Source organism: Schistocerca serialis, chromosome 3 (genome assembly GCF_023864345.2).
Source record: "Schistocerca serialis cubense isolate TAMUIC-IGC-003099 chromosome 3, iqSchSeri2.2, whole genome shotgun sequence".
NCBI lineage: Eukaryota > Metazoa > Arthropoda > Insecta > Orthoptera > Acrididae > Schistocerca > Schistocerca serialis.
Window position 1 is genome coordinate 96,987,278 of NC_064640.1, and position 72,089 is coordinate 97,059,366.

A 72,089-nucleotide genomic window follows, 5' to 3' on the forward strand; every position below is an offset into this window, starting at 1 on the left:
CTAGCTGTTCTTCCGCATCGTCGGCAGGTGGCAGCGCGAACGCTTCTAGCTCGTAACGGTACCCACGGAGCGGTGATAAAAGCAGTACGCGAGGAAAATGAGTTTTCCGAATTTCTTCCTGTAAAAAACACTGTATGTAAATGAGGCAAAGTTGCATCAACTCCTGCAGTTAGTTTTTCGAAAGACATTCACCATCTCCCTCAAAACATTATAAACGACTCTTTCGGATTTGCGTGCTTTCTTCACTAACACTGTTCATGCTATTATGGGGAAATAACGGGCACACGAAATTGATTGTTTCAGTATCTTGTAGTTTCATAACACTGCTTGATAATGAATTATATACCTTTTTGGTTATAGGTAATAGTTAATGTGGTACTCATTTTCTAAGTATTAAGTTGCTGAACTAATGTATCGAAATTGTTTTTGAAATTGGAGGGAAAGCCTCAAAATGAGTGATGACGATTTCTTACTGCTGGAAGAAAATGATGAAGAAGAAGACGTTCTACTGCAATAGTTGCGTAGTGAAAAAACTGAAATACATCCCATCTTTGAGACAAGGTTTGACAAAAATTCCTTCACGACACTATCAGTCGTGAGTTATTAAACGAAGAAAGAGTTTTTTGAGTTCTTCATGTTAAATATTTTTCAGTTTAACTGTGTCCTAGATCTGGTTAAACAGGCTTTCAGGAAGAACTCTGTAAATTGATATTTGTATGCAATAACATATGACGAAAAATTTGTCGTAACACTAGAGTAAGAAAAGTCAAAGTAATTTAAAGACTATAGTAGTTTATTAGTCGAGATTATATTTCAGGTAGAACATTATACCGTTTTCAAGACAGTAGAGCAAGTTTGCAACAAAATTTGGTATGTTATGCGCAACTACGTAAGAAACTATCTCATATTTGTCAACATTTATTAAGCCGAACGTGTGGTAGCCACAGAGACATACTCCACTATCTCATAACTCCATTAACTGCAGAGCAAGTTATGTCGCAGTTTCAGTAACGGACAGTTTCGTAGACTGCTATAGGATTTCATTTAATTAATGAAAACCTTCAAAGGAAAGGGAACCAAGCGACACCTCTGCGAAAATATACTAGGTGATCAAAAAGTCAGTATAAATTTGAAAACTGAATAAATTACGGAAAAATGTAGATAGAGAAGTTCAAATTGACACACATGCTTGGAATGACATGGGGTTTTATTAGAACCAAAAAAGTTCAAAAAATGTCCGACAGATGGCGCTTCATCTGATGAGAACAGCAATAATTAGCATAACAAAGTAAGACAAAGCAAAGATGATGTTCTTTAGAAGAAATGCTCAATATGTCCACCATCATTCCTCAACAATAGCTGTAGTCGAGGAATAATGTTGTGAACAGCACTGTTAAGCATGTCCGGAGTTATGGTGAGGCATTGGCGTCGGATGTTGTCTTTCAGCATCCCTAAGGATGTCGGTCAAATCACGATACACTTGCGACTTCAGGCAACCTCAAAGCCAATAATCACACGGACTGAGGTCTGGGGACCTGGGAGGCCAAGCATGACGAAAGTGGCGGCTGAGCACACGATCATCACCAAATGACGCGCGCAAGAGATCTTTCACGCGTCTAGCAATATGGGGTGTTTTTTTATGGCTCTAATAAAACCCCATGTCATTCCAAGCATGTGTGTCAATTTTTACCTCTCTATCTACATTATTCCGTGGTTTATTAAGTTTTCAAATTTATACTGACTTTTTGATCACCTGGTATATCAGAGACCTAAGTGTTTTTTATGTTATCTATACATAAAACTACATTTGCATCTACACTCTGCAAACCACTGTGAAGTGCATGTCGGTGAGTATGTGCTGTTGTATCAGCTTTAAGGGTTTTTCCTCGTTCCATTCCCATATGGAGCATGGGAAGAATGACTGTTTAAATGGCTCTGTGCATGCTGTAGTTAGCACATCTAGAGGGTTGGATTCCCTCCTTCGAAGGCACAAGATTCCAGAGCCTGGGCTACCCTCAAGGTGTAATCTACCTCTTCAAAGTGCTAGTTGCTGTTGCTGTTACTGTTGTGTTTGGTGTCTATCTGTCCATCCGCCTGCCTGCCTGCTCGCCGTCCATCGTCGTCGCCGCTGCGTGCTGTCCGTCCATCTATTCGTCACCGCTGCTGCCTGCTGTCCGTCTGTCGCCGTCCGACCGCCATCGCACATCGTTGCCTCTGCCTGCTGTCCGTCCGTCCGTCGCCGTTCGTCCACCACAAGCACTCCCACCTCCACTGTCATCTCATCTACACCTCCCCCTCCCCGTCTTCCACAGTCACTTCCTGGAGTGCCGCCCCTGGCCTTCCTCCTTACTCCTCACCTCCCCTTCCCGCACTTACCCATTCCCCTATCTCCTCCCCTGCTGTATACCCACACCTCTACACCCTTCCTCCAGCCTCCACACCCTCAACAGCTCCCACTACTACCCCCACCCACACATACGCTTCTATTGCCGCCTCTGCTGCCACCCCTCAGGTGGTCGGCTTCCCCTCTCTCATCCACTCCGTCATTTCGTTATCTGCATCTTCCGCGCGCGTCGCGTCGCGCCGAACCACCGTCGCCATCACTGAACCGGCTGCTTCTCCCGGCACCTCCTCTACGCCACAGGGATCTGCCACCCGCCACCTCCCTCTCCTCCCTGTCCCTCCCCTCCTCCTAGCCTCCGGTCTCCAAAAATCCCCAAAAGCGCGTCATTACCGACTCTGCTCCCGCCACTTCCCACAAAAAGTCAACACCACCTCCCCCTCCTCCTGTCGTCTCCACGGACACCACCCCTCCTCCAGCCACCCGTACCCCAGCCCCCACCCTCCACACCTTTGTCCTGTCAAACCCCGATCCTAAGTTCCTCGATGCCCGTACCCTCACAGTGGAGATACAAAAGTATTTACCTGGTGCTCCCATCTCCCAGCTCATTCCTCGCAGGGACTCAAGTCTTTATCGAGTTCCTGTCCCCTCCTTTGACACGGACCTCCTCCGTAAACTCCCACGAGTTATGTTTGGACCCCATGCATCTTTGACACCCTTCATTTCCTCTCCCACTCTTTGTGAGCCCCAGCCTCCCCATTGCCCCCCCCCCCCCCCCCACATTCACTGCTGTGTTCACCAAGCTTGCCTGGTGATCACGGAGGATGAGGTGTTGGCAGAACTAAATTCCCACCCAGACCTAGAAATCCATTTCCACAATGCCTCTGGTCCCACCTACCTCATGCCGGTCTTCCCTGAGTTCGCCCCTCCATTGACGATCTCCTCACCTAGGGTGCCCTGATTTACCACTGTCGCTACCCTGTCGAATCCTCTAAATCCCCTCCCCAATCCTACCGCTGCAAGCGGTGCCTGATGTACAATGGCCACCTGACCCCCAACTGCAAAAACCCCCCACCTGTCCCCATTGCAAGGCCTCCCACTTTCTTAAGATCTGCCTCAACCTCACTGCTCCTCCTTCCTGTAACACCTGCAATGGCCCCATCCCACCTACTCCCACAAGTGTAAAGCCAAACCCCCTCCAGCCACCCCTGAGCTTACAGTCCCTGCCCATCCCGTTGACCCCCCTGTCCACCCCAACAATTCCCTCCGTCCACCCTCCACAGCTGAGGACATCATCTGTATCCTTACCATTGTACTCCAAAACATTGACCCTTTTCAGTGCCCCCACACCTTCCAACAAATCTCCCTTGCCGCTCGCTCCGTTTTCCACCTGAACACCTTTACCACTTACTCCCACAACCAAGCCCACTTCACCTTCACCTGCCTCGACACCCTAGTTTAAGCCTCTTCCCTTCCCTCTCTTCCCCCCCTCTCTCCCCGCCATGGCACGGCGTGAGTATCGCATCCTCTAACAGAACATTCGCTTCTTCTGCTCCAACAAATACCTACTCATGCACACCCTCTCCCACCACCAGGTCAACACCTTTCTCTTGAACCAAACCTTTCTCCAGCCCCACCATTCTATCCACACCTCTCTCTATATCCTCCACCACACTGAAGCCCCTGGTCCTTGTGCGCAGGGTGGAGTCGCGATTGGCCACCTTAAGTATATCCCCGTCCAGCCACAACCTCTCCTCAATGACCCCACTGAACACCTTATCCTCAGTGTCTTCTTCCCCTCCCTCACCATTACCTGTGCCACCATCTATGTCTGCTCCACAGCTCCTCTTCCTTATGAGTTCATCTTGCACATTGACCGCACCTTCTTCACCAATGTGATTGCCGCCGACCTCAACGTCCATAGCCGCACTCCTGCCGCCCTTTGGTGGTGGCATAAGTTCCTCTCCACGATCCAAGGTGACCTTGTTCCTCTTCCCCAGAACACCCGATCCGAAAGTGACACCACCCCAGATATTATCATTGCCTCCGCCAACCTCCTTGGGCGTATCACTGTCGCCATCCATTACCCCACAGGGGCCACCGAATAACCCAAGCAATAATAATATTCTCACTAAATCACAGTTTGGATTTCAGAACAGTTGCAGTACTGAGAACGCCATTTATATGCTCATTCACCAAATGTGCAAACATTAAATAACAAAATAATGCCTGTTGTTATATTCTGTGACCTATCTACAGTATTTGACTGAGTGAATCACAGTATTCTCCTAGATAAACTGAAGTTTTATGAGACTGATAATACAGACAACCAGAGGGTAATGTCATATCTAACCAAAAGAATACGGAGAGTTGTACTTCGTAACTCAACCAATGTAGTCTCAGGACATTACTTTCACTGGGAAGAAGTCACATATGGATTTGCTCAAGGCTCAGTCTTAGGTGTGCTATTGTTCTTCTTACGTGTAATTGATCCCCTATCTAATATACAACATGCAGTGACATTAGTGTTACAATCAAACTAAACATACATACACCAGCAGAAGAAATGGTAAACAAGATTCTTGAAGTTACGATTAACATTGTTCTGCATATGATCTCATTTTCAGTTTGAAAAAGACAACATGTTCAGCTCGCACATCTAGGGATACTACATCAGTGAAGAGTGTAACATGTGGAGAGTAAATAATCAATGTTGTGGAAACTTCAAAATTCTTAAGTATGTGTATTGATGAGAATTTTAACTGGAAAAAGCACAGTTTGGAACTCCTGAAGCAACTTAGTTCAGCCATATTTGTACTTAGAACAACTGCAAATCTTGGGAAGAAGCAAATCAGAAGTTGAGATATTTTGCATATTTTTCTTCAATAATGGCATGCGGAATAATGTTCAAGGGTAACTCATCTTTAAGAAAAGAAGTCTTCATAGCTCAAAAATGTACTGTAAGAATAATATGTGATGTTCACCCGTGACTATCTTGTAGACATCTGTTTAAGGGGTCAGGCAATATGACTACTGCTTCACAGTATATTTATTCTCACTTGAAGGTTGTTGCAAATAATATGCTGCAGTTGAAAAGGAACAATGATCTATATAATTACAACACCAGATTCAATAGCGACATTCATTACTCCACATTAAGGTTGACTTTAGCAGAAAAAGGGGTGCACAGTGCTGATATTAAAGTTTTTGATAACTTGTCTAAAGATATAAAATGTCTGACAGCCAGCAAAGCAAAATTTGAAAACAAACTGAAAAAAATCTGTCCTTGACAACTCCTATTTTATATAAGAATTTAATCATTGAAGTGTGTAGGAGGTGTTGGATAGGATTGATCTACTCATATTTGTAAATTAAATAATAATAATTAAAATAAATTTATAATTTTTCAGTTTGTAGCAATATTTACAAATTAATTTGCAATGTGAATGTTAAATGATCCATTCCATATAATTATGATGTATCACGCTAATGATCCATGCCCCATGGAACTAACTATCAGGCAGCTGTCCTCACCTTATATTGGCGTAGGGAAAATTTACTCAGTGTGCATACTTACAGTAATTTCCTCAGCTGGGTTTAAATTCGGGGAGTTTTGTGGCCAGGACACTATGGTAAACTCATTCTAGTGCTCCTCAAACCATGAACATACAATAGGAGCTGTGCGATATATTGCGTTAGCCTGCTAGTATATGCCTTTGTACCAAGGAAAAAACAAACTGCACATGAGAGTGGACATGGTACCCGTAGTGTTGATGTATGCAATGTAGTGTTGATTCACTGTGCCATGCAGGACGACAAGAGCACCCAGAGAATGCCACAAAAACGTTCCCCCAGACCATAACACTCACCTTTGAGCTGGAACGTACTGATGATTGCTTCAGGAATGCACTTGCCAATGACCATCTGCCCAATGGAGTATAAAATGTGATTCATCTGAAGAGGCCACCTGTCACCACTCAGTGGATGTCCAGTTATGCTACTGGTGTGTAAATTCCAGTGTTTTTCACTGACGATCAGCATTCAGCACAGCTGCATGAAACACGCACCTGCTGTGGAGGCTGATATACAGCAACATTTGCTGAAAGGTTATTGAGGAGACACTGTTGGTAGCCTCATGGTTCATGTGGGCAGCCAATTGCTCATGAGTTCCATGTCTGTTAGCCTATATACATCTTCACAGCTGTCATGCACCCCTGTCATCTATGCCCCATGGTGTAAAACTGTTGCCTTGGTGTCGGTTTTAGATAGCACCATTTTGCCATGCATGTTATACTTTAACCATGGAATCATGCAAGCAGTTTAAAAACTTATTCATTTCAGAAATGCTTCCAACCTTGGTCCAAAAGAAAATGATCATGCCCATTTGAACATCATATAAATCACTCAGTTTCTGCATCACAACAATGACTGTATTGTTTATCGCATTCCCTCAACACACTTTATATACCCTCCACTGTTAGTGCTGCCACTTCCACCTGTGGCTGGTTATTGCATGTTTACACTAAACATAGGTGGTGGTAATACTTATTTATTTGCATGTCAAGTTTCGTAGGACCAAATTGAGGAGCAAATCTCCAAGGTCATGGAAAATGTCAGTACATGAAATTACAACATAGAAGTAATAACAGATAAAAGTAAAATGTTTATGAACCCGAAAAAAGTCAAGCCATACGTTTAAGTAATGTGATAGGTAACTTCAATACACTAGTTTCTTGTACAAAGTATCTTTCATGTGTTTGCATAAATTTCATTGTTCTCGTCATATGTATGTAGAATGACACCTCAGCTCCATCTTTGTGACTTGTGAGACCTTGACAAGATAATGTCAAAGATTGTAGAATCTTTGCTGTAGGCTTTCACAGTCATGAAATTTACTGAAGTAAACACCATGGTTTCTTCACCTGAAGAGAAACTCTCTGCTGAAGATAAGTGGACTTAGATAACAGAGCCTTCAGACTCCTCAGAATCTTCCAGATCAATTAACTTTCTGTTTAAAAAAATCATTTTATTTCTATACCATTGACCTATTTATCTTTTAGACTTCTTCACATTCATTCCTTCTCCTAGTCTAGCTCCTTCTTCAAGACTGTTTTTGATGTGGGCGCATGTCAGAATCATTGATTTTGGTGTATTCTTGGGAAAGGGGCTTGAGGATAAGGCTGAATGGCTTCTGGAGATATCGCTCACTTCTTTTGCCTTTGAAGGCTATAAAATGTTCAGATCTGTAGTTATGATAGTCTTCAGGTCCAAAAATATCTGCATTCAGTGGTTCAGTCCCACATGCCTTAAACTGTTGCATATATTTCCATTGGTGATGGCAAGATGGAATTCTCTGCCAAGAGATACATGTGTGCTTGCCTTAATATCACAATGTTATGCATTATGGAATTCCTTGAATGAAGCAAAGATGCCAAATCAAGAGGATATAGCTTATGGTTTACGTGAGGTGTCAGAATAAGCAAAATAATGCCATTGTCTTATGAATGTGAAATTGCGGCTATTCTTGTGTGGCTTTCATGATTTTCCTGAATAATGTGTCCAGAGTGTGTTTTGGTTGACCTTTCATGTTTGACAACTGGTAGAACTGGTAAAAACAATTCACTGTGCATTTTATCTGAGACTGTGGCACCACCCCTAAGAGCCAGGTGGACACTGTACTCATATGATCTTTAAAGCACACCCAAGGAAAGCAGTGTGAGATCATCAAGGGTGACCATACCTATGGGCAAGGGGGAGCCATGACCACCCTACGTCTGAGGAAAGGAAAAAAATGTAGTGTACTCAGGTGTTTTTCTTTCAAGAAAACCGTTTAGAAGTCAGTATTGCACTGATTTTAATGTGGCCAGATCTGAAAACATTCTGTGCCTGCTTACAAGTCACCTTTTGTCTTCCAAAATATTAAAAATATACCATACACCCAGCTCTAGCCCCCCATGCCCCCTCCCTACAAAGTATTGTATGGGCATCTTTGGGGGCCACCACTAATTGTTGTAATCATTTACAGAAGTGAACCTCTTTCAGCAGATGTGACTTGTCCAAAGGCTATGTGGTAAGTCTGAACCAGTACCCTCAGTGGCTTCTACAGAGTGGTTGGTGTTGCCTCATCCAAACTGTGTATGTCTTGCAATTCAAACTTCTATTTTTCTTTAACGGAAACCAGATTCTTAAATGACAGTTCCACAGTTAACTCCCTAAAGTTAGTGCCCTTTGATATATTCGTCTGTCCTGGCACAGATCCTGAAAGTCCATTTTTTGTTTTGTTTTTTTTGTATTGATTTTGTGAGTCATTCCAGTTCTCTATGTTCTCTCTTTCCAAGTACCTTGGTTCAGATTTTCCATTCCCCTAGCAAATCCATATGCCCGAATTCTTGCAGTTTTTGTGGTTAAGCCATAATGAATTTTTCATGCTGAAATAATATATTCAGAAACTGTTTTTCTTTCTCTTTTATGAAAATTTTTGAAGTGTTCATTTGATGGCCTAGAACTGATGTCAGTTTCTAGAATAAAAGTTTTTTCTTTGTATTATTTAAGGACTGACATAGGAATGCCCACACTTCTTTCTAATTTTCATAAAGAAACATTTCATTGATACGTTCACTGACTGTGTCTTTCAGCACTTTGGGGGTAACATCAATGACTGACTGTTTTATTCTTGTAATTATGAGCCATGTAATTCACAGTATGGATAATTATCATGCTTAATAATGTCTCTACTGGTGTATAGCAGTGAATATAAGAGTAGGTACAAGGTAGGTTTTTAGTGGGGTAACTCAACCACTAACTAATTAACCCTCAAATGTGTGGTTCAATTATCCCCATATGCACTTGTGAAATATATTTTTCAAAAGTATAACCTAAACCAATAGCATGTTTGAAAATGAGTTGTGCACTGAATCCTTTGAAAACATATTTTTTAAGGACATCATCAGAAATATAACTGATAGTCAATGACTGAGAACAGAATGAAAAAAAGATGAAAAATTGACTTCAAAATTTGTTAGCTCAACAATGGTTAATACACAGCGGTCATCTATTTTAGCCACTAAAACATAATATGAGGTGATGAAAGGCCGTGGATTGAAGATAACTGATTTTCTAATGACTAAAATTTCTCTACTAGTTCATTTTTAATAGAGTGGTTCCATGGCCAGTTAACCTCACTTTACCCTACTGAATAGACATTGTATTTTAGGTATGAAGTACACTGCATTGTCTTGGGCTTTCATTCTCTGTAATCTGTGGCTACAGAGACCTACGCACTGTTAGTGCTGACCATTTATAATGTTCAGCTGTTGACTTGTTGCTTCTACATTCCTTCATTTGTCATGAATTTCTGTTTCTTTAGCATTTGTACATCTTAATAGTTTGTTTTTCTTCTCAACATCTTCTTCTTTCTTCTGTTCTCCCATATCAACTCTCTACTTGCATTACATTTTGTGGTTTCCACATCTCTTATTCTTCTCAGGTGTATACATTTTCCAATTACTGCTGTAGTTCCCCCCTCCCTTGCCCCTTCCACATTCCCCAGTTTGTGAGCAGACCTATGATCTTACCTCTTGGGCATCACCTGTCCTATACTCATGAAACTGGCATCACATCATTCTCCTCATTCTGTCTGCACTACACTGAAGGTTGCCCTATAGCATTGAATAAAAATGCTATTGTCCATTGTCTTGAAATATATAAAATGGATGGCACTCAATATTACAATATTACCTTCTGTTCCTCCTCTTTCTACTCCTTTTTTACATTATGGCTAAAGAATCCCTTCATAGATATAGATTTGTTATCCTCTTATCTCAGAAACTCTTCTGTAGCCTTTCACTTCTTCTCCCCCATGTTTTTATTTTTTATTTATTTATTTATTTTTTTCTTTTTTTTTTTTGAGATCTGCAGTATTTTCTTATTTTCTTCTCATACAGACACCACTGGTAAGGCTCGGTCCTTCCTTCATTATCCTTCACTGTCATTGAGCTATGCAATGTATGATAATGTTTACTTACTTTTCAGTTTTTCTTCCTTTCCAACCTGAACCCCAATTTTGAGCGATCACTCCTGAGTTGAACAACCTATGGTGTTGTTAATTTTCCTCTTATCATACCTCTTCTTTCCCACATTTGTTTGCTCATTCTGTTCACATTTATCTTACTCACATCTTCTATGAATCTTGCCCTGTTAGTCTGATTTCTCTTGACATTGCTTTCATTTTGAATACAGCTCTACATCTACATCTACATCCATGCTCCACAAGCCCCATGACGGTGTGTGGCGGAGGGTACCTTGAGTACCTCTATCAGTTCTCCCTTCTATTCCAGTCTCGTATAGTTCGTGGAAAGAAAGATTGTCTGTATACCTCTGTGTCGGCTCTAATCTCTCTGATTTTATCCTCATGGTCTCTTCACAAGATATATGTAGGAGGGAGCAATATACTGCTTGACTCCTCAGTGAAGGTTTGTTTTCGAAACTTCAACAAAAGCCCGTAACAAGCTACTGAGTGTCTCTCTTGCAGAGTCTTCCACTGGAGTGTATCTATCATCTCAGCAATGCTTTCGCAATTACCAAATGATCCTGTAACGAAGTGTGCTGCTCTCCATTGGATCTTCTCTGTCTCCTCTATCAACCCTATCTGGTGCGGATCCCACACTGGTGAGCAGTATTCAAGCTTTGGGCGAACGAGTGTACTGTAACCTACTTCCTTTGTTTTCGTACTGCATTTCCCTAGGATTCTTCCAATCTGCTTTACAGACAATTAATTTTATATGGTCATTCCATTTTAAATCAATCCAATACCTACTCCCAGATAATTTATGGAATTAAATGCTTCCATCTGCTGACCTGTTGTATTGTAGCTAAATGATAAAGGATCTTTCTTTCTATGTATTCGTAGCACATTACAGTTGTCTACATTGAGATTCAATTGCAATTCCCTGCACCATGCGTCAATTCGTTGCAGATCCTCCTGCATTTCAGTACAATTTTCCATTGTTACAACCTCTCGATATACTACAGCATCATCCGCAAAAAGCCTCAGTGAACTTCCGATGTTATCCACAAGGTCATTTATGTTTATTGTGAATAGCAACGGTCCTACGACACTCCCCTGCGGCACACCTGAAATCACTCTTATTTCGGAAGACTTCTCTCCATTGAGAATGACATGCTGCGTTCTGTTATCTAGGAACTCTTCAATCCAATCACACAATTGGTCTGATAGTCCACATGCTCTTACTCTGTTCTTTAAACGACTGTGGGGAACTGTATCAAACGCCTTGCGGAGATCAAGAAACACTGCATCTACCTGGGAACTCGTGTCTATGACCCTCTGAGTCTCGTGGACGAATAGCGCGAGCTGGGTTTCACACGATCGTCTTTTTCGAAACCCATACTGATTCCTACAGAGCAGATTTCTAGTCTCCAGAAAAGTCATTATACTCGAACATAATACGTGTTCCAAAATTCTAATACTGATCGATGTTAGAGATATAGGTCTATAGTTCGGCACATCTTTTCGTCGTCCCTTCTTGAAAACGGGGATGACCTGGGCCCTTTTCCAATCTTTAGGAACGCTACGCTCTTATAGAGACCTACGGTTCACCGCTGCAAAAAGAGGGACAAGTTCCTTCGTGTACTCTGTGTAAATTGGTATCCCATCAGGTCCACCAGCCTTTCCTCTTTTGAGCGATTTTAATTGTTTTTCTATCTCTCTCACATCTATTTCCATATCTAGCATTTTGTCATCTGTGCGACAATCTAGAGAAGGAACTACAGTGCAGTCTTTCTCTGTGAAACAGCTTTGGAAAAAGACATTTAAGTATTTCGGCCTTTAGTCTGTCATCCTCTGTTTCAGTACCATTTTGGTCTCAGAGTGTCTGGTCATTTTGTTTTGATCCTACCGCTTTGACATAAGACCAAAATTTCTTGCCTGCCCTAGTGGCCGAGCGGTTCTAGGAGCTACAGTCTGGAACCGAGCGACCACTACTGTCGCAGTTTCGAATCCTGCAGTTGAATACCATCGCGCTCAGGGCCATTTCAACCATTTTAAACCAAAATTTCTTAGGATTTTCTGCCAAGTCAGAACATGAAACTTTACTTTCGAATTCGTTGAACGCCTCTCGCATAGCCCTCCTCACACTACATTTCGCTCTGTATAATTTTTGTTTGTCTGCAAGACTTTGGCTATGTTTATGTTTGCTGTGAAGTTCCCTTCGCTTCCTTAGCAGTTTTCTAAGTCGGTTGTTGTACCACGGTGGCTCTTTCCCATCTCTTACGATCATGCTTGGCACATACTTATCTAATGCATATTGTACGATGGCTTTGAACTTTGTCCACTGATCCTCAACATTATCTGTACCTGAAATCAAACTTTTGTGTTGAGCCGTCAAGTACTCTGAAATCTGATTTTTGCCACTTTTGCTAAACAGAAAAATCTTCCTACCTTTTTTAATATTTCTGTTTACGGCTGAAATTACTGATGCTGTAACCGCTTTATGATAGCTGATTCCCTGTTCTGCGTCAACTGTTTCAAATTGTTCGGGTCTGTTTGTCACCAGAAGGTCTAATATGTTATCGCCACGAGTCGGTTCTCTTGAGCAGTTAGTTCAAGGTAGTTTTCAGATAATGCACTAAAAATTTCACTCGATTCTTTGTCCCTGCCACCCATTATAAACGTTTGAGTCTCCCAGTCTATATCTGGTAAATTAAAATCTCCACCCAAAACTATAACATGGTCGGGAAATCTACTCGAAATATTTTCCGAACAACAGTTGCTGAGCCATCAGACAGATTAGATTAGATTAGTTTTTCGTTCCATAGATCCGTGCTGAGGAGATCCTCGTGGATGTGGAACACGTCAATTTCTTGTTGTTGTTGTTGAAATAACGATACTATTAGTATGAATATATACAATACGTCATTTGTTTCTATTAAAAAATTCGTCAATGGAGTAGAATGAGTTGGCCACTAGTAAGTCTTTCAGGCTCCTTTTAAACTGATCTTTATTTGTAACTAAATTTTTTGTGTTTTCTGGCAAATTATTGAAGATGAGTGTTCCTGAGTAGTGGACCCCTTTTTGAACTGAAGTAAGTGCTTTTAAGCCCTTGTGCAGATCATTTTTGTTTCTGGCATTGTATGTATGAATTGAGCTGTTTGTTGGAAAAAGTGATATATTATTTAAGACAAATTTCATTAAGGAGTAAATATACTGAGAGGCAGTAGTTCGTATACCCAGTTCTTTGAAGAGGTTTCTACTGGACGTCCGTGAATTTACTACACAAATAATACGTATTACACGCTTTTGGACTCTGAAAACTTTTGTTTCACTTGAAGAGTTACCCCAAAATATTATATCATATGAAATTATGGAATGAAAGTAGGCAAGGTATGCAAACTTTTTCATTTTTATGTCGCCTATGTCTGCTAACACTCGAATTGCAAATACGGATTTGTTAAGGCATTTCTGCAGTTCTGCGGTGTGCTCCTCCCAACTAAATTTATTATCAAGTTTTAATCCCAGGAATTTAAGACTGTCAATCTCTTCTGCCTGTTCTTCTTCATATTTTATGCATATGCTGGGTGGAAACTTCTTACAGGTCTGAACTGCATATAGTGAGTCTTTTCGAAGTTTAATGTCAGTGAGTTGGCTTTAAACCATTTATTAATATCCATGAAAATATCATTAGCAGATCTTTCTAGAACTACACTCGACTTACTATTTATTGCAATACTTGTGTCATCTGCAAACAAAACCAACTCCGCTCCTGCAGTGTAACTGATGAGAGACATTAATGTACACAAGAAAAAGCAATGGCCCTAAGATGGATCCTTGTTGGATACCACATGTCATTTCTTCCAATTCTGATGATGACTGATGACTTAATTCACTAGTCACTAGACTAGACATCCAGTCACCATGTTTGAACCTGCTTTAACCATGACCTTCACCCAAATCATTTCACATTTCGAATCTCCGTCAATTTCCTTCGATCTATTGCACTTTTTATCGCTATAAACACGCCTCCCCCTTCACTGCCCAGCCTGTCTCTACGGTATACATTCCAATCTGAGTTTAGAATTCCATTACTGTTTACATCTGGTTTCAGCCAACTTTCCGTACCTATGTGGGCATTGTGACTGTTTATTAATGAGAGCAGTTCTGGGACCTTTTTATAGACGCTCCTGCAGTTCACTATTACCACATTAATATTGTCATTCCCTGTTGCGTTTTGCCTACTGCTACCTTGTCACGTCTCAGGAGGCGTCTTGCCGGGCATAGGGAGGGAATTCTCTAACCTAAAAAACCCACATGTGCACTCCACACCTACTCCGCTACCATTGTAGCCGCTTCCTGTGTGTAGTGCAATCCTGACCTATTCAGGAGGACCCTACATTTCTCCACCCGATGGCTGATGTCGAGAAATTTGCACCCCAGATCTGCGCATAATAGTCTGAGCCTCTGGTTTAAGCCTTCCACTCAGCTCCAAACCAAAGGACTGCGATCGGTTCTGGGAACGACACTACAAATAGTTAGCTCAGATTCCATCCCACGAGCGAGGCTTTTCGCCTTCAACTCCACCAGTCGCCTGTATGAACTGAGGACGACCTCTGAACCCAGACGGCAGGAGTCATTGGTGCCGGCATGAGCAACAATTTGCAGTCGGGTGCTCCCAGTCGTCTCTATCGCCACCGGCAGGGCCTCCTCCACATCTCGGATGAGACCCCCCTGCAAGTAGACCGAGTGAACACTGGCCTTCTACCCCGACCTTTTCACTATTTCTCTAATGGGCTCCATCAACCGCCTAACATTGGAGCTCCCAATCACTAATAAACTCCTCCCCCGTGTGCCTGCTCGGACCTTGCTGAAGGAGCGGCCACATGTCCACTCACAGGCAGAGCGCGCGATGCTACACGGCCAGCCTCCACATTGACCCTCCACCTCGTGCGACGCGAACGCCGTTGAACCCGCCCAACTGCACCGGGTACCCGCGAAGATGTCTCGACAGCAGGGACCGTGGGTGAAGCATGTAACACCTGGGGTGTAGGTGTCCCATGCGACGCATCAGACTCCCCACTGCCGCTACACTCCGAGGCAGCAGCCTGAAGACGGCTGACCACGGCCATCAACACGCTCAGCTGTTCGCGAACAGTGGTCAGCTCCTGCTGCGTCTGTACACAGCGGTCACACATCCTATCCATGCTAAGAAATCAACAATTTAATGTAGGGAGTTTAGTAATCAACTTTTAACTAGACTGCTAATTCACTAAATGCTGCTGATAGCTGAGTAAACTGTGGTTACTAGACACTTCTTGTTGGAAACAATGAAAACTGTCTCTGGACTGTATTCAAAACAAACACGAAATCTATGGAACACTATTACTAGTACTCGAAAATTAAAGCTTCCTAAAAGCAAAAGCCGGCCGGAGTGGCCGTGCGGTTCTAGGCGCTACAGTCTGGAACCGAGCGACCGCTACGGTCGCAGGTTCGAATCCTGCCTCGGGCATGTATTTGTGTGATGTCCTTAGGTTAGTTAGGTTTAATTAGTTCTAAGTTCTAGGCGACTGATGACCTCAGAAGTTAAGTCGCATAGTGCTCAGAGCCATTTTTTTAAAAGCAAAAACACATAGAAAAAGAAGTGACAAGTAAGTAAAACACAGTTAATACGCAAATTTATGTAGCTTGCTGCACAGGAGATGTGAAGCAGCCGGCAGTTACGACGACACTACTTAGGTCTACGCATCCATCATTCACCAAAACTTTTGGAAATTAAAATTTACCTCAGTCTGTTTCTCTGATTTGGCTCTAGTTGTTCCACAGCATATCTTTCTAATAGTATCACGTCAGCTGTACGAGTATAAAGTACCGCATTCCTCACTGTGGCCTTGTTGTGTCTGATATTTGCGTCCAGAGATGTATTCTTTTTGTCATATACTTTTCTAGTCATGAACAAGACTGACATCATATGTTTCACGAAACCTTTTACTCACACACAGCTACAGTATCTTGAAGTTATGTATTCTCTTGAACAATTAAATTGTCCTAGATATTTAAATTTGACCATCGTTGTTATGGTTTCTTCTTCAGTTTTCCAGTCAGCAGTGCATCGCACATTCAACTGTGGATTGTCTGTAAGATAGTGTGATACCTCTGTCCATAGCCACTTTTCCCAACTCGTAGCGCCAGCGGCTGAGGAGAAGGAGGGAGCCGGAAACCCTGAAACGAGCACCCGAGAAGAGGACACTGCAACCATTCTGCAACAGTGGGAAGCCGGGTGGATGCTCTCGCCTCACGGAAGAGGGGCCACACTGCGAAGAGCCTGGCTGACAACGAGAAGCGTGCCAAGAACTGATGCACCCGTGCAGCCGATGGAATGTCAAGAACGTACGTGTGAAAGTATGTGAGATTTTCTGGCCTGGCAGCAGCCATTTTACATGCCTTACGAAGCAGGAATGTGCTGACAATTCCAGCACCCCACAGGCACAGGGAGAAGCGTATTCAAAGGGCGGAGAATTCGCGCAGGAAGGCGTGTGAAAGAAGTCAGCCTTTCTTAAGAAGGTGTTTTTGTCGACAGTAAAGACGTTCCTTATTAATCACGGACGCCAGCAGGCTCTGAGACGAAGCCCAAACAAGAATATGTCAAGGCCTCAACCAGAGATAGCGCATACAAGAAAGAGTTGTGTAGCTGCTCTCACAACAGCTTCGGAATTCAGAAAAAATATAGTAAGAATGTGAAATCCTGAGAAACATGCGAATTCCTGAGGCACACACCAGCCCACGCCAGATGGGAAATTTCCACCCTGCATGGAGAGGTGTGGCCATGAAACGGCGATCTGTCATTGGGCTGCATTGAAAATTTTGTCGCTAACGACAACGTCGAAACGAAGAAAATCTTGAAGAGTAGTTGAGCTGAGTGATGGATGAGAAGAGAAGGGGGAATCAAGCGCGGAAGGACCTGGGCACTCTCCCATTGGTCACCAACATGCTCCTACCGACACCATGATAGCCACGCCACGCAACTGACAACAGACAGACAACGCGTAGATCGTACATGGGCCACGCCGCAAGACCGCGATTGCTAATGAGAGCAGCCGACTCGTGCTGCACAGCTCCGAAGCAACGCACTGTACCGATGCAGTGCCTGCCGCCGACAGCACCGCCCGATGAATGATTATGAATAACGGCGAGACGATTCGTCCCTCCCCCCAAGTTTCTCTTCCTGCTCTTCGTCAGTGGTCTTATTCTCATATTTCCCAGAAATCACTTCTTTCACTTGATGGGTGCTATAGCCGTTATTCCTGAAAACCTTGCGTAGGTGGCTCAGTTCGTGGGGCAGGTTGTCGTCGTATGATATTACTATTGCACGATGCACCAATGTTTGCAATACTGTGCGCTTCTGTGCTGGATGATGATGGCTGGTGGCGTGTAGGTACAGGTCTGTGTGGGTGGGTTTTCTGTAGACGCTGTGACCAAGGCACCCATTTAGTTTGCGGTGGACAGGGATGTCGAGGAAGTTCAATGCATTATCTTTTTCCACCTCCATGGTGAACTGGATATAATTTTTGGTGGCATTGAAGTGTTCCAAAAACTCGTCTAATTTCTCGCGTCCGTGTGGCCAAATGACGAATGTGTCGTCAACGTATCGAAAGAAAAACTTCGGCTTCAATGGCGCAGTATCTATGCCAATATCCTCAAAATTCTCCATGAAGAGGTTTGCAACCGCTGGAGCCGACGGGCTACCAATTGCTACGCCGTCTGTCTGATAGTAATACTGGCCGTTGTACACGAAGAAAGTTTAATAAAGGAAGCTATTGAAATAAAAATTACCACAAACACCCTGAATAGAGACGGTGGCTTGCAGCTCAGCTGCGTGGGATCCAGTGATCGCGCGGTTGAAGAGGCCACATCGAACGCCGACTCAAAACATGCCCATATATGGCAATGTCACGGGCACCATTGACGTCACAGCCGGCAGCTAGCGCATATAAGGGCGCACCAACAGCCCACTGGCAGTCATAACACTTGACAATGGCCAAGGAGTGCTTGGCCGAAAGCTCGTGTAGTTTTAACCAATTGACGCGGTTGGAAACCCGAGAACATTTAATTCAAATCTGAGTGACATTCAGTATTAATTGGTAGGTCGTTTATGTAAAATAGAAACAGAACCGGACCTAAGACTGAACCTTGGGGTACTCTTTATGAAATTGTTTTACATTTTGAAGCATAATTTACTCTCTCTGGTGTTATAACCGCTCTTTGTCTTCTGACGGTTAGGTAGGAGCTAAAGTACTCTATCACAGTGCCCCTAATTGTATCGAGTATTGGTTCACACTGTCAAATGTCTTTGATAGGTCACAAAAAATTCCTGAGGCATACAAAAAGTTGTCTAGTCAGGAGCTAATTTTGTCTACGTTTTTGGAAAACTGCTTCAGTAATTTTCCTTCGTTTTACACACATTATGTTCTTTCAGCATCTCAGCAGATTATTCAGCTTTTAGCTCTCCTGAGTCATTTCTTGAACTGAACCTAGATGTGGACATGATCCTCTTATGACACTGCGAAGAATAGTCTATGAAGAGTACACGACAAAGAATTGCAGCAATGAGTGTCAACAATGTATCACAAAGATTCGACAAGAGGAATGTTGGAACACGATGTAAACATGTACATAACGCAAGTTTTTTCTTATTTGCTCTTTTATCTGTGTCACATAAGCCAGCGTGTGATACTTATGAAATCACACGCAACTCACCTGCCATGGGCTGTTATGTCACGTAAGTGATATAAAAGAAATGGTATTCAGTTACTTAATGATATTCCCTGAACTTTATTCATACTTCTGCGCAGTGGAAAACAAACAAAATACGATCTGCCACACGTCATCTGGCAATGGATACTTAATGCTATGCATGTGAAGCTGGGCTGTGTCGCTAGTGTACGCATACATTCAGCTCAAATGTACACATTTTATAGCTCTCTTCAGACTTATCCCACCTCCATGTGCAAAACAAATTAAAAAATTCTTGGGAACAATAAAAACCAAAAAAAATAAATACAGAAACATATTTCCATGGAACACAGTAGTATTGGGACAACCCGTGTACAATTCCAAAGTACCATTATCCAAGATGGCGGCATATTAAAAAATTCTTGGTAACAATAAAAATCAAATAAAATAAATACAAAAACATATTTCCATGGAACACAGTAGTATTGGGACAACCTGCGTACAATTCCAAAGTACCATTATCCAAGATGGCGGCGATGACGTCATCCAATATGGTGGCCTTGACGTCAATCAAGATATCGGATTTTGGCTGGAAGTTAGAATTTTCGCGGGAAAGTGCCACGCCCCCCTCCCCCAGAAAAATGGCGCGAAGTTCAAATTCCAACAGGATGATGCACCACACCACGCTTATCTCTACTAACCAAGGAAATACTACTACTAAGCAAAGCAAAGAAATAAGGACTTGTCTTTATTATTTAACCAATTTCAAGGAGGTGTGTTCGCCACTGGGTCTGGACTCCAACTGACTTAGTTCATAAAGGTGCCACCAGTGGGCACTCTCCTGACGTCAGATCATGACACAAGCACCGTTATTCAAGATGGCGACACCCAGTTGGTTCACCACAAGCTCCAGAGCCCAACTGACTTTGTTCATATAGTGCCCACCAGAGGGCCCTATCGTGACGTAGGGTGATGACACAAGTTCTTCTGCTCTCTCTCTCTCTCTCTCTTGCGCGTTATAACTGGACATGCGCTGCGTCAGAGGCCCATGAGCCTCCAGCCTAGACCTTTATACTCGCGCTGGGCATAGTCTTCTGTAAATATGCTAACGAATTTAACTGAGCACATGTGACACTAACATCGGGCATCTAACCTATCAATTATCTAAGTACTTAATTCTATTTCAATTTTAATTATATTCAATAAAGTGAATTTACAGTTTCAATATTCAATGATCAAATGAGGAGTTCCACATTTTCCCACTATGAGCGCATTGTTCATTCATGACCTAGCAGCCCCCACCCCTAGAATGCTGCACCCCTATTGGCTACTGCATTAGTCACGTGATTCGTCTTCATAGAACCTATGACTTGGAATCAATTTTCGCGAATGCCGCACCCATCTAGATTAGGATTCAAATAGTTAAAGTCTCCACCATGATCCTCAACCGACCGCCACATCCCCCTACCAGCCCATGTTGTCAGGCTAATGTGCACTAAATTTTACTAATGTGCGTAGTGCATAACGTAATCCCAGAGGGTGGGGCGAGATGGCGGGTAAACATCACTCTCTATTATGGACATAAGTTTTTTATTTTGTGATCAATGTCTCCACCACGAGATCTAGACTCCAACTGACCTAGTACACATTGCTGCCACCACAGGGTACTGTCCTCCCTCCTGTGACCTAATCCCAGATGGTGGTCTGTTGGAGGAAAATGGTGCGAAAATGACTCAGACTCCGCTGGGCTGCTGGGAGGGTAAGGAAGGAGTGAACTTTATTTAGTTTCGAACATTTTATTTAGGGACCGAATATATTTATCACACTGACGCAAAACACTAGCCATCTTATGCTTGTGGTCACAATACACAGTCTGCAGACACGCAAACAACTCCTAATTTACGCAAATAATTTAAGTACAGACATTCAGACTCCTCCTAAATAATTCAACACAGTTATGTCTAGACACGCTCAGTACTCGTAAACTGTCAAAATAACTCATAGCACAGCCTACAAACCTGATTGCAAAACAATTCAATCAATGCGCACAAGCACCCTCCGCCCACCCCTGTCCAGTAGAGTGCACAGGCAACCCCATCGATGTGGCCTCAAACCATGCACAGGCCTCCGCCCGGGTCCCACAAGCATGAGGAGGCGACATCTCGCTCATACTTCATTTTTGAGATATTCCTATCTACATGCGTGTTCACCTAGACACATGTGCTGACATGATAGGGCGGGAGCGCAGCTGCGAGCTGCCGCTGTACGCAGGCAAAAGTTGTATGTAGACGCTGTTGATGACATGATCGGACAGGGGCGAAGTCATATTTACAGGGCGTGCACTCCAAGCAGGGCCGTGCGCATGGGGAGTTCTTCGCTACCCTCACTCTAACTGCGGTCCGACAAAGACACTGTAGAAATCCATTCCAGAATATCAGAACTTTCTTTCTCCTTAGCCTTTCTAACGGACCATATGTGACATCTGACTGAAGCTTCGCCACGCGTACACTCAAGCCACATTGCTATCTAAAATAATAACCAAGTGGAACTCTTGTAAATTCCATAGTACCGCAGAAATACTTAACGTGTTCATTTCTAGCGATTTTCGTCTTCTCTCAGGCTGTATACACGGGAATTCTTGCCCTAACAGAACCTCTTTACGAAAATAATGCATAATAGCGTCCAATGCAGTCTTCCTCGCAGACCTGATGTGATACCCAATCCTTCACGTGATACTCATCCTGCTCTCAACATATGCAAATGTTTACACGGCAATGTAGAGGCATGTGAATGAATCCAACATTATCATTTGCTCTTATCGACTTTACTCGCCGAATTACTGATGCCGCCGGTATCCAAGGACCATCCACCTCTTCTTTCTGGGACTTTTAGCAGAAAAATTATTTTGCAAAATAGCTCTGAGCACTATGCGACTTAACTTCTGAGGTCATCAGTCGCCTAGAACTTAGAACTAATTAAACCTAACTAACCTAAGGACATCAGACACATCCATGCCTGCGGCAGGATTCGAACCTGCGACCGGAGTGGTCGCTCGGCTCCAGACTGTAGCGCCTAGAACCGCACGGCCACTCCAGCCGGCAATTGTTTTGCACAGATCGCTAAAGTGCATGACAATTAAACCCTTAAACTTGTCTATAGATCATCAAATACATACCATACTCACAACGATATTGGAAGCCAGGAACATATCTACCAATGTAACTACAATTAAATATTACCATCGCTGCTACAGTCTGACACCCATCATTGCACAGTTAATGTCTCCTCTTGATGGCTGTGCTTCTGGAACCAATTTTATTATCTGTAGCAACCATAATTCTCAACATAAGAAATCTCTCTCCATTATCCATGTGCTCAATCTATACATCCCTCATGACAGCACACACATTCATCCCCTCTAGTCTTGCCGCAACATAAACAACACTAACTTTACAATCCAATATATACACATTTTACACAATATAATCCACATTAACTTTACAATCCAATATACACATCTTACACAAAGAGTGCAGTTCTCTTCTATATCTGTACAGCCCAAAAAAATTATTGTATGCCTACACTCACATGCACTATGTATCACTATGCTCCTGAGTCCTAGGGAAGCACCATCAACCATTTCTTTCTTTCTACAGACGTGACATTCAGCTGTATAAACTATTTTACACTCATCGCCGAATTGCACCGACAGCTAAACCTCGCAAAGTACCATACATATCATCAAATACGTATACACACCTACTCATTTACACTCTCCTCCCACTGGGGCCAGGAGCTTGAATATTAGTGCGTGAAACCAATCTCCAACTCAGAAATATATCAGCGCTTACCCTATTGATGTAGCAAACATACAATTCATATCCTACGCCATACAAAATCACCCATTTACTTAAGAAAGCCCTCACTGAATCGAAGTCTCTCTCAGAACTGACGTGCAAAGACAGGGTCCTTTCCCCATCGATACAAAAGCACTACTGTTTCTAGTCTGGACCTGTCTGCTTGCTTGCCTTTATACACCCATCTCCAGACTCTGTGATTACACGAACACAAGTATTTCCGCATTGTTATCCATAATATTATGTGATTATCGTGGTACTTCTCGATATCAAGCACACAACAGTAGCCTCCTGATCACTCACACAACATAATTCCCAAGACATGGACTCCAAATTATTTCTCTACAAATCCAAAACTTTAGCTATGTGGAGCATCCTCCAGACCATTGAGTAACTAGAAACAAGCAGGTGAAAAATGATATCTCCACCAGCGAATACCAACTCGCTAATTTAACATATTCCAAATCATCTCTATAATTTACAAATCAACTAAGACCTTTCCCATGTCTAGAGAAAAGGCAAACCTGTCTTCCACATGCCACATGCGCACGCCACAATCGGTCTTCTCTCAACTAAATAGAGGCCCGAAATATGCAGAAGCAGTCAACTGAACAATTTACATGGTAGAGAATAACAGTCCTGCACAAACGCACTTCCATACACAATCTTCTCAAATTTCCACTTGACCACGAAAGCCGCCCAATACATTGTCAAGAGACGTCAAGTTAACTCATATACATTCCTACACTCCTACACTCCAACAGGCCCCAGTATTTGGGTGGCGGCCGCCATTAACGAGGAACATGAATCATTCCCACCACAGCCCATGCATACACGGAATTATTCCAGGGAACCGGTCACGTATACCTTTTATCATTATAGTTACAATTAAATGTTATGATCGTGCTCTCAACTGAACGGCATTCGACAGTGAGTGAAGTATCAGAAATACACCCTACTGTCAGCAGTGGCTCTGCAAATAGAAAAATCTGTACCTTCCATACAGCTGGACACATTCTTCCCTTCGCTATCACAGTACTCCAAGTCAAATCCATACGATCCTTATGAGTGGAGATGACCATTTCCTTTCCACAAACACATACTTTATAAACCTGATGCTCAAATGCGCACATATCACCTATTCCCTACTACTACTAAATGTAATATTTCATCAATACACGATTGCCTGCAATACGAAATGATGCTGACCGAAAATCAACCATCTTTATGCATGTCGCTTACGTTGTTCTTTAGAGTCCTTCCACCCTGTCCTAGAAAGAGAGATTTAATCGATGAGATGTTAAAGAAAAACCCGATTGCAGCAGCTACCGTATTTTACTGCCACAAGCGGTCTCAGTTCTACAGGTGCACACAAGTATCCATGTTAAAAGCTATACCCACTATACGAATTGAGGTACGACATTACCTCTGAATGAGGTCTTTTTGTTTTCCTGACAAATACCATGACAGTGATCATAGGAATGCGTATTACTAGCCAACGACGCTACCTCACGATAAAATTTCCCCATTTTGAAAGTGATTCTGCTAAAGAACGTCGTATGTAAGCTGTATTTGCGACCCCCTCACACCACACCAACTAGACAATTTTATAGTATTTCTAGCGCATTCTGTCTCAATACCATATCAGTCGTTCTGCCATATATCCACTGAGTTACAGGCGATGGCTGATTGAGAAGGAACATAAACAGTAGTAGATGATGTGCCGATTGAGGTCGTAAGAAGGATAATGTACACTACCTTCTCAGATCTCTAGTTTTACGCTATCCGCTAGAAATGATGTCTATCATTTGGAATCAGGCCTCTCCATTCAAGCACATTCCTGCATCCGATCACACCCACAAGTGAATCACATTTCTGGCACTTCCATATCTCGAAAAGAGTCATCTTTCCTGAACCTAGCAGCTGCAGTAAAATTTGAACGTGGTTTTAGTCACCCCCTATGCATCTTGCAATTGCTTCCATTTCTACAGCTTTCTGCATGTGATCGTTCCAATTTAAGTCTGAACTGAGCAGAAGTCGGGGAAAGACATACCCGCCACCTTCTGCAACCAGTGTAGAAACAGAACGACCTGAGTTAGTGCAACAGGACAGTGTTTTGACCATTCGGCGGAAATGCGCGCAATGTTGTACGTCCCCAAACTACATACAAGTACTACAGATCTGCGTCCATTCAATTCAATCAGCCCAAGATGCTATCATCCTTATTCTCTACCCCCAACATAGAAAAATTACAAACTATAGAACTTCTACTAACTTCAAAAATGGTTCAAATGGCTCTGAGCACTATGGGACTCAACTGCTGAGGTCATTAGTCCCCTAGAACTTAGAACTAGTTAAACCTAACTAACCTAAGGACATCACAAACATCCATGCCCGAGGCAGGATTCGAACCTGCGACCGTAGCGGTCTTGCGGTTCCAGACTGCAGCGCCTTTAACCGCACGGCCACTTCGGCCGGCCTACTAACTTCATTCCATATATAAGTCATCTAGGCACTGATGCGGGTGCAATGACGCAATGCTGCGGTGGTGCTCCAGTGTGGAGAAAGATTTCGCAATGCTCCCCCAGATTACCGCAGCGTGCAGCCATTAACGCATTCCTAACCGTTTACCAAGTCCATCACCTCAAACTGTTACTGCTACTGCCACATATTAAATATACAGGCACCGCAGATACCACTTTAAACTTTAATCACCTATACTTTAGGCGAATGATCATACCACACACACTATACTAAGTCACAAGAGACGCTCCCTCTGGTCCAGGTTCAAACACTGTTTTCTAACACGCCTTCGTACAATGTCAAACATTTCCTTTTATTTTCTGCCACGACTTCGAGACCTGGGCCAGATCCTAAACTGACATTAAGAAGTTCTTATCCACGGCAGGAAACTAGGTCTTGCACAGTGTAAATCATATTCTTACTGTGTATAACATAACACGGGATCATTTTAAATAAAAGACATTTACAACATAAGCAAACAGTAACAGTTTTACGGCGTTAGCGTAGGTCACCAAACTACAGCCCCAAGTTCATTCAGGAGCTATACATTTAGACTCTCACACTGACCGAATAGCTGACGATTCTGCGTTCCCTTTCGACTGATTCCTCATATTGCACTCGTGTACGCGATCACTGTTTTGCCGCTAGCAACCGCCCAGAAGTTGCTGCCCATCCACCAAAACTTGTTCCCCAACTCAAACAAGCGATATCAGTCAATCATTGTGTGGTAATCAGTGCTTCGATGGGATGGAAAAGACACCATCGATGTAATCTCATAATAAACATCACATTTGATAGCACAAAGAAGTTTACAATAACTTCAACACCAGCCAATTATATTATAGCAATTTTTCCCAATTTCAATAACATAGCTAAACCAGCCCCTCTCCACTTTGCGAGTATCATTGCGAACATGGATAGATGACTGTGCAGTACGTCCATTAAGTGTTAATTCTCGAACACATAAATCATTAAAGTATACCAGACAGTGATCCACATTTTTCTATCACTTAGAGCATAGTGTTTAATTTACGATCTATCTCTCTATGTATCGGAGTCACGGAGCATTCTCGCTATCTTAGGGTAAAATTAGAGACTGAAAGACCCTCCTCAAACTGTCATTGACCAACCAGCCATGCAGCACCGTTAGCGAATCAATCTGCAACCGACCAGAAGAAGACCGCTACACTCCACTTCTCATGATTGAATTGAGCTTTCAGTGTCCTAAGCCATCCAAGTGCACAAGATTTCTCGAGATGTGACCATGTCGAGAAGCTTAGCACTCCTTATCGATGTATAGCAACATATTTCAAAGTGCCATGATGTAATAGCGGACAGTTAAGAAGAACAAGAAAGGAATGATTTTTATAGGCGATGGAGCTCCAGACGGATGGAGTTCTACGCATTTTTACTTAAATCAACCATGCTATCAACTATAAAGTAGTGTTCTAGAGCCTAGGATCGATATCTGAAAAGTATTTGTAAGAGAGAACATATACACACACACACACACACCTAAGGTTACAACGTTCTGCACTTAACACGGGTGTATAATGTTAGATCACATGCGTTTCCGAGCTATCAGACATATGGAATGTAGCCTTGTTAATGTTACTTTGTGAGAAACATATTTCAGTTGCATCACATACATCCTCCTTCCCTATTTCTCTACGAGAAACTATGCTATCGAACCGTCAAATACTCTCTCTGCATGATACGAGCACAATAAAGGTTTCCGGAAACATCCGAACACAGTTCAGAAATTATACGATGCCTGAATCAGACCTATATAAAATTATCGTTAGTAGCGGGGTATACATCCTACAAGGAAACAGATAAATGCATAGCAGCAGCGTCTGACATGTGAAAATTACAACTCACTCAATTACTAATTCTGTAAACAGCACATCTGTCGCGCAAATCTGTACACAGGGATTGCAGCGCCTCACAGGCTCCTATCGCTAACTTAGTTATGGCATTGAGGTCTCGATTTCACGCCCAAGATGCGACAGGGGGGATCGCATAAATCAAAGTTCGTTTAGGGGACTGTGTCAAGTTTCATTACACATGAGATGGAAGTCCTCTGATGACTGACAGCTTTAAAGTTAACGATCGCAAGTAGAAAATGCCTTAAACCACATACTAAATCCGTGGCTGTATACGAGTAGAACGCAGGCTATGTCACGTGACTGATGCAGACAGAACATTGGAAAAAAATTGACCTGCAGTAACTTCTCCTTCTCTAGAATGAATCAGTCAACCATTAAATCGTACCTCATTACAGCTCTATCTCAATCGATCAACCCATCCATTCTCGGTTATCGGTTATCGCAGATGCAAGTAAGTGTAGAGGTGAATAGTTCACTGTCCTTCTGAAAAGCACCAGATACATTAGTTAAGTCGAGTGTGTCACTGGTACCTCAATAGACATACAGTATAATACTACCTCAAGGGGAAAAACATTGACTGTCTCCCTGCTTCCCTTCGTTTCGATGTTAACGTTTTCCAGGATTCCTCTTGTTGCCACATACCTGCTCCCATGCACAAATTGTTTGGCACGAACCAGAAGATACACAAGTACTTTCTCAATTTCCCTTCATTTTAGTGCATATTAGGTCAATTTATATCTATTCCCTCGACATTTTTCGCAATTATATCGACTTTAGGTCAGATTTATCCATGCGATCATGACATAACATCTCGTTCTACGTTCTAAAATTGATTGTAAATATAGCACAGCTGCCAACACCTAGCCCAAATGCACTGATCAGGAGGTGTAATATAGCACTGTACTCGACTGTATCCAGTCACCTCCACATGCGGAGAGCGTTTGCTCTGTTTTCTGTATGTCTGTGCGTATGCACACCTCAAGGATGGCTCCCAGGACCTAGCCCCCTCCATTGGCGGACCAAGCTTCGAAAATAGAATGTGTGTCCACATGTAATGCGTAGTTGGTCCACCTGCGAACCCTATCGCAGATGTGGTGTGTGGTGGATCCGTCTCCGAACATAGCTCTGGATAGATAGTCCTCGGCAGATCCACACTTGAACACTAACTCGGGTGTGGTATATTGTGGATCTGCATCCCAACACCTCTTCGTAAATTGCGCGTGGCGGATCCACCTTCAAACCCTATCCCATGTGCGACTTATTGTGGATCTGCATCTCAACACTGCTCCGGATATAACGCATGGTGGATCCACATTCGAACCCTTACTCGGGTCTACTGCGGGTCCTGGGAAGGTAATGTACATTTTTCTTCTTACAGCCTCAATCGGCACATCATCTACTACTGTTTGTGTTCCTTCTCAATCAGCCATCGCCTATAACTCAGTGAATATGTGGCAGAACGTCTGATATGGTATCGAGACAGAATGCACTAGAAATACTATAGAACTATCTAGTTGGGGTGGTGTGAGGGAGTCGCAAATACAGCTTACATACGACGTTCCTTAGCAGAATCACTTTCTAAATGGGGAAATTTTTTCATGAGGTTGCATTTTGGGCTGGTAATACGCATTCCTACGATCACCATCGTGGTACTTGTCCGAAAAAAAAGGCTTCTTTCAGAGGTAAAGTTGTACCACAATTCGTAAAGCAGGTATAGCTTTTAACATGGATACTTGTGTGAACCTGTAGAACAAAGACCGCTTGTGACAGTAAAATATGGAAGTTGCTGCGATCAGGTTTTTCTTTAACTCGGCGGTGCACGCACCTGGAAACGGGACGGCAGTACACAGAGCTGGTCTCGCAGACCCTTGCAGTTTCCATCTTCCTGAATTTGCATTTAGATGCATATTATGGAGGGAAGCGTTATTAAATGATATAATATCATTAAAAATCAGTTTAGTAAATATATTTAAGGGATAAATTTAATATTTTGGACAAAAATATTTACCCAAATGGAGATACATAAAATTTAGCTGTTATCAAAATAGTGCATGTATTCAATTAGATGTTTTGTCGATACAGTCTTGGCACACAGTAACAGAATGTTCAAGGTAAATGTATTTCTTGCAGTTCTTACAAATATATGTTCTTTTTCTGTTTTTGCTTCTGAAGTCCACACACTGTACTCGTGAAGTCGCAGTTGATTCCACTTCAGAAATTTTCACACTGCAAAGCTCTCCACTTCTCTCAGTTATTGTAACTACCATGTTACTACGGGTTATTCCTTATTATTGGGAATGGAAATACTTATTGCTTATGAAATTAACGTGAGAAGAGTAGGGTCGCCACCGACTCTAACCATACAACTAATCAAAGATTTGGTCGAGTCGGAAAATAAATTAATTTGATCACAGACCAAAAACTCACAAAAATGCATACGTTGTGATGTCGCTCATAGGGGATACGATGTAATTAATAGTGTTCCCCGTGCACTGTTCACGACAATCAAACATTTAAAATAAAATAGCACATGCAAGAACACTGTGCAGAAGATCAGCTCCCAGCAACACACCTGAAAATAAGACTTAATCTAAAGCATTTGTTATAAAATACAAGGGGAGACTAATCACTGGACCTGTGCATAAGGAAACGCATTGGATGTGCTAACGGGAAAGCTACAAGGTGAGTGGCTTAGGTGCAAAAACGTAATCTCGGAACACAACAGAAAATTGTAGATAAAATCATTTATTCCTAAGATAAGGATGTGAGGTATGTACACGATTCCTGATAACACATGGTTTGTGGAGACACAATTTCTAGGTATAGTGCCCAAATTCCAACAATATCACATCACACAATCATGTTAACATTATCTAAAACAAACATGCGATCGGACAGTTAGTGATGCCGGTAGCCCAACAACTATAATGTTCTACCACGTGGTTGGCTCCCCACAGACGAAAGACACATAAAGCAAGGAAAAGTTACGAGAAGGCAAAGCTCTAAATATTCATAAAGGTGAAAGCTTATGCAGGCACAGCTGAAGGCAAACAGACATTCATACAGAAGCGAGTGCTCACTTCTTATCGACAACTTTGTGTGGCGCTCTTCCGGCGGATCCACGTCTGCTACACAAATTTGCTAAAAGAAAAATCTGCCAAAGTTTTGCATTCCTTGCTGCGACAAGGCAAAACAATCTTCCAGATTTGAAAAGCGAGACCAAAAGCTAACAGCTCTCCCCTCGCCAAGTAACAGCGCGCCACGCGATCATTCTAACTCACCCTTCTTCGACTGGAGCACAGCTGTGGACGCTTCCCGTACCGGCGGCAGACTGCCTCCCGCTTCTCCAGCCTCATCCACGCTCCGCATGGTGCGGAAAACCCAAAGATGCCATTTCCGCCACCAACCTAATGCAGGTGGATTTCTCACAAGTAGCGCAAACCTCTTTGCCTACTTGACCACTACGAGAGTTGCCTATTCTGTGCAACTGCTGCTGAATCTGTATGACTATCGCAGACTTTCTGCAGCAGGCTACGCCACCGTCTAGCAGCGTGACACACAACCACATTCATTCAATCACACCACTATGAGAGATATGAGGAAAGAGAAACAAGAAAAAGAAAGAGAAATGCTAATGAAATTGGGCTACCGGACTAATGAGAGGTGGCTACAGGACCATTTCATTATCTTCCTTGGCAATATTTTTGACATTACTCTTTGCTGAAGATGGTCATGCAGAAGCGCAAAAGAAAGCTGCCTCAAAAACTCTCTTCTTCTCAGTTGTTCTTTCTGATATGAGTTGAAAATAATAGCAGCATTTATTGCAGCTGTGTTCATGATGCTATAAAAAATTGGCCATCTTCTTGTGTTTCTAGCTACGTTATATGTTGGCCTCATTCCGTCTAAAACGTCAACTCCACATTAGTAAGGTTATAGAACGTGATAATTTCTGGTTTTTTATCATTCCCTGTATTTTCATCAATATTTCCATCGTTGACAGTAGTAATGCTACTCTATTTCGTTTCGGCACATAAGAGACTAAGGTGCAATTTTTCTGAAACCAAAACATAGATGACTTTTCTTGTCGGCTTTTAGTGTTAATAAATCCCCTTGGGACTTGCCTCTTGTTCTTCCTCAGGGTACCAACGATGGTCATCTTCTTCGTAATCAATGTGTTTGCAAGCTCGTAACTTGTAAAATAATTGTCGAAAGTTATGTTGCGGCCTGTATTCAGGATAGGTTGGCAAAGTCTCTGAACAAGTTCAACTTGATATTCACGCAAATGTCCCCAACTGTGACATATGTTTCAGCTTGCTCCAGATACTCACTCAGAGGTATTTTACGGTTAGACCGGTTAGACCGTCAGTGAGAGAGCACTTCGATTTCCTGCTGCTAATAAGGCGAGTACACCGTTCGCTTGTTACACATTTTTGCGAGCTTCAAACAGGTACAACTTATTTTCAGTTATCTGGGTAGTTACTATTTTATTTTTGTAATTTCTTGCGTGTTTGAGTGCCTACTAGACACAACCGTTTATTTTAATAACAGTGTAGTGTACAGTATCGCCGTTGCTATCGACCCTCGTATCGTACAGGCTTTTGTTTGTTTGGTTAGAACAGCTCAGTGTCGGTTAGACCGTCAGTGAGAGAGCACTTCGATTTCCTGCTGCTAATAAGGCGAGTACACCGTTCGCTTGTTACACATTTTTGCGAGCTTCAAACAGGTACAACTTATTTTCAGTTATCTGGGTAGTTACTATTTTATTTTTGTAATTTCTTGCGTGTTTGAGTGCCTACTAGACACAACCGTTTATTTTAATAACAGTGTAGTGTACAGTATCGCCGTTGCTATCGACCCTCGTATCGTACAGGCTTTTGTTTGTTTGGTTAGAACAGCTCAGTGTCGGTTAGACCGTCAGTGAGAGAGCACTTCGATTTCCTGATGCTAATAAGGCGAGTACACCGTTCGCTTGTAGGGTAAACATAGTCATGTCTAGGGACTGTGGTTGTTGTGAGCGGACGCAAGGAGAATTGGCCACTCTTCGGGGGCAGGTGGAGGCTTTGTCTGTTAGGCTCATCGAGCTCGAGGCGCAGGCGTCGGCTCGTAGTGGCGTTGGGGCAACTGTGGTGAGACCTATGCCTACTTCGGTGGCCTTGGAATCGCATGGAACCCCTGATGTCGCTGCGTCTTCCGGCAGTGAGCATCTTACCGGTCAGCCATCACTCCAGGGTGAATGGCGGACAGTGGTGGGCTCGCGCGTGCCCGGCCGAAAGGCGAAGGTGGGATCTGGCCGCGTGGCAGCTGCCTTACCCCTTTCCAACAGGTACGGGGTGCTTCCTAGTGGTGATGACATCGTTTCCGAGCCACCACAGGATGCCTCGCCTGTTGGGCCAGTGGCCGATTCTCCGGCAAGGTCCCGACAGTCACAGAGGGCGGGCCTATTAGTTATAGGGAGCTCGAACGTTAGGCGGGTTATGGAGCCCCTTAGGAAAATAGCGGGTAGGTCGGGGAAGAATGCCAGTGTGCACTCGGTGTCCTTGCCGGGGGGTCTCGTCCGTAATGTGGAGGAGACCGTTCCGGCAGCTATTGAACGCACTGGGTGTGACCGGCTGCAGATAGTAGCACATGTCGGAACGAATGACGCCTGCCGCTTGGGTTCTGAGGCCATACTTGGTTCCTTCCGGCGGCTGGCTGATTTGGTGAAGACAACCAGCATCGCACGCGGAGTGCAAGCTGAGCTTAATATCTGCAGCATAGTGCCCAGAGTCGATCGCGGTCCTCTGGTTTGGAGCCGTGTGGAGGGTCTAAACCAGAGGCTCAGACGACTCTGCGACTATAATGGTTGCAAATTCATCGACCTCCGTTATTGGGTGGAGAACTGTAGGGCCCCCTAGACAGGTCAGGCGTGCACTACACACCGGAAGCAGCTACTAGGGTAGCAGAGTACGTGTGGCGTGCACACGGGGGTTTTTTAGGTTAGAGGGACCCCCCCTTGGGCGAAACGATAAAATACCTGACGGCTTACCAGAGAGGACATTATCATCGTTGATAAAGAACGTCCGTCCTCAGAGACCAAAAACAGGAAAAGTCAACGTAATATTGGTAAACTGCAGGAGTATCCAGGGCAAGGTTCCTGAATTAGTATCTCTTATTGAAGGAAATAGTGCGCATATAGTATTAGGAACGGAAAGTTGGTTAAAACCGGAAGTGAACAGTAACGAAATCCTAGACACAGAATGGAATATATACCGCAAGGATAGGATAAACGCCAATGGTGGAGGAGTATTTATAGCAGTAAAGAATTCAATAATATCCAGTGAAGTTATTAGCGAATGCGAATGTGAAATAATCTGGGTTAAGTTAAGTATCAAAGGTGGGTCAGATATGATAGTCGGATGCTTCTATAGACCACCTGCATCAGCAACCGTAGTAGTTGAGCGCCTCAGAGAGAACATGCAGAACGTCGTGAAGACGTTTCGTGATCATACTATTGTAATAGGGGGAGACTTCAATCTACCAGGTATAGAATGGGATAGTCACACAATCAGAACTGGAGCCAGGGACAGAGACTCTTGTGACATTATCCTGACTGCCTTGTCCGAGAATTACTTCGAGCAGATAGTTAGAGAGCCAACTCGTGAAGCTAACGTTTTAGACCTCATAGCAACAAATAGACCGGAACTTTTCGACTCGGTGAATGTAGAAGAGGGTATCAGTGATCATAAGTCAGTGGTTGCATCAATGACTACAAGTGTAATAAGAAATGCCAAGAAAGGAAGGAAAATATATTTGCTTAACAAGAGTGATAGGGCACAAATCGCAGAATATCTGAGTGACCACCATCAAACGTTCATTTCTGAGGAAGAGGATGTGGAACAAAAATGGAAAAAATTCAGAAACATCGTCCAGTACGCCTTAGATAAGTTCGTACCGACTAAGGTCCAAAGCGAGGGGAAAGATCCACCGTGGTATAACAATCATGTACGAAAGGTACTACGGAAACAAAGAAAGCTTCATCATAGGTTTAAGAGTAGTCGAATCATAGCTGATAAGGAAAAGCTGAACGAAGCGAAAAAGAGCGTAAAGAGAGCAATGAGAGAAGCATTCAACGAATTCGAACATAAAACATTGGCAAACAATCTAAACAAGAACCCTAAAAAGTTTTGGTCATATGTAAAATCGGTAAGCGGATCTAAATCCCCTATTCAGTCACTCGTTGACCACGATGGCACCGAAACAGAGGACGACCGAAGAAAGGCAGAAATACTGAATTCAGTGTTCCGAAACTGTTTCACTGCGGAAAATCGTAACACGGTCCCTGACTTCAGCCGTCGCACGGACGCCAAAATGGAAAATATTGAAATAAACGATATCGGAATTGAAAAACAACTGCTATCACTTAGTAGCGGAAAAGCATCCGGACCAGACGAGATACCCTTAAGATTCTACAGTGATTATGCTAAAGAACTTGCCCCCTTTCTATCAGCAATTTATCGTAGATCGCTGGAAGAACGTAAAGTACCTAGCGACTGGAAGAAAGCGCAGGTCGTTCCCATTTTCAAGAAGGGTCATAAATCAGATGCGAATAATTATAGGCCTATTTCGCTTACGTCAATCTGTTGTAGAATAATGGAACATGTTTTGTGTTCTCGTATTATGACGTTCTTAGATAATACAAATCTCCTTCATCATAACCAACATGGATTCCGCAAACAGAGATCATGTGAAACTCAGCTCGCCCTATTTGCCCAAGAAATTCACAGTGCCGTAGACACTGGCGAGCAGATTGATGCCGTATTCCTGGACTTCAGGAAGGCATTTGATACGGTTCCGCACTTACGTTTAGTGAAAAAAATACGAGCTTACGGAATATCGGACCAGGTTTGTGATTGGATTCAGGATTTCCTACAAGAAAGAACACAACATGTCATTCTTAACGGTTCAAAATCTGCAGATGTAGAGGTAATTTCGGGAGTACCGCAGGGAAGCGTGATAGGACCTTTATTGTTTACAATATACATAAATGACTTAGTTGACAACATCGGTAGCTCCGTGAGGCTATTTGCAGATGACACGGTTGTCTACAAGAAAGTAGCAACATCAGAAGACTCGTACGTACTCCAGGAGGACCTGCAGAGGATTAATGCATGGTGCGACAGCTGGCAGCTTTCCCTAAACGTAGATAAATGTAATATAATGCGCATACATAGGGGCAGAAATCCATTCCAGTACGATTATGCCATAGGTGGTAAATCATTGGAAGCGGTAACGACCGTAAAATACTTAGGAGTTACTATCCGGAGCGATCTGAAGTGGAATGATCACATAAAACAAATAGTGGGAAAAGCAGGCGCCAGGTTGAGATTCATAGGAAGAATTCTAAGAAAATGTGACTCATCGACGAAAGAAGTAGCTTACAAAACGCTTGTTCGTCCGATTCTTGAGTATTGCTCATCAGTATGGGACCCTTACCAGGTTGGATTAATAGAAGAGATAGACATGATCCAGCGAAAAGCAGCGCGATTCGTCATGGGGACATTTAGTCAGCGCGAGAGCGTTACGGAGATGCTGAACAAGCTCCAGTGGCGGACACTTCAAGAAAGGCGTTACGCAATACGGAGAGGTTTATTATCGAAATTACGAGAGAGCACATTCCGGGAAGAGATGGGCAACATATTACTACCGCCCACATATATCTCGCGTAATGATCACAACGAAAAGATCCGAGAAATTAGAGCAAATACGGAGACTTACAAGCAGTCGTTCTTCCCACGCACAATTCGTGAGTGGAACAGGGAAGGGGGGATCAGATAGTGGTACAATAAGTACCCTCCGCCACACACCGTAAGGTGGCTCGCGGAGTATAGATGTAGATGTAGATGTAGTTAATATTTCCAGGGACAGTGCAGAAAATCGGTAATGGAAATCTTCTTACCCTGTGTATGCATAATATCTTACAGCCATTGGGAAATCCACGCATAAATCGTAGTAATTTGCCAGTTTCATAGTTTTGCTATGAGTTTTTCGGAAAATAAGGAAGGAATAGTACACTGATGAATGGTTTCTCACTTGTGATGTAATGATTTTAATGAAGACTCATTTATGGATACGCATAATAAAAAAAGTAAAATCGTTCTTTTTAACACTGGCTGCATTCCGTGACTCCGAGTTGCAGTTGTTATCGAGGCTGAATCCGTACTCTCCGGTGTGTACTATGTCTCGTGATCGATGTAGCTCTCCGGCTACTTCCTGCTGGCTGCTATTACCGCTTGTGGGTGAATTTTTAACGTTTGTTGCGTGATGCTACCTAGAAAGAGAGCATCCTCCTTCTCATTCTCTCTCTCTCCTGTGTGTGCATGGAATGCTGTGACCATTGTTACGTGCCTGCCGTGCGTTACGTGCCGTGACCTGCCGCGTATTATTGCGGCCGAAGATTCTAACCTAGGCAGGAGGTGCCTTGTGTATCACGACTGGTGGTATCAGTTGATCCCCAGCCGGCTATCTGGTAAGTGATGCATATGTTTGAAGAGGATTAGAGATACATTTTTTTAGTTCTTTTTAAAGAAAATACAGTTCCTCTACCATTCCTAAATTGCTTAGTGTCAATTCATCAGTGTGTTGTGAATGTGGATTTTTTCCGTCATTGTTATTTACGTCTGCTATAATCCTATAGTGTCATGTTCTCCCAAGGCTACCTTATAGTGACGTCACGCACAAGCAATGCAGGGGCGACTTCTTCCTATACTTGGTTTGTCACGAACGTTGCTGTGTATGGGCCTCTGCGTATGGCACTTGGTTCATGCGACCATGCTGACTGCTGTTCATCAGAGACAATAGCTGGAATTTGCACAACAATAAAACTGGACGTCCACTTAGTGGTGACAGGTAGTCGTTTCTGATAAATCACGCTTTATGCTCTGTCAGACAGATAGTCGTTGTCGAGTAAGGCGTGAAACGTCTGAAAGCAAACACCCTGTAATCAGGACAGCGTTATGATCTGCAGAATGTTTTTGTGGCATTCCCTGGGTGGTTTCATCATTCTGGAATGCACACTGGATCAACACTAATACAGGGTGGTACAAAAAGGTACGGCCAAACTTTCAGGAAACATTCCTCACACACAAAGAAAGAAAATATGTTATGTGGACATGTGTCCGGAAACGCTTACTTTCCATGTTAGAGCTCATTTTATTACTTCTCTTCAAATCACATTAATCATGGAATGGAAACACACAGCAACAGAACGTACCAGCGTGACTTCAAACACTTTGTTACAGGAAATGTTCAAAATGTCCTCCGTTAGCGATGCTACATGCATCCACCCTCCGTCGCATGGAATCCCTGATGCGCTGATGCAGCTCTGGAGAATGGCGTATTGTATCACAGCCGTCCACTATACGAGCACGAAGAGTCTCTACATTTGGTACCGGGGTTGCGTACACAAGAGCTTTCAAATGCCCCCATAAATGAAAGTCAAGAGGGTTGAGGTCAGGAGAGCGTGGAGTCCATGGAATTGGTCCGCCTCTACCAATCCATCGGTCACCGAATCTGTTGTTGAGAAGCGTACGAACACTTCGACTGAAATGTGCAGGAGCTCCATCGTGCATGAACCACATGTTGTGTCGTACTTGTAAAGGCACATGTTCTAGCAGCACAGGTAGAGTATCCCGTATGAAATCATGATGACGTGCTCCATTGAGCGTAGGTGGAAGAACATGGGACCCAATCAAGATGCTACGTACTGATGTGCTTGATGCTAGTACTGTAGAGCAATGAGTCGCATGTCAATACAAGCACCGAAGTCAACATTACCTTCCTTCAATTGGGCCAACTGGCGGTGAATCGAGGAAGTACAGTACATACTGACGAAACTAAAATGAGCTCTAACATGGAAATTAAGCGTTTATGGACACATGTCCACATGACATCTTTTCTTTATTTGTGTGTGAGGAATGTTTGCTGAAAGTTTGGCCGTACCTTTTTGTAACACCCTGTATCTATCTATCCTTGGGTTCAAATGGCTCTGAGCACTATGGGATTTAACATTGATGTCATCAGTCTCCTAGAACTTAGAACTACTTAAAACTAGCGAACCTAAGGACATCACACACATCCACGCCCGAGGCAGGATTCGAACCTGCGACCGTAGCGGTCGCGCGGTTCCAGACTGAAGCACCTAGGCCACCTAGGTCACTGCGGACGGCTATCTATCCTCTTGGGGACCATGTCCACCCCTATATGTTTTTCTCCACACAATGACATCTACCAGCAGCACAGCGCAACGTATCACACTATGCAGTGTATGTGCATGGTTTGAAGAGCACTAGGATCAATTTACTGTACTTCCCTAGCCACCAAACTCCCCAGATTACGAACCAATTGACCAACTGTACTACCTCGATCGGGGTGTTCGCGCCCATCGAGAAACCTAGCGTTACTGGCTTTGGTACTTGACTTGGCATGACCCCACATCCTTGTCGATACCTTGGAGGACCTCACTAGTGCTCTTCCTGCATGTCTCCAGGGTCCATGCTGCAAAGGTGGTAATTCCGGCTTCTGACATATGGTCATGTTAATGTGACTGGACAGTGTAGGTGTATATGTTTAAATATCGCCCCGTGCTAATTGTTCAGTCACATATTCATACATATCTTATAATGTAAACGCGGGTATTGGGAGAAGATCAGCAAAATTATAGAGAAAAATATCGTGGCATCATTAACTAATATTAATTCAGCTGGACCCCCTTCACACAGTGCAATGTTAAAGTCTATTACATCATAAATTATAGTAGTATTTATCATCATTTTTTAGGATATACCGTAACGTCACTAAATTATAGTAATTCGTCCTCACTCCAGATACACAATGTAATGTAAAAGTAATCTACCTCGCAAAATTACGTTAATATTTACCGCCATTTTATAGAATATACCATGACGTCAGTAAATTATAGTAATTCAGCACCATGCTGTATGAAAAACTATCTTACATCCTTAATTATGGTAGTATATTGCCGCCATTTTGTTAAGTGTGTTAACTCTTCTGATGATAGTGTTACTAAATGAAGAGACTAAACATAATGAGGGCCACAGAGTGGCTCTAGTATTAAAAGAGGAAGGGGGGGGGGGGCGTGATTCTTATTGGCCTAGAGAAGGAAGGAGGGGAGTGGAGGGCTTCCGGCCATTTTTAGAACACACAATTTCCTTAGGTTCTTATCTGATCCAGCATTGGCGCAGTGGATGAGTGACATTCATATTTCCGTCTATTTTTCCTCGCGCAAGTGCCCCAGAGGCATGGCCGAGGTATCAGATTACATACATCCGGTACCTTTCATAATTGTCAGAGTTGTGCGGATTCCCTGAGGTAGACGATGGGGTCCCCTCAGTGACCTTGAAAATATCAAGACCAGTTGCCTCAGGTGCATGGACTGAGTTCCTGGAAGTCTTCTCATTGCCAGTGACCTTGGGAAAAGATGGATATCTGCTCTACCCTACTGATGATACCAAAATGCAATACTCAGTGTAATTCACCCACAAACGAATGCTATGTGCCAGTATTTCGATCACCTGCGGACAAATCCTCAGCAGGAAATAGTGTGGTTGATACAACTTGCCTAGCACTATTGTTATTGGCTTTGCATCGAAAAAATCGAATGGCTCACTCAAGGTTGAAAATGTTGTTTATATCAGCAGATGCCACACAGCCCTAGCCAGTTTAAGTGGTATTCGGTGTTTGTAAAGAGTCCCTTCTACAATCCTAAGAGATGATCGTTAAAATCTCGTGTCCTACTAAGGGTCTGTACCGAAATCGCGTGGTGAGGTGTAGCAGATGGCTCGACTTCTACGACGATCAAACTCAAGGCTTCCCAGTAAAATTGTTGAGTTAACACTGTTTTCGGGTATTAGTGTGTATACGTGTGGTCTACTGGGCCACAAACATGTCTTAAGCGAAGGATATCTTCAAGTAAAATATATGCTACGAGTGGTTACGGGGTGTTAAAGTGGTATGTCTAATACTACCGGTACTGAATGCTTATATACATGCCGGGTAATAAAAAAGTCAGTATAAATTTGAAAACTGAATAAATCACGGAATAATGCAGATAGAGAGGTACAAATTGACACTCATGCTTGGAATGACATGGGGTTTTATTAGAACCACAAAAATACAAACGTTCAAAAAATGTCCGACAGATGGTGCTTCATCTGATCAGAATAGCAGTAATTAGCATAACAAAGTAAGACAAAGCAAGGATGATGTTCTTTAGAAGAAATGCTCAATATGTCCACCATCATTCCTCAACAATAGCTGTAGTCGAGGAATAATGTTGTGAACAGCACTGTAAAGCATGTCCGGAGTTATGGTGAGGCATTGGCGTCGGATGTTGTCTTTCAGCATCCCTAGAGATGTCGGTCGATCACGATACACTTGCGACTTCAGGCAACCTCAAAGCCAATAATCACACGGACTGAGGTCTGGGGACCTGGGAGGCCAAGCATGACGAAAGTGGCGGCTGAGCACACGATCATCACCAAACGACGCGCGCAAGAGATCTTTCACGCGTCTAGCAATTTGGGGTGTTTTTTATGGCTCTAATAAAACCCCATGTCATTCCAAGCATGTGTGTCAATTTTTACCTCTCTATCTACATTATTCGATGGTTTATTGAGTTTTCAAATTTATACTGACTTTTTGATCACCGAGTTTAAATGTACACAGTTTATAACGCTCTTCAGGCTTGTCACACAACAATGTGTGAAACAAACTCTGAGGCTGCAGGGAACAATAAAATAAGGTACTGATGAAATAAACATATTTTCACGGAACACAGTTTTAAAACTAATTGAAGCAACTCGCCATTTCCATGAATGTGTCTATGTTTGTTTGTTGTTATTAGGGCGTTAGCAGAGGTAAATGATAATTGACGAAACACGTTCTTTACGAGTGAAATACATCGCTAAAGACTACTGACTACATTTGAAAGTAAGTGTGCAATTTGAGTAGCTTCTTAATCCTACCAGGGGCCTGATTTGGGATAACACGGTAAACGAAGTCTGTATCAAAGTGTGTGTCATTAAGTACGATCTTTGGCGCAACAGTGATTGTACTCTCATTTGTTTCCGTAGCGCGCATTTACTGGGAATTGAACAGCGGAGAATATTCGTAAGTTCAACTTCAGTTAGACGCATATACCTAGTTGTTTCTCAATATGGCCACAAATAACGATGATACAGTAAGTAGTTAATGCAATGTAACGGTACATTTTATTTATATGTTTGCAGCTAACAAATTATTAATTTATTGCAGTTTGAACGTTCAGTCAAGGAGTACATAGAGATAAGTGAAAAATGTTACCGAAGGTGCCTCAAACCTGGCGGACCTCTTCGTCTAAGCCCTGGAGAGGTAAATACTTCCTTTATAGCACAGAACGTTTAGTTTGCAGAACAGATGTGTTCAATTCTTGCGCCTTTTTCAATATGCATGAGTGCCGCAATACTTTTTAACGTGTCATTATTCCACCTGAGTTCGCAAAAGACGAGCTGAAACACCATATCTCATATTAGCAAATCTTCATTGTATTATTGCTTCAGCAGTAGTTAGCGCGCCTCTTAACCATTGATGTATTAATCGTTTTCTTAATGCTCTAACCGTTCACATATTGTTTGAAAATTTTTTGCAGTCAGATTATAATTAACAGCAATTCATTGTTTACTACCTACAGTAATGGCCGTTGGTAGAATGTCATAAAATTTACTTCCAGATCTAAGTTAAATGGTGACTGAAATTGTGAAATTCGAAAGTTGTTGCTCACTCATGATTCTGGTTCAGCAAGTCTTCTGCACAGTTTTCATAATGCTTGATAGGTTCTCGGGACTTACGCCGGATAATATTGTAGAAGCCGCACAATATTTCAACGAGACAACTGCCCGCCATCTTCAGGTGCTACTGTCGCGTCGCTGAGAAACGCGCTAATTTATATGCTGGCTTTCTAGAACAGCGCAGGCGCCAGCGGGGCATAACGTCATCGAAGACCAATCGTAGGCAGCGTCGAATACCAGAGTCCTCTGCTGGAGAAACGGGTCGCGGTCTGCGGAAGCGCGCCGCGGCGCGGGAAATGCGGCCGGGAGCGACGGACCCCGTTCGCGCGCGCGAGGTATTGGCGCCCGATTTAAGCATCTGCGCTAAGGCTTCCCATCTGCGTTGACTCGGTGCGGTTGCTAATCTGTGGCTGACGGTTCCTTAGTGCCGACAAGGCTGGTTCCCAGGCTTTGCTCAGGTGAAACCCCGTGTCTCTGTTTATTAGCTCACTGCTTATACGTATTTCGACCGCCTCTTTGATGATGGAGTCCCAGTATGTGGAAGCATGCGAGAGGATCTTGGTTTCTTCGTAATTCATGCCGTGTCCCGTGTCAAGGCAATGTTCAGCAACAGCAGATTTCTCTGGCTGACCCAACCTCGTGTGACGTTTATGTTCGTCGCATCTGTCTTTGACCGTACGACACGTCTGGCCAATATAAGATTTCCCACACTGGCACGGGATTTTGTATATTCCTGGTCTCCTCAGGCCGAGGTTGTCTTTAACAGAGCCCAGCATCGATTTCACTTTTGCTGGAGGCTGGAAAACACATTTAATACGGTGTTTCTTGAAAATTCTGCCCACCTTAAAAGACACGCCACCGACATACGGTAGAAAAACCAACCCTGTGGTGTTATCTGCTTCTTCAGGTTGTTCTTGAGGTTTGGAGCGTGCTGGTCGAAAGGCGTTCCGGATCTGCTTCTCGGAGTACCCGTTCTGGGCAAATACAGAGCGGAGATGGTTGAGCTCTGCCGATAAGCTGTCCTGATCTGAGATGGCTCTAGCCCTATGCACTAGCGTCCGTAATACACCGCTGCGCTGTGAGGGGTGATGACAGCTCGTAGCTTGTAAATACAAGTCTGTGTGCGTAGGCTTCCGGAACACACTGTGACCCAAGGAGCCGTCACCTTTTCTACGCACCAAAACATCCAGAAACGGGAGCTCACCATCTTTTTCTACCTCCATGGTAAAACAGATACTTGGATGGATGGAGTTCAAATGTTCCAGGAAAGAAGGAAGCGTTGCTGTCCCATGCGGCCATACCACAAACGTATCATCTACATATCTCCAAAAACATTTGGGTTTCAGAACCGCCGTCTGAAGTGCTTTGTCCTCGAAATCTTCCATAAAAAGATTTGCTACTATGGGAGACAAAGGGCTACCCATAGCAACACCGCCAGTCTGCTCGAAATACTGGTTGTTAAATAAAAAATAAGTCGAGGTAAGCACATGTTTGAAAAGGTGTAAGACGTCCCCTTCCAGCTTGGCTCCTATAAGTTGTAATGAGTCCATCAGAGGCACCCGTGTGAACAAGGAAACCACATCGAAACTCACTAGTAAGTCTGTAGATTCAAGACGCAAGTTCTTCATTCGCCGTATAAAATCTTCTGAGTTTCGAATATGGTGTTCACATTTCCCCACCATGGGACTCAGAAGAGAAGCCAGATGTTTAGCCAGATGGTATGTTGGGGCACCTATATTACTAACGATGGGGCGAAGCGGAACATTCTCCTTATGTATCTTAGGCAGGCCATAAAGTCGTGGCGGAACTGGCGCTCATTCTCTTAAACTCTTCTTAAAATCTTCTTAAAATCCAGCCAACTTCCTGACCATCTGAAGAAGATTTCGAGGACAAAGCACTTCAGACGGCGGTTCTGAAACCCAAATGTTTTTGGAGATATGTAGATGATACGTTTGTGGTATGGCCGCATGGGACAGCAACGCTTCCTTCTGTCCTGGAACATTTGAACTCCATCCATCCAAGTATCTGTTTTACCATGGAGGTAGAAAAAGATGGTGAGCTCCCGTTTCTGGATGTTTTGGTGCGTAGAAAAGGTGACGGCTCCTTGGGTCACAGTGTGTTCCGGAAGCCTACGCACACAGACTTGTATTTACAAGCTACGAGCTGTCATCACCCCTCACAGCGCAGCGGTGTATTACGGACGCTAGTGCATAGGGCTAGAGCCATCTCAGATCAGGACAGCTTATCGGCAGAGCTCAACCATCTCCGCTCTGTATTTGCCCAGAACGGGTACTCCGAGAAGCAGATCCGGAACGCCTTTCGACCAGCACGCTCCAAACCTCAAGAACAACCTGAAGAAGCAGATAACACCACAGGGTTGGTTTTTCTACCGTATGTCGGTGGCGTGTCTTTTAAGGTGGGCAGAATTTTCAAGAAACACCGTATTAAATGTGTTTTCCGGCCTCCAGCAAAAGTGAAATCGATGCTGGGCTCTGTTAAAGACAACCTCGGCCTGAGGAGACCAGGAATATACAAAATCCCGTGCCAGTGTGGGAAATCTTATATTGGCCAGACGTGTCGTACGGTCAAAGACAGATGCGACGAACATAAACGTCACACGAGGTTGGGTCAGCCAGAGAAATCTGCTGTTGCTGAACATTGCCTTGACACGGGACACGGCATGAATTACGAAGAAACCAAGATCCTCTCGCATGCTTCCACATACTGGGACTCCATCATCAAAGAGGCGGTCGAAATACGTATAAGCAGTGAGCTAATAAACAGAGACACGGGGTTTCACCTGAGCAAAGCCTGGGAACCAGCCTTGTCGGCACTAAGGAACCGTCAGCCACAGATTAGCAACCGCACCGAGTCAACGCAGATGGGAAGCCTTAGCGCAGATGCTTAAATCGGGCGCCAATACCTCGCGCGCGCGAACGGGGTCCGTCGCTCCCGGCCGCATTTCCCGCACCGCGGCGCGCTTCTGCAGACCGCGACCCGTTTCTCCAGCAGAGGACTCTGGTATTCGACGCTGCCTACGATTGGTCTTCGATGACGTTATGCCCCGCTGGCGCCTGCGCTGTTCTAGAAAGCCAGCATATAAATTAGCGCGTTTCTCAGCGACGCGACATTCGAGGGTTGGATTCCCTCTCTTCTTCATCGAAGAGTATTACTGCCTGGGCTACTCTCAGGGTGCACCTTCGACGTGGAAGTTTCCCGCCGTTTCCCTGCCGTGTCGTCTGCTTGCCGTCCATACTGCCTGCCGGTGCTCGCCGCCGCCGCCGCCGCCACCGCCACCGCCGCCGCTTGGCCGCCGCCGCCGCCGCCGCCGCCGCCGCCGCCGCCGCCTGGTCGCCGCCGCCTGCCGGTACTCGCCGCCGCCGTTTGGCCGCCTTCCGGTCCTCGCCGCCGCCGCCGCCGCCGCCGCCGCCGCCGCCGTCGCCGCCGCCTGCTGGGGCTCGCCGCCGCCACCGCCGCCGCCGCCGCCTGCCGGTCGCCGCCTGCCGGTCGCCGCCGTCGCCGTCTGGTCGCCGCCGCCGCCCTTCTCGCGCGCCGCCGCCATGTCCCAACCCACCACCACTACCACTATCATTTTCACCTCTCCCTCCGCTGCTCCAACCACCATCACATGGAGCTCATCCTCCACCCCACTTCCCGTCCTTCCTTCTCTCCCTGTCCACCCCACCCCTGCACCACTTTCGGCTGTACCCACCCCCAACTCCTCTTCCCCTATCACTGTCGCCCCATCGACAGCTACAGACTTTCCGCCGCTCCCCGCACCGCCTCCGACAGGCTCCAAGCCAGCACGGATCTCTGCTCGACGTTCCACAGTCACAGTGACACCCACGCCCCCACCGTCTGCGTCTTCCGCTGCTCAGGGTGGTCCTGCCCCCCGCCATCTCCCCCTGCAACCCGTCCCCCTGCCCCCTCCCCACCCAGTGGTGTCCACGAAACCTTCTAAGCGCCCGAATGCTGACCCTTCCCCCGAAGTCTCCTCCAAAAAAACCCCCAATCCCCGTGACCCACCCACTCCCATGGACGCGGCCTCGACGTTCCACAGTCTCAGTGACACCCACACCCCCACCGTCTGCGTCTTCCGCTGCTCAGGGTGGTCCTGCCCCCCGCCATCTCCCCCTGCAACCCGCCCCCCTGCCCCCTCCCCACCCAGTGGTGTCCACGAAACCTTCCAAGCGCCCGAATGCTGACCCTTCCCCCGAAGTCTCCTCCAAAAAAACCCCCAATCCCCGTGACCCACCCACTCCCATGGACGCGGCCCCGACCCCCGCCCCCGCCACGCCTGCCACCCACACCTTTGTCCTCTCCAATCCTGACCCTCAATTCCTTGATGCCCGCTCCCTCACTCTCGCCATCCGGAAATACTGCCCCAATGCTCCCATCTCCCAACTGATTCCTCGCAAGGACTCGGTCCTCATAAAATCCCCCAATGCTTCCTTCCACACCGACCTTCTCTCCCGCATCCCTCGTATCCAATTTGGCCAACGTGCAACCCTCACCCCCTACCACACCCCGTCCTCTCCCCGTCAGCCTCAACCTCCCCGACGTCCGCCGACCTTCACCGCTGTGATCACGAAGCTTAGCCCCGTGATCACGGAGGCTGAGGTGTTGGCGGAACTCAACTCCCGGCCCGACATCGAAATCCGCTCGGCCCGTCGCATCTTCAATGATGCCGGGCCGACTTTTCTCATGCGGATATTCACTGAATCCTCCTCCTCCATTGACCGCCTCCTCACCGAGGGAGCCCTCATCTACAATCAGCGCCATAAGGTGGACCCCTCCCGTTCCCCAGTCCAATCCTACCGCTGCCAACGCTGTTTCACCTACAACGACCACGTTACCTCTGCCTGCAAGAACCCCCCTACTTGTCCCCACTGCAAAGCTTCTCACTTCCTCAAGCATTGCCCCAACCTCACCTCTCCCCCCTCCTGCAACACTTGTAATGAACCCCATCCTACCTACTCCTCGAAGTGTAAAGCGAAACCTCCACCAGTAACCCCTGAGCTCACCGTCCCTGTCCGTCCTGTTGATGACCCCATCCACCCCAACAACTCGCTCCGCCCTCTCCCTACTGCTGAGGACATCATCCGTTTCACCACCATTGTGCTCCAAAACATCCACCCCTTCCAGCGCTCCCACACTCTTTCCCAAATCGCCCTCGCTGCCCGATCCATCTTCCATCTTACCACCTATGCCACTTACTCCCACAACCAGGCCCACTTCACCTTCACCCCCCTCACCACCCTCGTCTAACTCTCCACTCCCATGGTACAACAACCGTACCATATCCTGTACCACAACATTCGCTCCCTGCCCACCCACAAACTCCTCTTCCTCCACACCCTACGTCAGCACCGCGCGGATGCCTTCGTCCTCAATGAAACCTTCCTTCAGCCCCGTATCTCTGTCTCCACTGCCCCTTACACCCTACATCGCACCGATAACCCGTACCCTCTGGTACGTGGCGGAGTTGCTATAGGCCACCTCAAGCACCTCCCAGTCCGGCCCCAACCTCTCCTTAACAATCCTGCCGAGCATCTCACCCTCAGCCTCTTCTTCCCCGCCCTTACCATCACCTGTGCCACCATTTATGTCCGCCCTCGCACCCCCATCCCGTACGATTTCCTGGCCCACATTGACCGCACCTTCTCCACCTACGTGATTGCCGCCGACCTCAATATCCACAGCCGTGATCCTGCCGACCTCCGGCGGTGGCATCAGTTTCTCACCACTCTCCAGGGAGACCTGGTTCCCCTGCCCCAGCACACCCGGCCCGAATCCAACACCACTCCTGATGTAGTCCTTGCCTCTCCCAACCTTCTTGGGCGCATCACCGCGGATGTCCTTGACCTCATTGGCAGTGACCATGCTCCTGTCCTCCTCACTATCTCTAACGGTCGCCATCCCCGCCACACTCCTCGCCCTGACGTCCCTCCTAAACTTGTCCATGATTACTCCCGTGCCAACTGGGATGCCTACCGGGATTCCATTCACACCCAGGTTGACAGCCACGACCTTACCCTCCAGTCTCCTGCTGACATCTCTCGCACTGCTGCCTTCCTGCACCAGACCTTGTCTGACGCCGTCGCCACCCATATCCCCACCAAAGCCATCCACCCTCACCGCCCTGCCCTGCCTCCACAGGCCGTCCTTCTCCTTCCGGAGTCCCGCCGCCTCTACCGCTCTTTTCTCCGCACTCGTGACCGGGATACACTTACCCGCCACCGGCAATTACAGCGACACATCCGCAACCTGCTTGTTGCGAAGAAACGCCGAGCCTGGCGCCAGACATGTACACACCTCAACACCACGCTCCCCATCAACTCTTCCAAGTATTGGTCTGCTTTCCACCGCCTTACTGGGAACCGCCCCACACCCCAGTACCCTCTCCTCCTTAATGACCGTCCCTTTCCTGACAACCTCAGTAAGGCCAACCACTTTGCCTCCCACCTCTCTGATGTTTTTTCCATCCCAGATGATCCTCACTTTGATTATTCCCTCTTCCCTGATGTCGTGGACCGTACGGATACCTCTGTTCCTCCCCTTGCTCCTAGCTTCCAGTACTTGGGCCACACCCCACCATCTGCACTTAACACTCCCATCACTACACAGGACATCAGCCTCACACTCCGCACTAAACGCAACACTGCTCCCGGCCACGACTGCGTTACCTACCGCCACCTCAAACACTGCCCTCCCTCCTTCCTTTCCCTCCTTGCCGCCCTCTACAATGTCATCCTTGCCACTGGCTTCTATCCCGACCTGTGGAAAACCTCCCGTATCCTGATGTTCTCCAAACCCAATAAGCCTCCATCTGATGCCTCTTCCTATCGTCCTATCTGTCTCACGTCGGTGTTCAGCAAGCTCTTGGAATCCATCCTTTCCCGGCGCATCCATCTCCACCTCCACCAAAACCACCTCCTCCCAAACACCCAATGTGGCTTTCGACCTTCCTTCTCTGCTGATGACCAACTCCTCCGCCTCACTCATCTCCTCTCCCTCCAGCTTAACTCCCGTCGCTCCGCCATTTTTGTCTCACTTGACCTTGAAAAGGCCTACGACCGTGTCTGGCATCCCGGTCTCCTGTTTAAACTCCAAATCTACGCCCTTCCTATCAACTACATCCATCTGGTGGCCTCCTTCCTCTCCCGCCGCCCCTCCTACGTTACCATCCATCATGCCAATTCCCGCACCTTCTACCCCTCTGCCGGTGTGCCCCAGGGCTCTGTCCTCTCCCCTCTCCTCTACCTCCTGTACACGGCCGATATGCCCCAACCCCCCCCTCCAGTGCACCTCTTGCAATATGCTGATGACACCGCATTCCTCGCCCTCGCTCCTACCCTCCAACGGTCCCAACGCCTTCTCCAGAATCACCTTGACCTTTTTTCTGCATGGTGTAACCAATGGCTCCTGAAACTAAATCCTTCCAAGACCCAGGCAATCATCGTAGGTCGTACCACTCGCTCCTTCCGGCTCCTGGATTTCTCCCTTACTGTCTGCGCACGTCCTGTCCGTCTCACCCCCACCCTCACCTACCTTGGCCTCACCATTGACCGTCACCTCACCTGGATCCCTCATCTCCGATCCATCCAATCCAAAGCCCACAACCGCCTCCGCCTCCTCAAACTCCTCTCTGGCCGGACATGGGGGTTGCACCCCTCCACCATCCTCCACACCTACAAATCCTTAATCCGTCCCATCCTCTGTTATGCCAGTCCTGCCTGGATATCTGCCCCCCCCAAATTCTATCAGTCCCTCCAGATCCTTGAGCGTCATGCACTCCGCCTCGCCTTCCGTATCCGCCTCCCGTCCCCCACGCGGATCCTCTATGATCTCATTCCTTTCCCCCATCTGCTCCTCTTCCTCGAACATATCCGCATCCTCTACACCTCCCGCCGTCTTGAACCCCCTCACCGCCTGGTTGCTCCTCTCCTCTCCCATCCCCGCCCCCTGCCACGTCTTCACCGTTGTGTCCCCCCTACCCTCCATCTCTACACCCTCCATCTCCTTTCCCAAGGTGGCTTCCGTCAGCTCCCCCTCCCGGATGATGCCCTCTCTCCTTCCATTTATCCTTCCTATCAACTCTGATCCTCCCTCCCCCTCCTTTCCTCTGTCCTTTCCCTGGGCTCCCTCTTCCCCCCCCCCTTCCGTCCTGTTTCCTCCCCACTACGGCTCTCCCTACCTCCCTTCTCCCCCCCAGTCCTTTTGTATTCCCCTCCTCTACCTACCCGCCTCCCTGTCGCGTCTGCCCCCTACCCCTCTTATGGGTCCTCATCCTCCATCAGCTCCTTTCCCGGTTCCCCCCCCCCCCCTTCGCTTTTACTCTCCTTTCCCCCCTTTTGTTTTCCCATCTCCTGTCCCGTTTCCCCCCACCTGCTCTCGACTGTGGTGTCACCTTTGCCGACGTTTTCGTGCTGTGTTCTAGTGCCTATTCAGTGTTGTGTTGCGAACAGAAACCATGCTGTCGCTGGGTGTGAATTTTATATACTTTGCGAACAGAATCCAGACTGTCGCCGTGTTTTTTTAACTGTCTATTGTTTTCCCTGTCTGCTCCGTATGTATTTTTATTCGCTTCATCATCCCTCTGTTGCTTGTTTAATTTCCCCATTTTCTTTTCACCTTGTTACTCACTAAGTCCCCGATTTTATCGCCTGTTTTTTATTATTATTTATTCTCCTGCTCTTTGTCAGAAAATCTGTAGGCTGCAGAGCGGCGTCCTAAGCTGCTGCCAGCCCGCCCCCCCTTTGGGAAGAATTGAAATTCAATAAAGGAAAAAAAAAAAAAAAAAAAAAAGCGACGCGACAGTAGCACCTGAAGATGGCGGGCAGTTGTCTCGTTGAAATATTGTGCGGCTTCTACAATATTATCCGGCGTACGTCCCGAGAACCTATCAAGCACATGCAGCGCCGGGAAAGCCTCAAACAGTTTTCATAATATTTGCACCTTCTATGTTTTGGAACTGTATCATAATTTCATGTCTTGATAAATGATACATTTCTATTCAAATTTGAATTTCTGAATTGACTTTAGTTGACTAAATAAAAAAGATGCTAGTGACTGTTGTTACACATACTCAAATATAATTCTCTGATTACATTTGACGCACATATTGTTCCTTGTGATATTAAAAAAAACATTTTTTAGAAGTATTTTAAAATGTTATTTATACACCATATGGAAGTTATTTTGCATGTTATTTCATCCCTAAGTATATACCGACATTTAAATGAGTAAAAACAGGAATGTATTTCTGTATTGAGGATTACATATTTAGCCATTTAAAACTACAGATTTTTTGGCACATTTATACGGCTAGTGATTTAATGAACTGCTAATTAATTTAGATCTCTAGATAACAATGAAATGTGTCTGGATACCTTAATGCGAAACAGATAGTGACAGATACGTTCTTCTTCTATATGTGAATGAGTGTGTCAGTGTGAGTAGGTTATCAGTATATTGACATACGTATGTCTGTGATCAGTCACTAATCTGAATTCAAACCTTTGGACTATGCTGAATAAATGAAATGGAGTCTATTCCTTTCCTAGATGTTGTGTGCTAGGAGTGCGCCTGTGTTAGGATGGCTGCATGAGGTGTTTGTGCTGTCTTCTATTGTGTTTATGTTGTGGTGAACTTTTATAGATTGAAAAGAGGAGAGTGCATTAAATCCAATGCTGGTACATAATCTATTCTTTTTGGTTAACACCACTGCACTAGACGAGCATAGTGTTCTATTCAATGGACGGACTGAACATACACATTTTTTTTCTCTTACTAATGAAACTAAGCAGAAGGGTTTGTACTTAAGAACTGAGACATTGGCTCTGTACAAGGACTGTTTCCAGTGGTCATGAGTCATGTGTTACTGCACTCAGACGAGTTAGCGGATTTATCAAGAGAAATTGTGTTCTTAAGGATTTATAACTGAGTTTCTAACCAACAAGGTGAAGGAAGTGTTAATGTAGGATCAATAGAACACTACTTAACTGTTCTGACATTTGTTCAACATTGTCAATTGGACATTTTCAGTACTGGTAATTGAATGGAGTAATTTTGATACCTCAAAAATTTGTTCTTGCATCAGCACTGCTGTTAAAGTGTTTTGAATATAAATATGTGAATGCCCAAGAAAGGGTAATAACGAGCAATGTAAATAAAACTACTTATTTTTACTAGGGACAATTGAGTGTATGTAGTTGGCAGGAACCTGTAAGTCCAGAAACGAAGTTATGGATAATATAAAAGAGAGGCTAACAAGGTTTCCTGTCAAATAAATTTTCATTTTCCAATTTACTTGTGCATAACTTCTCAGTTTTCTTCTTTTGAAAATGCCATATTGATAGTGATTCACCACTCAATGCATTTGTTGTGAGCTGTCTCTAAATATTCTTCCTCATGTTATTAACATTTTTAGTTACAATACACTTTTTTGCCTGATATAACTGTGCTTGGATTTTTGGGTGGTTACTATCTTGATCACATTGATCAGAAACACTTTTTATCAGTGCTAAATCCTAACCCCCCCCCCCCATATCTAATGCAGATAATATACACCTGTGTGGTACTGGTAATGCTCAACATGGCCATAGTCACTTAAAACTGCAGTAGTGGGCGAAATATTCATCACTGTAGTTTGGCAGGGAAATTGAGAGACATTGGCATACGGTTTCTGATCACTAGCCTTTGCCAAGTGTCTAGTGGTTGAAGAATACGTGACACTGTCACAACACACATACTTCATAAAGAAATGTTTTTCAGTTAAGACACTCCTTCCTACTTAATTTATTAAGCAACTTAGGATTATATGAAACATGAATGTGATGTGCTAAGTGGTGTTTTTCTGAGTTTTGTGTGGATAAAGAATAATCCTAGTCAACTGCACTATGCAACACTGACATTTTTTAGCACTTGCAAATTTTGTTTTGCTGTGTGACTTTGACTGTAAACTGGTTACATGTAAGTAAATGGGTTTTTATTCAATTGACTTCATGAAGCTGTAATTAGTTGAGGAATGCTGTTACACTGTCTAAACATAGTTACATGTGTTGTACTTATACCCAGAATGTCTTTGTTAACCCTGTAAATTAGTCAATATTTTCCAAGCTGTTGGTTGAGTCCCCATCTTTCGTAGTTGCCTGTTGTCATCTTACTGATGCCCTGAGTCATAATAACGTACACAGAACTGTAACACATAACCACAAGGAAAGATTGTAGTCTGTATCCACAAATTTTGGAAAATAAAATCTTTGCAACGAGCAGTTCTCTTTGACATTTACATGCACTCTCCCAAAAACAGTTTTTACATTTCTAATGTAGTATGTATTGAAGTCAAAAAACAACCTTGTACAGATGTATGGCTTTGTTTTTCAGATCATTACAAGTGAGCTCATATCGATAGACACTAGTGAGTGTGTGTGTGTTTTGTGTCATGTCCTAATTGCACTTAGTTTTTTCTGAAATAGTCTGAAAAATGGTCACCCTCTATATAGATGTCAGTATACCACAGTGTTATACACTGTAAAATATATGATCTGAAAATTTGTTTGGCAAGTAATAAGTTATGTAGGCTGATGACAATTGCATGCACCACAGAATCCATAGTGTAGCTTTTCTTCAGTCTTTGCACCATACTATTTGTGCTTATGTGTCAGCAAATAGGTCTGCATAGGATGGCAATGGTATAATACATGTGACATAAAGCAGGTGGGTGATTGAACAGGCAGGGAATCATTTGAGGTCAACTCAATTACTCGATAAACAGTAAAATTCTCAAGGCTGTCAATTCAACTAAGTACCTGGGTATAAAAATTACGAACAACTTCAGTTTGAAAGACCACATAGATAATATTGTGGGGAAGGCGAGCCAAAGGTTGCGTTTCATTGGCAGGACACTTAGAAGATGCAACAAGTCCACTAAAGAGACAGCTTACACTACACTCTTTCGTCCTATGTTAGAATATTGCTGCGCGGTGTGGGATCCTCACCAGATGGGATTGACGGAGGACATCGAAAGGGTGCAAAAAGGGCAGCTCATTTTGTATTACCACGTAGTAGGAGAGAGAATGTAGCAGATATGATATGCGAGTTGGGATGGAAGTCGTTAAAGCAAAGACGTCTTTTGTCGCGGCGAGATCTATCTACGAAATTTCAGCCACCAACTTTCGCTTCCGAATGCGAAAATATTTTGTTGAGCCCAACCTACATATGTAGGAATGATCATCAAAATAAAATAAGAGAAATCAGAGCTCGAACAGAAAGGTTTAGGTGTTCGTTTTTCCAGCACGCTGTTCGGGAGTGGAATGGTAGGGAGATAGTATGATTGTGGTTCGATGAACCCTCTGCCAAGCACTTAAATGTGAATTGCAGAGTAATCATGTAGATGTAGATGAAGTATAAATCTCTCTTCTATTGTAACATTACCAACCAGTGAAAAACAATATTAAAGAAATACACCTCTGAAAGCTGTCAAGTCACTGGTCTATCATAATCAAGGTCTACCATAATCAAGTGTAGATTGTGGAATTACATGTAAATCTTCAGTGCAGTTTATATGGCAGTTCCAAACTATAAGATAAACTTTTAATTGCCAACTGTGTCTGCTTTTCTAAATAGAGTAATAGTTATCATATACCATGAATTATTATCACAATAAATCTTAATGATGTGGAAACAAACATTTTTACTTTCATATCGCAAAATATTTTATAAGTATGGTACATAATGAACATTTATAAGACTTTTTAAATTATTATTAACAGATCTACAGATATGAATTAATGATTCCTATCCATCGCTTCTTACACATTACAGTAACAGGATATCATGCAATGAACATGTGGCTCACCTGAGAGGAAATGAAATGACTATCTTATACTTTCTATTGTAACTGTAGGTATTGAACTCATAGAAATGTCATAACTTATAGTGCTAATGATCATAATAATAATAATAAATAAACTTTTCAGCATTATGATCCCACATGTCAAAACTTGTTTATAAGCATTTCTTGGGTTTCATTGTATTTTACAGTATAAAAATTTTTATCTCTCCACCTTGGCCGCTCTTTCCCTTATATTTATTCCATACTTCTTTCCCTAAGCCATGCATTTTTTACCTTAATGCTCTGTGATATCCTTTCCCAATTTCATTGTTTGTGTATTGTCATCTCTTTTAGTTATTTGTAGATATCCATGATGTGACAGAGTGACTGGAAGATTGAAGTGACTATAAAATTATCTCCCATTTCAGATATTTTATAATGATTCAATTTAATTATGACATTAGACATTCTTGAAACCTGTGAATACACATACAACCATGTAAAGGGAATGAAACCCAACTACAGTCATCTCAATATTGTAACTTTAATAAACAAGTACTTTGCATTACTTATTCTTGAAGTCATGAGCTGCTACATATACTACCTAGAGTAGGGGTACACTTTACTTTCAAAATGTAATGCTTTTTCTCTTTTTCACAAAGAGACAGTATAGTCACCACACATTTCCTACAAGTAGGGACAGTGGGAAAAGTAGTGTTATAGATTATTTCAAAATTGATAAGAACTGAACTTATCATCTTCTCTCTCTCTCTCTCACTCACTCTCTCTCTCTCTCTCCTTCTTTCTGCCTCAAGTAGTTGGTCATAAAAATCTGGGAGCACTTCTTAGGGATTTTAAATATGGAGAAGTAGTTGCTAACGTTGTTAATGTATTTTAATAAGAATAACGAATGTTTTGAAGACTGAATCCACTGTTGAACACATAAATATTCCCCATTAGGCTTTTGATTTGTCAAATTAGGAAGCATCTGGAAGCTGAAAGTCATTGTGTCATAACTGATGTCTCTGTAACCTTAGTGCCCTCTGTCAGATTAACTCTTATTTTTGTTTATATGTGTGTATTTCTTCATTTTACATGCAACCACAAGCATCTGTATTAATGATAAATACTGCATTAGAAATAAGAGTATTCTTGATACCATAGCCCTAAGTTGTGAAGCCAAATATTGATGTTTAGTGGCCAAATTAATAACTGAAACAACTTTTGTGTTTTTAAACGCACATGCTTTATAATTTTTCACTGTACTACTATGTACATGATTATTCCTGTAAATTTTCCTGAAATATGAAATAATTTTCAAACTTCATATTTTGCTTCATTTGGGCACTTGTTGTGATTTATGAAGTAATACGTATGCTAACGGGTTTCAGAAAAGCTGCATGGAGTCTTGTATGAGGAAGGAACTGAAGCGCTACAAATGGAGAAGAGAAATTGCCTCTCAAAAGGATAATTAATACATATTTGCCTGTGCATTCTGCTTTGAGTTCAAAAATAATGTTTAATGAATATAATTTCCAAAGTTTTAATATGTAACGGTAAAACTATGTACTTTTCTAAAACTGCAGTGTGTATAACAATAAATGTTTGTCATGATTTCCCTGTTTATTTCCTTATAATTCTTGTACAGCATCCTCCGCCAGAGTTCTGATAATTGTTTTGATATGTTGAAAAAACAATCTGTATATAAGTCTTCTTAAATATATTATCTGTTTTGGAACTATAAGATGTTTCCAACTTGATTTGAGATGAATCTGTACTGTCTTCCTCTGACTTTAATTGATTGTGCATTTTCAAACACAGTCAGAAATATTTTGGAAACTCCATAGTAACATTACCTGGAGATGTTCAGGCTGTCTGTTCCCTGTGCATCTACAACAAAATCTTCCAAAAATAAGCTTGTTTCTATTGGCATAACTTAAACTTCCTTTGACTTAAGATGTTGTCTTTAATGGTGTCTTCAGGCTAATTTTGTTTAGCTGTGTTTAAGCCGGTAGCTAAAATGTCAGTCATGGCCCATATTATCACTAGATTCTAAGATTTTGTACTGAATGGATCCAGAGAGAGGAACGTTAATGCTTGAATGAGGTTTGTGGTGTTGAGACATAGTTTTTCTTTCCACAGGGGGAGTTTTATCACTTGCATCTCTGTAGTAGCAGTCCCCACCAAGAAATGGTACAAGTGATAGAATGGGATCCATGACACTAAGAAAGTGAGGATATATATGTTAGTAAATTCACTTTTAGAATTTAGTTTATTGATGATCAAATTGAAAGTGGACATTTTATGTATCGCATAAGGCACATTTGATAAGTATGTCACATCATTAGGTAATTCATTTATCATGATTTTTGATTTTAATATCTGTATCTTTTCATGTCTTATTTTTACCACAACTTTCTGTTTTCCTATATTTTACTACAACTTGCTTTCTTCTGCCTTATCAACTCTCCAATTATGTTACATTTTCATCTCCCCTTTTCTTTTATTCTTCTCATGGATACAAATTTTGCAATCATTTCTGCAGTTTCCAACTCACCTAAAATTCTTTATTTTGTAAGCAGATATATAATCCTTACTCTTAATGGTCCCCTCCCACTGACAGCAGATTTGCACCTCTTTCTTCTCATAAAAAATAATTTCATTTAATAGCATTCCGTCAACATAATACTAATGGCTGTCTAGCAGTATACAATAGTTATGTCATTCCCATCAAATAATGCCTATGTGTGTAACTGATGGCTCTCAATATTAACTCCTCCTCCTCCTTTTTTGTTATAGCCTCTGTAAGATTATGGGTAGCCTCTTCACGAATTCCATTTTCCTTTTATCTTGGAACATCCTATAACTTTCACTTCTGAGATATTCAGTGCTTTATTCTCATGTCAGCATCACTGGTGACACTGTCCTTTTTCTGTACCCTTCTCTTTCATTGATCTGTGCAGTGTATATCAGTGTCTACGTGCCTCTCCCATTGTCCTTACCTTCCATCGTCTTTCCAAATTCAGACCAGTCCTTCCTAAGCTCAACAACGTATTGGGTTGCTGTCTTTCCTTCTCTCTTGCCCATTGTTCCTCATATTCTTTTAGTCCATTCAGTCAATACTCTTGCTGATCACAGGTACTGTAAATCTTTCCCTATCAGTCTGATTTCTCTTCATATTGTCCTCTCACTCTAGTCTCTAGGTGTTATCATGTCAGTCAGATAGAAAACAGCATTCCTCACTGTTGCCATTCTTAGTCTCTTGTAAACAGTTCTCTCCCCTTGGGATAAGATATTCTTTAGCTTTAAAATGTGTGCCATTTCTAAAATAAACATGTAGGTACTTAAACACTATCTTTAAGGTAGTTCTCTAGTAATAACTTTCACATTCATATGATGATGGCACCAGATGCTATATCTCAGTGTCACTGCACCAGCACTCTATAATGCATACCACTGTACTGTTCACAAACTGTAGTTCAACTTCAAGGTGGTGTATTTTTTTTAATACCTTGCAAATTTCAAAGAAGAGTGGATAATGCTGAGTAAATTTCTATGAGGTTTGTCCTGATGGTTGTTTCTCTTTGATAATTGGAGTATGTTTATTTGTCCACCACATAAAGGCAAATTCTATCTTCTGTGTACCTGAAGAAATTTATAAACTGCTTGAGACACTCTGGAGGTAGGTGAGCATGTTGTAATCATTTATCCTAAAAAAGGCCTAGTCATCCTACCCATGACAATAGTTATTAGACAATACGTGGTCCCATACCCACCTGTTACATTCTCACCAGTTCACTCATTCAACCTCCCATTTCCACTCCTGCTGAGGTACAAACCATTTTTAGTATAGCCCTGTTTAGTATAATCTCATCTCCCAATAGTCTCCACCACCAGCAATGTAATATGTGGGCAGTCTGCAGGCATCAGCACCATTTCCAGCAGTTCATCAACTCACCCCACAGCACTACCATGACAAGACCAGTCATGCTGCCACAACAGCTCAAACGTGCACCTGTCTTCCTCAGATCACCAACTATTATGTACACTTGAAGCCTATCAAAGTTGTTCCCAGTACTACCTGCTACAGTATATGATCGGATTTAGTGAAATCCTTTCACAAGGGCCCTAAATTCTCAATCACCTCATTCAGTCCAGCACTTGGCTTAAAAATTCTTATGACCTGATATTCTTCCCCTAATTACTCCTGTAATTTAGAGCCTACTACTCTCTGCTATGATTGGTACCTAGCACCAATACTGTCTTCTGCCTAACGTTAGTGGTAGTCCATGCATTACTAGTCATGGGCAGAGTCTGCTACACATTTCCTATTCCCACACCAACTTGAGGCTCCTCTGTCCTCAACTCAGGCAGCTGGAACCTGTTACTAATAGGCACAACAAACTGGCTGACCTCCTTCATCCCCAGTCTTCCATCCAACTGCAAGTTCCCAGCCACCATCATCACCACTTCCTATCTTCATCCTCACTAGAACTCTCCTAGTTTTTCCCAGATGTGCCTGAAGGGCACAGATCTTTCTTTTCTGCTGCTCTTTCAATCTATTTCTATTGCATATTTTGCAGTTCCAAGAGATCCTCAGAGACTGCCCCTTAGTTCTCCCCACTACATTCTCCCCAATGAAAACATTTGCTACAGCTCCAACAATGTATCCTGCTACTCTCTTTCCTGGAGCAACCCACAAAGTTTCCATTAAGGGTTAAATAAAATTACTTTAGCATAGAAAAAGCCATACATATTTCAAGCTAAAGGAATATTTGGAGATGTATTATGTTTATTCCACTATAAAAGTAGATAACTTCACATTAAAATGTTAATTTCTCTATGAGGGCTAATTCACTGATAACAGCCATAATGGAAACATGTTAGATAAATGTCCCATTAAACAAAAATTCAAATCAATACAAGATATATCCTAAATGCAATACAGAGATGGTAAATATTTGTTTCTGTGAAAAAAAGTGCAGATATTCTCAGAAAAATGTATACATAAAATACTCACAAATGTACACAACTTGTTACCACCTGGTTTACTTATAATTTTTCAAATTTTGATCTTTCATTTTGACCTGTCATGATGATCATCTTCAGAGTCAGAACTCTGGGAATAACTTCTCTTGACAGTATTAGAACAATGTCTCACAGTTAGTCAGAATTAGCTATGTGGGATTTTTTCCATTTAATATTTTGTTAAGGAGTCATTTACTACATTATAACTGGCATGAACACAGGACAACTAGAAAATGACAACACTTTTCAGTGGAGTTTTATCAGAATTTAACTCATTATTGCTGCACATAGAGCTGTACTTCATGTAAATATGCTTGCAAATTTAACCTCATTGTGCCATGAATAGATATAATACTTCAAAGCTCTTATGTTAGACTCTGACATAAGAAACAGTGATAGCTCCACAGTTTTCAATAACTTCCTTGCTTCACTACTTACAGTTTTGCATACGTATGGTGTGATGTGAATTTGCAATATCAGGTGGGACACCAGTAATGATAGTGGTTTTTGACTATTGAAGAACTTATTTTTTGTAACTTTATTCTTCTAATTTTTTTATATAACCACAGTTACAGCACTGCACAACAATTTTCCTGTAGCAAATGATGATTTCTATATGAATCGTATAATACTTGTGAAGTTTTATCCAAAGTCATGCATCACACAGCTCATCAATTTATTGTGTGGCTTCTCCCTGTAATTCTCAGTTGTCATGATTTTGCTACTATCATTATGTGCTAATATTTTAGATAACTTAAAACTATATGTGATGTGTTAGGTGCTTATAGTTACTGTTAGTTTGTACATAAAATATATAGAATCACACTCACGAAAAAAATTTTATGCCTTCAACTGACTAACAACAAATCAAAATAATTAAACAATAAAAGATACATAATTCACAATGTTTTGCCACAGGGAAACAAAACTGGCATTATATGGATCAGAGCATGTAATGTTAGATCCCTTAATAGTGCAGGTTGATTAGAAAATTTAAAAAGGGAAATGGATAAGTGGTAGTTAGAAACTGTGGGAATTAATGAAGTTTGGTGATAGCAGGAACAGAACTTCTAGTCAGGTGAATGCAAGGTTATAAATACAAAATCAAATAGGGGCAATGCAGAAGTAGATTTAATAATGAATAAGAAAACAGAAATGCAGGTAGGCTATTATGAAGAGTACAGTAAACACATTATTGTAGCCAAGATAGACACAATGCCAACACCCACCACAATAGTACAAGTTTATATAACTCAGATAATGAAGAGATTGAAGAAATGTATGATGAGATAAAATAAATTATTCAGGTAGTAATGGGAGACAAAAATTTCGTAGTGATGGAGGACGGTAATTCAATAGTTGGAAAAGGAAGGGAAGGAAAACTTGTACATGAATAAAGACTGGAGGAAAGGATTGAAAGAGGAGACCACCAGGTAGAATTTTGTACAGAGCATAGTTTGATCATAGCTAACACTTGGTTTAAGAATCAGGAAGGTTAAATATATGTAAGAGACCTAGAGATACCGTAAGGTTTCAGTCTACTTATGTAATTGTAAGAAGGAGATTTCAGAATCAGATTTTAAATTGTGTGATATTTTTACAGGCAGGTGTGGGCTCTGACTACAATTTGTAGGTTATGAACTATGGGTTAAAACTGAAGAAATAGCAAATCAAGGAGATGGTACCTGGATAGGTAGAAAGAACCAGATGTTAAGAGTTTCATAGGGAGCATTAGGCAAAAATTGGCTAGAATAGGGGAAAGAAATACAGTAGAAGACAAATGAGTAGCATTATGAAATAGAAAAGGCAGCAGAGGAACAAATACATAAAAAGACAAAGAACCCTTTGCTACAACAGGAGATATTCAATTTAATTGATGAAAGGATAAAACATAAAAATGAATCAGGTGAAAGTGAATACAAATGTCTACAAAATGAGACTGACATGAAGTGCAAAATCACCTAACAGGAATGACTATAGGGCAAATGTAAGGATTCAGAAGCATATATCACTAAGGGAAAGACATATGCCACCTGCAGGACAATTAAAGAGAGGCCTTTGAAGAAAATGAAAGCAGATATATAAATATCAAAAGCTCAGATGGAAACCCTGTCCTAAGGAAAGATGGGAAAGGGGGAAGGAGTATATAGATGGTCTGTACAAGTGACATGAACTTCAAGGCAATATTATAGAAAGCGATGAGGATTTAGGTGAAGATGAGAGGGAAGATACGATAGTGTAAGAATAATATGACAGAGCATTGAAAGATCTAGATCAAAGCAAGGTTCTGTGACTAGATGACATTCCATCAGAACTACTGACAGCCTGGGGAGAGCCAGCCATGACAAAACTCTTTCATCCGGTAGGCAAGATGTATGAGACAGGTAAAACACCCCAACACTTCAAAATGTATGTAGTAATTGCAGTTCCAATGAAAGCAGGTGCTGAAAGGTGTGAATATTACTGAACTATCCATTTAAAAACTCATGGCTGCAAAATCCTAACATGGATTCTTTATGGAAGAATGGGAAAACTTGTAGCAACTGACCTCAGGGAAGGTCTGTTGGGATTCCATAGAAATGTAGAACCATGTGAGGCAGCACTGATCCTCCGCCTCATCTTAGAAGGTGGGTTAAGGGAAGGCAAACCAACCTTTATAGCATTATTAGACTTAGAGAAAGTTTTTCACAACATTAACTTGAATACCCTCTTTGAAATTCTGAAGGTATCAGGGGTAAAATACTAGGATCAGACTGTTATTTACAACTTGTGCAGTAACCAGAAGGCAGTAATAAGAGGCATGGGGCAGTGGCTGAGAATGGAGTGAGATAGGATTGTAGACTATTGCTAATGTTACTCAATCTGTACACTAAGCAAGCATAAAGGAAACAAAAGAAAAAATTGGGGCAGGAATTAAAGTTCAAGCAGAAGAAATGAAAACATTGAGGTTTAGTGGTGACATTGTATTTCTGTCAGAGACAGCAAAGGACTTAGAAAAGCAGTTGAATGGAATGGGCAGTGTCTTGAAAGGCAAATATGAGAAGAGCAGTAAAACAAGAATGGTGGGATGTAGTCAAATTAAATCAGGTGATGCTGAGGGAATTAGATCAGGAAAAGTAACACTTAAAGTAGTCAATGAGTTTTGTTATTTGGACAGCAGAAAAACCAATGATGGTCAAAGTAGAGAGGGTGTAAAATTTAGACTATCAATGGCAAGAAAAGCATTTTTGAAGAAAAGCAATTTGTTAACATCGAATGTAGATTTAGGTGTTAAGAAGTCTTTTCTGAAAGTATTTGTATGGAGAAGAGCTATGTATGGAAGTGAAACTTGGATGATAAACAGTTTAGACAAGAAGAGAATAGAATATTTTGAAATGGGGCGCTACAGAAGAATGCTGAAGATCAGATAGGTAGATCATGTAACTAATGATGAGATGCTGAATACAGTCCAGGAGAAAAAAGAAATTAGCTTAACCTCACTAGAAGAAGGGATGGGTTGATAGGATATATTCTGAGGCATCAAGGGATCCCAGTTTAGTATTGCAGGGAAGTGTGTCAGTAAAAATTGTAGAGGAAAATCAAGAGATGAACAGAGTACACATATTGAGAAAGATGTAAGTTACAGTAGTTATTCACAGATGAAGGGGCTTGCAAAGGATTTCGTAGCATGGGGAGCTGCATCAAACCAGTCTCTGGACTGAAGACCACAACAACAACAATTTATGATATAGTCAGTAACATAATTAACATGGCAGCTAATTGAAACCATCATTAATAGTAGTAATAGCAGCAGTAGCAGTTTTATTTATCTGTAGCTCTCTTTTACAGGAATACTGGAAATGTCAAAATTAAGTAATATGCAGAGATTTACATTCATGCAGGTCTAATAGGACATGGATGAGACTGGTAGTTGGCCATGACCCACCATCCTGGCAATTTCCTGAAGCAGTTTAGGGAAAACACAGAAATCTAAATCAGGATGGCTGGATGAGGACTGGAGTATTCATTCTCCTAAACAGGAAGCCACTCTGTTTGAAACACTGCAGTGTCATTCAGTTTACCCTAGCATACAATACTGTTTTACAAATAAGATATTTAATAATGATAAAAGGTTAATGCTACACTGTTCATCCATTTCTCTCTCTGTCATGAAGCATACTATAGACACACTGCTTCACAGAACACCCACCCACACACACACACATATGTGGAACTTCTTGAAAATGTCCATGGGCAGGTGTACGTCAGTGTTCATGTATAATCTTGCATATGCTCCTAAATGAGAGATGCTGAACTTCTGTCAAATATTCAGTGCATACTCATGCTCCACATTCATTGTGGAAGTACTCATTAGTTTAGTTATGTTGGGCACTGTGGTTTCATGGAGTCTCTCCACTGAATCCAGGTACTCATATGGCATGAACAGCTCATCGCTGAAGATGACACGTCTCCATTCGTCCCTCCATTCACGCCTGTCACGACACCACTGGAGGCGGGCTGCACGATGTTGGGGCGTGAGCGGAAGATGGCCTAACGGTGTGCGGGACCGTAGCCCAGCTTCATGGAGACGGTTGCGAATGGTCCTCGCCAATACCCCAGGAGCAACAGTGTCCCTAATTTGCTGGGAAGTGGCGGTGCGGTCCCCTACGGCACTGCGTAGGATCCTACGGTCTTGGCGTGCATCCGTGGGTCGCTGCGGTCCGGTCCCAGGTCGACGGGCACGTGCACCTTCCGCCGACCACTGGCGACAACATCGATGTACTGTGGAGACCTCACGCCCCACATGTTGAGCAATTCGGCGGTACGTCCACCCGGCCTCCCGCATGCCCACTATACGCCCTCGCTCAAAGTCCGTCAACTGCACATACGGTTCATGTCCACACTGTCGCGGCATGCTACCAGTGTTAAAGACTGCGATGGAGCTCCGTATGCCACGGCAAACTGGCTGACACTGACGGCGGCGGTGCACAAATGCTGCGCAGCTAGCGCCATTCGACGGCCAACACCGCGGTTCCTGGTGTGTCCGCTGTGCCGTGCGTGTGATCATTGCTTGTACAGCCCTCTCGCAGTGTCCGGAGCAAGTATGGTGGGTCTGACACACCGGTGTCAATGTGTCCTTTTTTCCATTTCCAGGAGTATATATATATAGGCTTCCCATGAGGGTGACCCCTGCAGGAAGCAGGCAGTGGGCAGCGGGCCACACTGGCAGCATCATACCTGATGCAGGAGGATCCATCTCCCACACCTAATACAGCTGGAATCACCTTCCAGATGCAACTCCGAATACACCCCGTGACACTGTGGGAAGCAAAAAAAGACAGAGTGTGTGTGTGTGTGTGTGTGTGTGTGTGTGTTTACAACAGAATAACATCGATGTTCTACCTCCGCAGCAATTCATGTATGTGCATGTGTGTTTTAGTGTTGCCTTTAACACTTAGCGCTGGAAGAAGTATAGCTTGTAGATAACCTTGCTTGGTTGGACTCTGTATCACAGTTGGATGGTAAACAAATAGCAAGTCACAGCTGGTGGAGATAACAATAGGAACGTATATACTCCTGTTAATTTACAAATGCAATATGGGAAAAAAGTATGAAAACATTTTATAAACGGAAAAAATATGTAAAAATGGTAAAAAAGTGTCAAAAATTCAATATAATCTGGATATGACACCGTCATACAGAATATCTGTATTTATACTTCAGAAGTGTCCAAAATTAGTACTATTGCTTATTGTTTTGTATAAATTTTTAACAATTTATTTTGCTACAACCATTTTTCTGATTGTTATCTCTAATAGTTATAAGAGTTGTGGGATGTGAAAGGGAAGCAGTGGCTGGGAAGGGAGTGAGACAGGGCTGTAGCCTCTTCCCGATGTTATTCAATCTGTATATTGAGCAAGCAGTGAAGGAAACAAAAGAAAAATTCGGAGTAGGTATTAAAATCCATGGAGAAGAAATAAAAACTTTGAGGTTCGCCAATGACATTGTAATTCTGTCAGAGACAGCAAAGGACTTGGAAGAGCAGTTGAACAGAATGGACAGTGTCTTGAAAGGAGGATATAAGATAAACAACAACAAAAACAAAATGAGGATAATGGAATGTAGTCGAATTAAGTCTTGTGATGCTGAGGGAATTAGATTAGGAAATGAGACACTTAAAGTAGTAAAGGAGTTTTGCTATTTGGGGAGCAAAATAACTGATGATGGTCGAAGTAGAGAGGATATAACATGTAGACTGCCAATGGCAAGGAAAGCGTTTCTGAATAATAGAAATTTGTTAACATCGAGTATAGATTTAAGTTTGACAGAGTACTGAAAGACCTAAGTCAAAACAAGGCCCTGAGAGTAGACAACAATCCATTAGAACTACTGACAGCCTTTGGAGAGCCTGTCCTGACAAAACTCTACCATCTGGTGAGCAAGATGTATGAGACAGGCGAAATTCCCTCAGACTTCAAGGAGAATAAAACACAACTTGTCTAGAAGGAGGGATCAGTTGGTAGGACATGTTCTGAGGCATCAAGGTATCACCAGTTTAGTACTGGAGGGCAGCGTGGAGGGTAAAAATCGTAGAGGGAGACCAGGAGATGAATATACTAAGCAGATTCAGAAGGATGTAGGCTGCAGTAGGTACTGGGAGATGAAGAAGCTTGCACAGGATAGAGTAGCATGGAGAGCTCCATCAAACCAGTCTCAGGACTGAAGACCACAACAACAACAACAACAACATTAACAACAACATCTCTCATAGTATCTGTTCTGGAAAATTCACAGTTTTCAAAATGCATACTATTAACTGTTTTACAGGAGAGTGAATGCAGACCTGTGACAGAAAGATGGTTAAAGCTGCCATCAACACTAATACTCTGATACCATACATATCACGGTGCGGTGTGTTAGGTCTACTTCCCAATATCTCTATCTCAGGTCATCCTACATTATTATCCATCAGCCAGTGAGCTCCTGTCACCATCCTTGGTTTAACATTTCTTATACCTTTATACATTATTATTATTATTATTATTATTAATATTTAAAAAACTATTTCACTCATGATATAAACTGGATCTGGATCTCATTAAAAATGGTATTTCCCCATTATTATACATTTTGAATTACACTACACATACCTGAAAAATCACATCCAGGCCACCTGCAGCCATAAGTGTATCAACTTCACAACACACAAACTCTCTCTCTCCCACTCACTCTGTCTTTCTCTCTCTCTCTCTCTGTCTCTCTCTCTCTCTCTCTCTGTCTGTCTCTCTCTCTCTCTCTCTCTCTCTCTCTCTCTCTCTCTCTCTCTCTCTCTCTGTGTCTCTCTCTCTCTCTCACACACACACACACACACACACACACACACACACACACACACACACACAATCAGACATAATGACCAAAAGTTCTGTTGTCTGATTAGATTAGTAGTTATTTCATAGATCATAAATATGACACTTCGTAATGATGTGGAATGTGTCAGGTTAATAAAAGGTGTCTATACAAGATATTACATTACACAAAATATTACGTGACACTTTTTTTTTTCTGTTGGTGAAATTAGTCACTTACTATATCCAAAAATTCATTTAATGAGTAGAAGGAGTTGCCATTAAGAAATTCTTTTCATTTCCTTTTAAATGCCTTACGGCTATCTGTCAGACTTTTTGATGCTATTAGGTAAGTGACCAAAGACTTTTGTGGCAGCATAATTTACCCCCTTCTGAGCAAAAGTTACATTTAACCTTGAGTAGTGAATATCATCCTTTCTCCTAGCGTTGTAACCATGTATACTGCTATTACTTTTAAATTGGTTTGGATTGTTAATAACAAACTTCATAAGTGAATATGTATATTGTGAGGCTACAGTAAAGATCTCTAGCTCTTTAAATAAGTGTCTGCAGGATGATCTTGGATGAGCTCCGGCAATTATTCTGATTACACGCTTTTGTGCAATGAACACTCTTTTACTCAATGATGAGTTACCCCAGAATATGATGCCATATGAAAGCAGAGAATTAAAATAGGTGTGGTAAGCTAATTTACTGAGATATATATTGCCAAAATTTGTAATGACCCTAATAGCATAAGTAGCTGAACTCAAACGTTTCAGTAGATCTTCCGTGTGTTTTTTCCAGTTCAACCTCTCATCGATGCATACACCTAGAAATTTTGAATATTCTACCTTAGCTACCGATTTCTGATCAAAGTCTGTATTTATTAATGGTGTCATTCCATTTACTGTATGGAACTGTATATACTGTGTTTTGTCAAAGTTTAATGAGAGCCCATTTGCAGAGAACCACTTAATGATTTTCTGAAAAACATCGTTTACAGTTTCACCAGTTAACTCTTGTCTGTTGGGTGCGATAGCTATACTTATATCATTGGCAAAAAGTACCAGCTTTGCATATTCACGAATATAGAATGGCAAGTCATTGATATATATTAAGAACAGCAGAGGACCCAAGACCGAACCTTGCAGCACCCCATTCTTAATTGTTCCCCAGTTTGAGAAATCACCAGTTTTTTGCATATTATGTGAACTGCTTATTTAAGCTTACCGCACTCTTCCAGTTATGTATGATTTAAACTATTTGAGCACTGTCCCATTCATACCACAGTACCTGAGCTTATCTAGAAGTATTCCATGATTTCCACAATCAAAAGTCTTTGAGAGATCGCAAAAAATCCCGACAGGTGACTTCCAGTTACTCAGAGCATTTAATATTTCATTAGTGGTAGTATATATAGCATTTTCTGCTGAAAAACCTTTCTGGAAACCAAACTGACATTTTGTTAAAAATTTATTTTTACAGATGTGAAGCTACTCTGCGATACATTACTTTTTCTGGAGTATTTACTCATATGTTTCTGCTACTGATGTGGATAATCTACAAAACTGTGTTTGATATGTAGGGGTCTAATGCTGTATATTATATATTGGTCTATAACTGTAATATGAAAATTGATGACATAAACTTGTGATCAAATAAAATAGAATAGAACAATTTATAAACACTCCTTGCTGGCAGCTATTGGAAAAATCATTCATGTTTTTACCATGGTCCTTTTTAAACACTTGTCAGAGAGATTAATGACATCTCAATACAATCATGCCCTCTATCAGCAGATATCATCTGTCAGGCTGTAGGCATGCTCTGCATAATATCAGCTGCTGAATGCTACTAGTCAGTCTGCAAGGCCCTTGTGAATCCTGGCTGGTGGAGTAAAAAAATTAATCTCACTACCCTCCACTACTACTTTTGATGTTATTGAGAAGCTCTGCAAAATGGACGCTGAATGATGTCTGATGCTTAAATTGATGGAAATATGTATGGAATCCCTTGACAGTGGCTTGTGATGGATTGGTAGTGAGTTGCAGATGCTGGTCGCAGTGCACAGGGAGTCTCAGAGCACTGGTAAATTCTTTTCGCTCTTTTGACAGTGAAAATGGTACCCATGTGATGGTCCAAAGAGCACCTGCACTGAAATATAATTCTCAATTTAGAAACTTTGATGAAAGTGGTGTGAGACAGGTGTTGCTACACGTAGACACAAGCAGGTGCCATCGTGCATTTAAAAAATCCACATGACTAGAGATATGAATATTCATTCGTCTTCAGTTGAAGTATGCCAAGGAATGTGGTTTTTGGCCATAAATACAAATTGTTGTATTGCGAGAAGTCATTCCAGTCTTAGACTTGCTATCTGCAATATTAACAGCACCTACAGAATCAAAAGAGATGAAACGCTGTAATGGAAATGAATGTTCATCAGAGGCTAACAGGCAATCTGAGTTCAAGTCAGTTGATTCTACAGCTATGTTTTAAGGTGATTTTATTTATTTATTTATTTATTTCTCATGTTTGTATGTGTTTGTTTCAGCTACATTCTGATGATGAATTTCTTCTTCTTTTTCTTCTCCTTCTCTTGCAGATGTGATGGATTTGTGAAGTCTCGGAACTGCACCTGAGACGACAACTCCACACTCTAGTGATATTATGATGTATTTATTGCCCCTGCCCTGTTTGTCTATAATATATTAACAATTCCTATTAATACCACCACACTCTGGTTCATCACCATCACTGTGGTATAGACAGCTGACATCTGCTAGTTTGCCAATGCTGCTATGCCCTGGACCAGCTTACAGGTACAGTCAACACAGACCTTCATTTCTAGATTCTCTCACCATTAATATGGAGATGGATTGAAGGGTATGATATTGCAAGATATTACTGCAAATAACAATGAGATGAGGGGTTCATGGGCTTATTCAGATGCTGCTGATTTTGAAGGTGAGTAACTTACTATAGATGGCAGCATATATCATTTCTTTTATTATGCATGATATTTATCAATTTCTTTACTTCTTTACAGACAAGATGGAGGCCACACACTGATGTGGACTTGCACCTACAGCTACTACTACAACAACTCACCCAAATATGATGTATTCATTGCCCTAGCCGGGTTCATCGATGATGTGTTTGCAGCACCCACAAATACCACTGCCATCATCATCATCATAAACATGATGACATCAGCTCATTTGCCAACACAGCAGCACCCTGGACCATCTCACAATCATCGTGGACCTACATTGCATTGCACACCCCTCTGACTTCACTGTGGACCTTGCTGCAGTAGTACCCCTGCCCACTCTGTTGTGAATTACCAAGTAACTCCCACAGCTGCATTGGACTATTCTGTGATTGCTCTCTCTTTTAGTGAGAATTAACCTGCATTGGTAACCCAAATGTGGGCTACTGAGGTCCTGTCATTTTTCTGGATGCCTGCCAAGGCGATTTGGAAAGGATACTTACCAAAATTACCAGAGACCAGCGGCATCCTGTCATAATGTGTAACACAGTTCTATACTGGGATCTCGTGCTTCCCCTGAAAGGGGGCAGTGATGCTGGTGTGGAGAAGATCATTATCCAAATTTGGAGGAGAACTGGTGTGATATCATGGGGCTATTCAGTTGCTGGGTGGTTTGGAACTTCTATCAAGAGCGTCATTTTCAGTAGTTTTTCCAACTTGTGGGAAAGGAGGCAGGGTAAGGCATTCAGCTGCATAGACCATCTTGATATATACTCAAGTGTCTACAATATATACTAACATGTCTACATGCCTTCACATGTCTACATTTATAAAGTTAATGAAAAGGCTGTGTATGTAAGGATAATTGATCATTTTGTTTCACATAATTTGCTATCAAATGTAAAGTTCAGTTTTAGAAATTGTTTAACAACTGAAAATGCTATATTCTTTTTTCTCTGTGAGTTATTGGATGGATTAAATAAAAGGTTTCAAACACTAGGCATTTTTTAAAATTTAACTAAGGCATTTGATTGTGTTGATTACGAAATGTTGCTCTGGAATTTGGACCATTATGGAATACGGGCAGTAGACATGATTGATTCAACTTTTACTTTAACAACAGACAGCAAAAGGTTATTATCCACAGTGTTGAGAATGGTTATGATGTGGGGTTTGAGTGAGGCACCGTCAAATGGGAGGTATCCCATGGATTAGTGCAGGGGATATCCTGTTTCTTATTCATATAAATTCCTTATTTATATAAATTATATATAAGTATTACAGGTGATTCAAACATATGTCTGTTTGCTGATGACAGTAGCTTTGTAGTAAAGAATGTTGTGTGCAACACTGGCACTCTTTCAAATAGTGCAGTTCATGACATAATTTCATTGATTGTAGAAAATGAATTAATGCTAAATCACAGTAAGACTCAGTATTTACATTTTCCAACTCACAATTCAACAAAACTCGATATTTTGATTTCACAGAATGGGCACATGATTAGTGAAACTGAACAGTTCAAATTTCTTGGTGTTCAGATAGATAGTAAGCCATTGTGGAAGTCCCATGTTCAAAGACTTCATGCTGTCATTTTTACTATTCAAACAGTATCTGAATTAAGTGCAAGTCTGACATGAAAAGTTGCTTACTTTGCTCACTTTCATTCACTTTTGGTATATGGTGCTATATTTTGGCGTAACTCTTTCCATTCTCAAAGGATACTTTTG